The 72,089-nt window shown below is 39.8% G+C and overlaps 2 protein-coding genes across 2 annotated transcripts in view; both read left to right on the top strand.

Moving 5' to 3' along the window:
- Positions 1 to 16,070: 16,070 nt before the first annotated feature.
- On the top strand, positions 16,071 to 59,027 carry LOC140679226 (erlin-2-like). The gene is made up of 13 exons (XM_072914219.1): positions 16,071 to 16,183; positions 20,809 to 20,934; positions 21,021 to 21,128; positions 25,064 to 25,145; positions 26,366 to 26,412; positions 26,552 to 26,613; positions 26,689 to 26,814; positions 27,414 to 27,487; positions 42,036 to 42,094; positions 49,060 to 49,151; positions 49,237 to 49,326; positions 51,618 to 51,697; positions 58,257 to 59,027. Exons 3-13 carry the CDS (start codon positions 21,022 to 21,024, stop codon positions 58,428 to 58,430), a joined length of 993 nt encoding a protein of 330 aa, XP_072770320.1. The 5' UTR covers positions 16,071 to 16,183; positions 20,809 to 20,934; position 21,021; the 3' UTR covers positions 58,431 to 59,027.
- Positions 59,028 to 71,231: 12,204 nt separating this feature from the next.
- The window catches only part of LOC133623035 (cholesterol 25-hydroxylase-like), a 9,730-nt gene continuing 8,872 nt past the window's right edge, over positions 71,232 to 72,089 (top strand). The window contains exon 1 of the mRNA XM_061985951.2: positions 71,232 to 71,762. Within this exon, the coding sequence (XP_061841935.1) occupies positions 71,335 to 71,762 (428 nt within the window). The 5' untranslated portion in view covers positions 71,232 to 71,334. The remainder of the gene's footprint in view (positions 71,763 to 72,089) is intronic.

The following is a 72,089-nucleotide window of genomic DNA, read 5'->3' as shown; positions in this document are numbered from 1 at the left end:
TGGCTCCTCTCGATGTGGAGGAGCAGCGGCTTTACTTTGAGCTTCCCCCGAATGACAGAGCTTCTCACCCTATCTCTAAGGGAGAGCCCCGCCACTCGGCGGAGGAAACTCATTTCGGCCGCTTGTACCCGTGATCTTGTCCTTTCGGTCATGACCCAAAGCTCATGACCATAGGTGAGGATGGGAACGTAGATCAACCGGTAAATCGAGAGCTTTGCCTTCCGGCTCAGCTCCTTCTTCACCACAACGGAGCGATACAGCGTCCGCATTACTGAAGACGCCGCACCGATCCGCCTGTCAATCTCACGATCCACTCTTCCCTCACTCGTGAACAAGACTCCGAGGTACTTGAACTCCTCCACTTGGGGCAAGATCTCCTCCCCAACCCGGAGATGGCACTCCACCCTTTTCCGGGAGAGAACCATGGACTCGGACTTGGAGGTACTGATTCCCATCCCAGTCGCTTCACACTCGGCTGCGAACCGATCCAGTGAGAGCTGAAGATCTTGGCCGGAGGAAGCCATCAGGACCACATCATCTGCAAATAGCAGAGACCTAATCCTGCAGCCACCAAACCAGATCCCCTCAACGCCCTGACTGCGCCTAGAAATTCTGTCCATAAAGGTTATGAACAGAATCGGTGACAACTGTATGTGTGTAACGTATTTCTTGTGCTGAGCGATCATAAAACGGCTGCAAAAGACGCACTGGCTGAGACTCGCCTCCTGCACCCCCGCCGTAGAATTGTTATATCAACTAAAGCCCACACTTAAACTTTCCACTTAAAAAATTGAATCTATTTAAAAAAGTTATTTCATAAGAAGCCAAAAAGTGCAAAAACAATAATGTTCGTGTTGGAGGAGTTGTGAATGACTGCAGGGCCACAACATTAGGTACAGCTGCAGACTGCAGGTGTACCTAATTCACAACTCCTCCAACACGAACATTATTGTTTTTGCACTTTTTGACTTCTTATTAAATAACTTTTGTAATCTATTTTCATGGGCTTTCCTCTTTGTGATGTTAAGTTCCTGTTATGCGCTGTTATACAGTATATGCCTTGAGCTCTTATTTTGAAGGCGCTAAGAGCGGAAGTGATGACACGTTGGAGTGGAGCGGAGGTTTTTGAAAGAAGGTAAATAAAGTGGTCCTCGTGTAAACTGGAGCCTCCGTGTTTGTTATTTTGTAGTTTCATACAGTATAGGCGACATTTATAAACCCTCGGTTACACTTTTTTAAATAGATTCAATCTTGCACGTGGAAAGTTTAAGTGACGGCTTTACTTGATATACCACTCCCGTCAGGGGGTGCATTAATCCAGCACAACAGCGGCGCATGGACTTCATTTATAAGTAAAGGTAAGACCATAATAAAGTTTTTTTTATTAAATGTGCTTTTTTGTGTGCTACAGTTTGTATGTGTAAAGTTAAAGTTAAGTTAAAGTACCAATGATTGTCACACACACACTAGGTGTAATGAAATTTGTCGTCTATATTTGACCCATCCCCTTGATCACCCCCTGGGTGGTGAGGGGAGCAGTGGGCAGCAGCGGCGCCGCGCCCGGGAATCATTTTTGGTGATTTAACCCCCAATTCCAACCCTTGATGCTGAGTGCCAAGCAGGGAAGAATGCTGGTATGAGCTTTTAAACATAACCCGTTAACTGCTGCCAATCAAATGGTGAATAAGATACTCTTTAGGGTTCATATGTTTGTAAATCTGACTGTGATGAAGTCATTGCCTCACCAGCCATCAACCTCACCGCACGTCACTGATACAGTGAAACATCAATTAAACTTAATTGATCCCGCGACCCCAAAAGGGACAAGCGGTAGAAAATGGATGGATGGATGGATGGATTCTTGAACATGGTTTGGAAATAGAAAAGATTGTGACGTATTTTCCGGACCATAGGGAGCACCGGATTATAAGGCGCACTGCCGATGAATGGTCTATTTTTTATCTGATTTTCATATATAAGGCGCACCGGATTATAAGGCGCATTATAGGAGTCATATTATGATATTCTTTTCTAAATTTAAAAGACTTCCTTGTGGTCTACATAACATGTAATGGTGGTTCTTTGGTCAAAATGTTGCATAGATGATGTTTTACACATCATCTTCAAGTCGCTTTCTGACAGTCGCTTCCGAATGCGCCGTTTTGTGGGCGGGTCTTATTTACGTGGCTCACTTTCGACAGCGTCTTCTCCCCATCATTTTTGCTGTAGCGGTGTAGCGTGCAAGGACGGGAGTGGAAGAAATGTCAAAAGATGGAGCTAACTGTTTTAATGACATTTCAGACTTTACTTCAATCAATAACAGGTAGGGGTGTGGGGAAAAATCGATTCGAATTCAAATCGCCATTCTCCCGTTGTACGATTTAGTATCAATTCTCATTTTTCAAAAATTATTATTATTTTTTATTTATTTATTTTTTTAATTATTATTATTAATCAATCCAACAAAACAATACACAGTAATACCATAACAATGCAATCCAGTTGCAAAACCAAACCCGACCCAGCAACACTCAGAACTGCAATAAACAGAGCAATTGAGAGGAAACACAAACACGACACAGAACAAACCAAAAGTAGTGAAACAAAAATTAATATTATCAACAACAGAATCAATATTAGTTACAATTTCAACATAGCAGTGATTAAAAAGCCCTCATTGACATTATCATTAGACATTTATAAAAATTAAAAAAATTAAAAACATAAATATATTTATTTATTTATTTATTTTTTATTTTTTTTAAACTATAAATAAAAAATTAACAATAGTGGCTTACACTTGCATTTAATAGTTAAAACAAATTTACATTATTGCAATCAGTTGATAAAACATTGTCCTTTACAATTATAAAAGCTTTTTACAAAAATCTACTACTCTGCTTGCATGTCAGCAGACTGGGGTAGATCCTGCTGAAATCGTATGTATTGATTGAATAGAGAATATATATATATATATATATATATATATATATATATATATATATATATATATATATATATATATATATATATATATATATATATATATATATATATATATATATATATATATATATTCAATTATATATATATATTATATATATATATATATATATATATATATATATATGTCTTAATAAGGTTATCCAAAAAATAGTGCTCGATACCGTAGTAGAGCGCAATATATGTATGTGTGGGAAAAAAATCACAAGACTATTTCATCTCTACAGGCCTGTTTCATGAGGGGGGGTTCCCCTCAATCATCAGGAGATTTTAATGGGAGCATTCACATACCATGGTTTATATAGGGCACAGAGTGGGTGGGTACAGGCTGGCGTAGGGGCGTGGTGATTGGCTCATGTGTTACCTAGGAGGTGTTTCCGTCTGTGGCGGCATGCTGTTACAATTTCCTTGCGCTTGTTGAGGGATGACAGGTCTGGACGGTAAATAATAAACAGTTTCTCTTTCAAGCATAGGTTGCATCTTTTATTACCACTATTGTAAGGTGTGCTGGATGCAAGAATGTGCCATGTTATTGAATATTCAACATTATTGTCTTTGAGGTCCCAAATGTGTTTGCTGAGTTCTGTGGTATTCCGCAAGTTTTGGTTCCTGAAAGAAGCCTTGTGATTGTTCCATCTGGTTTTGAATTCTCCCTCGGTTAATCCTACATATGTGTCGGATGTGTTAATGTCCTTGCGTATTACCTTAGATTGGTAGACAACTGATGTTTGTAAGCACCCCCCGTTGAGAGGGCAATCAGGTTTCTTTCGACAGTTACAGCCTTTGTTGGTTTTGGAGTCGCTCTGTCCGGGGGCCGACGGCTCATTTGCAATTGTTTTGTTGTGGTTTGAGATGATTTGTCGTATATTGTTCATACAGCTGTAGCTCAATTTAATGTTGTTCTTGTTGAATACTTTTCTTAGGGTGTTGTCTTTGGGAAAGTGTTTGTCAATCAGATTGAGGAATTTGTGTCCAATGTTAGTTGAGACGTTTTTGCTGTATGGGGGGTTGTACCAGATGATGTCGTTTCGTTTTCTGTTCTTTTTTGGCTGGTTTCCTGGCGTGGGTTCATAGGTGAGGGTGAAATTGTATCCGCTTTCATCAAGGGCTTTTTGGTACGGGGGGGTTGCTTGGTCAAATTCAGCTTTGCTAGATGATAGCATCGATAGCCTTTTATTAATTCCGGTAGGTATTCTTTTCGTGGTGGTGGGTGGGTGGTTGCTGTCATGGTGCACGTATTGGAGTGTTGTGTTGGGTTTCGTGAATGGTTGGTAGCTGTTATTTCTCAGGTTGAAAGTGACGTCAAGAAAGTTGACGGTTTGCTTGTTGGCTTCAATCGTGATCCGTAGGCCGTTCTCTTTGAAAATTTGGCATATGCGCTTCTTGGTATTCTCGCTGCTCCTTGGCGAGGCGCGACACACTGCCAGTCCGTCATCACGGTAAATACCAAGGTTCAGATTGAGGCTAGCGAGCTGGGAGAGGAGGAAACTCCCAACGAGTTCACACGTTTCTGCTCCGTCAAAACTTCCCATAGTGACGTCGAATGTTGCATTGTTCTTTTTTTGCCATGGTGTACTGTTGTGGATGAGAATGGAGTTTTTTGCGTGGATGATGATGTTTCTTTCGTTGCCTGTGATTGAGTCGTAGTCTGAGGCGAAGTCTAGTGCTTGAGTCAGTAGGTCTTGCGTGATGGAAGGGTAAAATTATTCGATATCAAAGGAGATAAAGTTGTGCTGTTGTTTGTCTTGGATGTTGTTGAACCATTTGATTACTGCTGCTGTATTTCTCCATTGGTTGAGTGGTGTTTTGTCCTTGATTTTTGTGTTGACTCTGTCCAGGATTATTTTGCTGATTTTTCCTATTTCAGATTTAGTTGGGTTTATTAGTCGGCATGTTGGGTTATTTGCGAAGTTGGGTTTGTGGTCCTTCAATGTGATGAAGGCTTCCTTGTTGGCTGTGGCGTCCACCCTGTCCTCAATGTCCAGTTCAGCCGCGATCCTTTTATTTTCCAGGTGGATGTTCTGTAAAGTGTTGGGTTGTGCTTTTTTGTATGATTTGGTGATGCTTCTGTCCAGTAAGGTGTTATGTTCTGGTATGTCCATTCTGTAGAAGTTTGTGGTTTTACCCACAGTTGAGGAACTAAAGGATTTTGAGAACGACATGCTCAAAATGATACAATCAGTCAAATTCAAGCCAATCCGCAACCCACTCCTCACCAAGCTGAAAAATGACAAGGAGCGCATCAAGAAAGTAAACAACCTCATCATAGCCGCCGATAAAACCACAAACTTCTACAGAATGGACATACCAGAACAGAATACCTACGAAAAGAATACCTACCGGAATTAATAAAAGGCTATCGATGCTATCATCTAGCAAAGCTGAATTTGACCAAGCAACCCCCCCGTACCAAAAAGCCATTGATGAAAGCGGATACAATTTCACCCTCACCTATGAACCCACGCCAGGAAACCAGCCAAAAAAGAACAGAAAACGAAACGACATCATCTGGTACAACCCCCCATACAGCAAAAACGTCTCAACTAACATTGGACACAAATTCCTCAATCTGATTGACAAACACTTTCCCAAAGACAACACCCTAGGAAAAGTATTCAACAAGAACAACATTAAATTGAGCTACAGCTGTATGAACAATATACGACAAATCATCTCAAACCACAACAAAACAATTCCAAATGAGCCGTCGGCCCCCGGACAGAGCGACTCCAAAACCAACAAAGGCTGTAACTGTCGAAAGAAACCTGATTGCCCTCTCAACGGGGGGTGCTTACAAACATCAGTTGTCTACCAATCTAAGGTAATACGCAAGGACATTAACACATCCGACACATATGTAGGATTAACCGAGGGAGAATTCAAAACCAGATGGAACAATCACAAGGCTTCTTTCAGGAACCAAAACTTGCGGAATACCACAGAACTCAGCAAACACATTTGGGACCTCAAAGACAATAATGTTGAATATTCAATAACATGGCAAATTCTTGCATCCAGCACACCTTACAATAGTGGTAATAAAAGATGCAACCTATGCTTGAAAGAGAAACTGTTTATTATTTACCGTCCAGACCTGTCATCCCTCAACAAGCGCAGCGAAATTGTAACAGCATGCCGCCACAGACGGAAACACCTCCTAGGTAACACATGAGCCAATCACCACGCCCCTACGCCAGCCTGTACTCACCCACTCTGTGCCCTATACAAACCATGGTATGTGAATGCTCCCATTAAAATCTCCTGATGATTGAGGGGAACCCCCCCTCATGAAACAGGCCTGTAGAGATGAAATAGTCTTGTGATTTTTTTCCCACACATACATATATATATATATATATATATATATATTGTGTGAAAATGAGTGTGCACTGCAAAAAGTCAGTGTTCAAAAACAAGAAAAAAAATACAAAAATGAGGGGTATTTTATTTGAACTAAGCAAAATTATCTGCCAATAGTACAAGAAAATTTGGCTTGTCGAGACTTTCCAAAACAAGTCAAATTAGCTAACCTCAATGAACCCCAAAATACCTTAAAATAAGTATATTCTCACTAATAACAAGTGCACTTTTCTTGGTAGAAAAAAAAGAGACCTTTTTGTTTAATATGTTGAAAAATATTCTTAAATTAAGTAAATGCTAGTGCCATTTTCTTGACATAATAATATGCGCTCGGCATCATGATTTTTTTTTTCATGCTTGAAGTAAGAAATGATTACTTTAAAAAAGTAGTGTTGATGACACAGCTTTGCAACAGTTGATATTCTAGTTTCAAGCATGTTTTACTCAATATAGGTCATCAAATCTCAGCAACAAGCTGTAATATCTTACTGAGATCATTTAGGACCAAAACACTTAAAACAAGTAAAACACTCTAACATAAAATCTGCTTAGCGAGAAGAATTATCTTATCAGACAGAAAATAAGCAAATATCACCCTTATTTGAGATATTTCATCTTACTTAGATTTCAGTGTTTGCAGTGTGCGTGTGCGTGTTTATATGTATGTGTGTAGGAGGGGGAAAAACTCCCTGTTTAAGTGAATGCTGCCTGAGCTGTCAGTGTGCAATGTGCTGAGTGAGAGTGAGATGGAAAGACTTGAAAAGAGAAAATGTGGGGAGTGGCACCAACAAAGAAAGAGGACGGGAGTGGGAGGATAAATAGAGATAGAGCAATGGAAAAAAAAAAAAAAAAAAAAAAAGGCAAAAGAAAAGAGAGCAGCGGAGAGCCGGGGAACAAGCAAGTCCTGCATGTGTGTGAGTTCCCAGCCCTGTCAGGGCCCTGTCAGCCTGTGATTTATGGCACTGAGACTGGGAGCAGTCCTCCCTGCCAGCTCAGTATTGTTACAACTGACAGCTAATGAGGCCGGACTGGCTTTCAAGCACAGCACTTAACAGAGGCCTCCATCTTCTCCGCTGTCTTCTCCTGCATGTACTTCTTCTTGCAGGGTGACAGACTAACCTACAATGCTTCCGGTGCATGGTCCATCATGCATATTTAGATATATACGTGCCTCGTATAGTCTCTCTCTTCTGATAATACACATTCTGGTACATGCATATTTTTGCCCAAGAAAAAAAACCTCTTCATTTCTCAACTGATTCTTGCACTGATAGCCTTTTGCACACTACATGGGACCCCTTTGCAACATAATCACTACCAGAGTCTCCGGCAGAGCCGCCCTCCCTCCCCTCAGCCCCTAGTTTCATGTCAGTCGTGATTAATGGCACCCGGGCCCCAGCGCGCCTTACTCTGCCAGTTCCAGCGATGTTCCCTTGATACTTAATGAACTCTGACAAACTTCTTTTCCCTTGCGCTGTTGTTCCCTTTCTCGCCCCCCCACAATCCCATCCACCCTGTTTAAAATGCAAAGCACGGACGGAGCTGCCATTGGCACACCTTGAGCTTAGCTCTGCTCCTCCAGTACATTTCTCAAGAGGCCGGTGTCTAAAAATAAAGCGCCACGATCAAGAGCCCTTAAATCAGGGGTCGGCAACCCGCGGCTCTTTAGCGCCGCCCTAGTGGCTCTCTGGAGCTTTTTCAAAAATGTGTGAAAAATGGTTTTAATACGGTTCCCGTAGAAGGACAAACATGACGCAAACCTCCCTAATTGTTATAAAGCGCACTGTTTATATTAAACATGCCTCACTGATTCGAGTATTTGGCGAGCGCCGTTTTGTCCTACTAATTTTGGCGGTCCTTGAACTCACCGTAGTTTGTTTACATGTATAACTTTCTCCGACTTTCTAGGACGTGTTTTATGCATACTTGCCAACCCTCCCGAATTTCCCGGGAGGCTCCCGAAATTCAGCGCATCACCCGAAAACCTCCCGGGACAAATATTCTCCCGAAAATCTCCCGATTTTCAGCTGGGGCTGGAGGCCACGCCCCCTCCAGGTCCATGCGGACCTGAGTGAGGACAGCCTTTTTTCACAACGGGAGGACAAGAGGGTGACAAGAACTAAATCATCCAGACTAGAGATAAATTGTATTATGATGTTTATCTTACCTAAAAATGAATATATTTATTAATTTAAAAAAAAAAAAACTAAATACATTTTTACTATATTTTGCTAAAAACATCAAAATTAATTGTATTTTTATTTGTATTTTTTCGTGACTCCTTATTACATCCAGCCATAGAATTATACATTAAAATGAACATATTTGAAATAATTGATTTTAAATTATCATAATAATTCATTTAAAATGACCATATTTAATTATTAAAATAATTGCTTGTTTATCAACAACTTTAGCATTTTATTCATTACATTTTGAAACTATCAGAACCCAAGTTATGTTATATTCCTTAAGATTTATTTATGCAAGTTTGAAGTATCAATTATCTAAACACAGTTTGTTTGCATATTTTCAGGATGTAGATATATATATATATATATATATATATATATATATATATATATATATATATATATATATATATATATATATATATATATATATATGTATGAAATACTTGACTTGCTGAATTCTAGCTGTCAATATACTCCTCCCCTCTTAACCACGCCCCGCCCCACCACCGACCACGCCCCCACCCCCCACCTCCCGAAATCGGAGGTCTCAAGGTTGGCAAGTATGCCTTTTTAACAAATAAAATCTGTCAAAATGGAATCTTGATTCATTTTAGGTAAAACTTCAACAAAACTAAATGTTGGTTTTCTTCTGCAGGCATTAATTCCTAAAAAAAAAAAAAAAAAAAAAAAAAAAAAAAAGAAAGGATAAACATTGGCCTCATACAGGAGTAGCATATGAAAAGTAATGTAGTCTGGTCTATGTCGCCATCTGCTGGTTGTAGTTAGTAATGCAATCAAGCTTAATTGCAGACTCCAACGTCCAAATAGAGCAGTGGTTCTTAACCTTGTTGGAGGTACCGAACCCATACTTGCCAACCTTGAGACCTCCGATTTCGGGAGGTGGGGGCGTGGTCGGGGGTGGGGCGGGGCGTGGTTGGGGGCGTGGTTAAGAGGGGAGGAGTATATTGACAGCTAGAATTCACCAAGTCAAGTATTTCATACATATATATATATATATATATGTCTTGATAAGGTTATCCAAAAAATAGTGCTCGATACCGTAGTAGAGCGCAATATATGTATGTGTGGGGAAAAAAAATCACAAGACTATTTCATCTCTACAGGCCTGTTTCATGAGGGGGGTACCCTCAATCGTCAGGAGATTTTTTTATTTTTTTTCTCCTGACGATTGAGGGTACCCCCCTCATGAAACAGGCCTGTAGAGATGAAATAGTCTTGTGATTTTTTTTCCCCACACATACATATATATATTTAGGTGCGCTCAGCGCGGCTCCCATATGATTGCGCACTGGTGTGCGTCTGGGTCGTGACAGCGTGGCACGCGAATGTCTGTGCTGCATTGGATCAGTCTCCTTTCTTTAACAGGCAAAAGCTTTATAACCTCACTAATGCCTTGCATCGTCTATATTAGATATATAACAACGGGCGGGTGCGGGCGGATGGCGGGCAGGTGCGGTTCTGATCAAATGTTACATCGGGTGGATTGCGGATGGTTGACGACTTTCTGATGCGGTTGCGGATGAAATAATTGCCTATCCGCGCATCTCTAATATATATATATATATATATATATATATAGATATCTACATCCTGAAAATATGCAAACAAAACTGTGTTTGGATAATTGATACTTCAAACTTGCATAAATAAATATTAAAGAATATAACATAACTTGGCTTCTGAGAGTTTCAAAATGTAATGAATAAAATGCTAAAGTTGTTGATAAACAAGCAATTATTTTAATAATTAAATATGGTCATTTTAAATGAATTATTGTCATAATTTAAAATCAATTATTTCAAATATGTTTATTTTAATGTATAATTCTATGGCTGGATGTAATAAGAAGTCAGGAAAAAATACAAAGAAAAATACAATTAATTTTGATGTTTTTAGCAAAATATAGTAAAAAAAAATTTATTTATTTTTTTAAATTAATAAATATATTTATTTTTAGGTAAGATAAACATAATAATACAATTTATTTCTAGTCTGGATGATTTAGTTCTTGTCACCCTGTTGTCCTCCCGTCATGAAAAAAGGCTGTCCTCCCTCAGGTCCGCATGGAGCTGGAGGGGGCGTGGCTTCCAGCTCCGGCTGAAAATCGGGAGATTTTCGGGAGAATATTTGTCCCGGGAGGTTTTCGGGAGAGGCGCTGAATTTCGGGAGTCTCCCGGAAAATTCAGGAGGGTTGGCAAGTATGACCGAACCCCACCAGTTTCATATGCGCATTCACTGAACCCTTCTTTAGTGGAAAAAAATAATAAAACATTCTTAATTTAATCGTAATTTATAAATATTAATCATGAAATGATGTTATTATATTAAAGAAATACTAATAAATATTTATTTTACAATACAAAGTTACAGGAATGTACACATGATCCCATGTTTACATCTCATTGTGCAACATGTGAATGTTTTAGTGGGAACTAAATGCGATATGTGAAAGGGGTACAAATTATTTCCAAAACAGGACCTCCACCCAGACATACCTGTATAATACTAGTACACACCAGTGACGTGCGGTGAGGTTCATGACTGGTGAGGCACTGACTTCATCACAGTCAGATTTACAAACATATGAACCCTAAAGAGTATCTTATTCACCATTTGATTGGCAGCAGTTAACGGGTTATGTTTAAAAGCTCATACCAGCATTCTTCCATGCTTGGCACTCAGCATCAAGGGTTGGAATTGGGGGTTAAATCACCAACAATTATTCCCGTGCGCGGCGCCGCTGCTGCCCACTGCTCCCCTCACCTCCCAGGGGGTGAACAAGGGGATGGGTCAAATGCAGAGGACAAATTTCACCACACCTAGTGTGTGTGTGACAATCATTGCTACTTTAACTCATTGGCGTTGTTAGGCCTATTTTAGGGGGGCTCAAGCCCCCCTAAAATATTCTTAAGCCCCCCTAAATAATATGGTGTTTTTTTGTTTTTTTTAACAAATTAATGCCGACATATTCATTATAAAGTGGCCCAAATATGAGTTTAAATAAATAATGATATAACCTGTTATTATTCACTCAGTTTCCCCTCACTTCGTAGCGTAAGGTAGAGAGCCCCTTTAGTGCGTCGGTATCCAATCCATTCCACTTGTTCATATAGAAAATGCCCACATCACTCAAATTCCAGCCCGCATTTTCTCTGCGACCTTGCTTGCGGTCCTGCAGGTGTACGAAGCACATTATCTTCCTTTACAATGAGTGAAGCTGCACAAAACCTTGTGTGTGCAATTGTAAATCATTTATTTTTTAAGTTTTGTGTTTCTTGTAGAATCTATATAAAGTAATATACATAAGCCTATTGTTAAAATAATGAAAAAAAACATCATTAAATATATTTGTTTTATTGTATTGTTACATTAATAGCTGTTTTATTATTATAGGATGGCTTGTTAAACATTTAATAGGATTTTCAGAGGGAGGAAAAACCAAGACATTTAATATAAAATGTAAAATGAATAAATACATAAAAAGAAAAAGAAAATATATGGTTAAAAGCCATCGTCCCGGGGAGAATTTCATTTTGTCCCGTGCATTTAAAAAAATAATAATAATAACAATGAATCATTTCTAAGTCTTTGTTAGCCGTTTGTGAAGTTTTGTGCTCGTGCGTAACATTCGCTCGCATCCTGTGCATCTCCTGGGGGCAAAGTCCCCCCTGTCCTTAAAAGCTAGTGACGCCCCTGCTTTAACTTAACTTTAACTTTACACATACAAACTGTAGCACACAAAAAAGCACATTTAATAAAAAAAAACGTTATTATGGTCTTACCTTTACTTATAAGTGCGGGAACAGTGGTGTTGGTGTTGGAGGAGTTGTGAATGAATGAAATATGAAATCCGTGCTGCAGTCTGCAGGTGTACCTAATGTTGTGTCCTTGCAGTCGTTCACGGCTCCTCCGGCGCGAGCATTGTTGTTTTTGCACTTTTTGGCTTCTTGTTAAGTGACTTTTTTTGGGTGGATTCGGTCTTGCACGTGGAGGGTTTGGGTGTGGGCTTTGGTTGGTGTGGCGCTCTCGTCGGGGAGTGCAGTCTGCGGCGAAGGTGCAATAACCGGCACCAGGAGGCGGGGTTACGCGAGCCTCAGCCAGTGCGTCTTCGCAGCAGTTTTATGATCGCTCAGCACAAGAAATACTTTACACACATACAGTTGTTGACAAAATACACTGTACATTATATACCTCAGCTAACTAAACTATGGAAATGTATAATATAATTCATATAGCAATACGGTCTCACTGCACAGCAGGCCAGCAGTTAGCCGAGTCCGTCCATGTTGAGGCACTGAGTGACGTGCCTCAACTGGCTGCTGTTCACCGCACCGTCTCTTCTCAGTATTTGAACGGCAAATGTGAAAATTCAGCGATTTTGAATAAAAATAATCTAAAACTGGTGAAGTTAAATGGAAAATAACTTTATAGTATAATCACTGGATACATATAACAATTTAATTAATTTTTTTTCTTTTTACATTTTTTTTCTTTCCATGATGGCAGGTGAGGCCCCGCCTCACCTGCCTCTAGTGACCGCACGTCACTGGTACACACAGCTCATGAGAAACAATATTTTTTGTTATTGTCATTGTAAGTGGGCCAAAACACTTATATTAGAAAATAATCTCATGAAAATGGCTGCTGTCATTTGGTTGTAATAATAAAAAATGTAACTTGTTATTTAGTCAGGTTTGGGACAGGTGTGCTGTTGGTGTGGCCATATTGTGCACGTCTGACGTCGCTCACATGTGCTCCACTGAATGCTCGAAGAGTTTTTGCGTTTGCTCACGCAAATGGAAAATTAGAGGGAACATTGTTTGGGGGTACCCATAATACGCCAATAGGGAGAAGTTTTTATCTGCACATGTCAGGCTTGGTAAAAAGATAGGACTCAGATGCAGAGTAGGGAACTTAGACAGGCTTTTATTTTGACAGCTTCCTTTTCACCTCCAAAGTCAAGGATTACAATATCTATTTTAACCAAAAACTAATCGGCAAAAAAGGTTCCAAAAAAAATAGGAACAACCAAAAATCACTCCGAACGGAGGAAAACACAAAAGCAAAGACGAACTATAATTAATATATGCTATAAAATGTATAAACAAAAAACGCTCCAACAGGAGGAAGAAACAACAGCTATGAAAAATTCTACACTATCTAATCTAATAAAGTTTTAACAAAAATTGTCACTCAAAAATGTGAGGAAAGAATGAAAAATAACTGAAACTTACCACTTCGGCTGAATAAACTAAATAACAAAAAAATCACTCTGCTGAGGAGGAAGAAAGGAAAACTCAAAATAGCAACGAAGGGATTCAGGATCAAAGAACATAAGCACAAGACGAGGCAAGGCAAGACAAGGCATGGGCATGGAGGCTAGAGAGCACGAATAAACGAAACAATCTGGCACAGAACAAAGGGAGGAGTGGGCTTATAAGACACATGAGGGTAATAGGGAACAGGTGGAAACAATCAGGGAACCGGGATGACGTCAGACTGATGACACAAAAGGAAGGGCAAGTGACCTGAAACGAGAGGAGAGTTACTTTTCAAACTAAAACATGCAAATCACAAGACAGAAAAACCCAAGACAAGACTTCCCTCACCGCGGTGTGACAGCACGATGAGTCGGGTGTGTCTTGACCTCCGCGACGGAGGCTCCGGCGAACCCCTGAGGCCGACTCACCGAACCCCTAAGGTTCGATCGAACGGACCGGTTTAATGTAGGCATTATTTTCAGGGACCGGCTTTCCACTTGTGCCAGATAAATACAGCAAAAATAAGGGCATGAAACATACAAGTCACTATTACGCTGAATTAGTGGGAGCTTGGTTCTTTGCAATGAGATGCAGATGGAAATCAGCCTTCGGCTACAATCTGTCACATTTGTATTTGATATGTTCATGAATGTGCAGTGTTAAGTTAGTTACTGAAAACCAGTAACTAGCTACAGTTACTAGTTTCTTTATTTCAAAAGTAACTCAGTTACTTACACCAAAAAGTAATGCGTTACTGTGAAAATTGAAAATGACATTTTTTAAGGCTCCCTTTAATGCCCTTTTAGCCTTCATTTCAGTACTGTTATTGCACTGGAGAATAATACAATCTGTTGATCAACTCGACATGCATTTGCATCACTGAACTCTGCTAAGCAATGTGGTCTACATACAACACACAAAGACAAAGATATGTTTCAAAGGGCCAATTTATTTCAGGCCAGAACAAATTGACAAAACTATTGTAAATAGCTGCAACATAACATACATAAGTAACAAACAGCATTATAACAACTGTCGGAGGCAGATATTTACATATATCCGAATTTTAGTGTTACTTATTTTCTTTCATAGTCATATTTGAAAACAGCTCGTGTTTTCCAGCAGATGACATGGCACCCCAAACCATCACCCAACCATGCAAATTTTGCATTTCCTTTGGAAATCGAGGTCCCAGAGTCTGGAGGAAGACAGGAGAGGCACAGGATCCACGTTGCCTGAAGTCTAGTGTAAAGTTTCCACCATCAGTGATGGTTTGGGGTGCCATGTCATCTGCTGGTGTCGGTCCACTCTGTTTCCTGAGATCCAGGGTCAACGCAGCCGTCTACCAGCAAGTTTTAGAGCACTTCATGCTTCCTGCTGCTGACCTGCTCTATGGAGATGGAGATTTCAAGTTCCAACAGGACTTGGCGCCTGCACACAGCGCAAAATCTACCTGTGCCTGGTTTACGGACCATGGTATTTCTGTTCTAAATTGGCCCGCCAACTCCCCTGACCTTAGCCCCATAGAAAATCTGTGGGGTATTGTGAAAAGGAATGCCAGACCCAAAAACGCAGAAGAGTTGAAGGCCACTATCAGAGCAACCTGGGCTCTCATAACACCTGAGCAGTGCCAGAAACTCATCGACTCCATGCCACGCCGCATTAACGCAGTAATTGAGGCAAAAGGAGCTCCAACCAAGTATTGAGTATTGTACATGCTCATATTTTTCATTTTCATACTTTTCAGTTGGCCAACATTTCTAAAAATCCCTTTTTTGTATTAGCCTTAAGTAATATTCTAATTTTGTGACACACGGAATTTTGGATTTTCATTTGTTGCCACTTCAAATCATCAAAATTAAATGAAATAAACATTTGAATGCATCAGTCTGTGTGCAATGAATAAATATAATGTACAAGTTACACCTTTTGAATGCAATTACTGAAATAAATCAAGTTTTTCAAAATATTCTAATTTACTGGCTTTTACCTGTATACAAACAATTATACTGCCATTATTATTTATATCTCACATTTAGTTTTGAATTAACATTGATCATAGTATTAACTTCAGTATTGATTCAAGAGTGATATATTTTTTCAAGACATTGGTCTTAAAGTGTTTTTTAAATGTGTGAATGGAACTGGAACATTTTAAGGAATCATCCAAGCTGTTCCACAGTTCCACAACTTGTAGTACAGTCTTTCCTCCACTAGAGGCCGATAGCGCTCCAAGTAACCCAGGGACAGCAACACGGCGGAAATGTGAAGAAGTTGTCAGGTGCTTGAGGTGCGTTGAGCTTCTCTCCTGTCCGCCGTTTTTTTTTTGGACTAAAATCAAAGGTAAGAACCTTCCAGCAAGGACTCTTACACTTTGCAGCCTGCATGCGTTAATATAACGTGTCGCTACCCGTCGTCCTCATGTCAACTTGTCTGGGGAACATGTTTGTTACATTCTAGCCTTCGCTCGGTTTAAATTACTCACAATAGTAACGTGGAAATGAAGGTTCCGGCAGCCAGATAGCGAACATTAGAGCAAAAACATGTACTCTAAACTAAAAATGACACGGTAAAGGCAACTTTACCATCGCAATCTCAGTTAATATTGGAAACCTGAAGCCTTTTTTTGAGATTTTAATGTCTGCTGTTTAGTCACTTTCCAATGGAACCTCGTGTTTAAAGTCATTCGGCACAATGATACTACCTACAGTTTATTTTGCGGATTGCCACATTTTGAATTGATTTGGACAGACTAGCCAGCGACAAAAGGGGAAGACACTTACACTTGAAAATGGGGATATAGTTCATGTAGAACGACTACAATGGTGTCAGTTAGACAATATAGTGCTGTTCCAAATGGTTATGTCGTTACCGGAAGTGACGATTGCATGTTTCCGCTCGCTGTTGTGTCTCATTCTATCTTACCGCTTGTTATTTGATCTAAACTATTTAAAGCGCTCAAAATAAATCAACTTCAAACAAAGTATAGTTAGTTAATTAAAACATGTAATAAGACTAACTAATTAGTTAATTTTAAAACAATTATTACAACCATAATAAACGTCATACTTGCCAACCTTGAGACCTCCGATTTCGGGAGGTGTGGGGGGGCGGGGAGGGCGTGGTTGGGGGCGTGGCTAAGAGGGGAGGAGTATATTTACAGCTAGAATTCACCAAGTCAAGTATTTCATATATATATATATATATATATATATATATATATATGTCTTAATAAGTTTATCCAAAAAATAGTGCTTGATACCGTAGTAGAGCGCAATATATGTATGTGTGGGAAAAAAATCACAAGACTATTTCATCTCTACAGGCCTGTTTCATGAGGGGGGGGTTCCCCTCAATCATCAGGAGATTTTTATTATATATATATGTATATATATACATATACATATATATATATATATATATAAGAAATACTTGACTTTCAGTGAATTCTAGCTATAAATATATATTTATTTTATTGTATGTATATATATATATATATATAAAAGAAATACTTGAATTTCAGTGTTCATTTATTTACACATATACTTGTTGAGTTAAGGGTTGAATTGTCCCTCCTTGTTCTATTCTCTGTCACTATTTTTCTAACCATGCTGAACGTCCTCTCTGACATTGCTGTGTGGCACGCACAAAAGTGCTTTCATCAAATACACTAGATGGCAGTATTGTCCTGTTTAAGAGTGTCACAACATTGCTGTTTACGGCAGACGAACTGCTTTACGGCAGACCAAAACATGACTGCTGTTGTTGTGTGTTGTTACCGCGCTGGGAGGACGTTAATGAAACTGCCTAACAATAAACACACATAAGGAACTAAGAACTCGCCCTCGATCATTCTACAGTTATAACGTCATTAGGCAGGCACACCGCGGACCTGAGTCCGCCTGAATTTCGGGAGATTTTCGGGAGATAATTTGTCCCGGGAGGTTTTCGGGAGAGGCGCTGAATTTCGGGAGTCTCCCGGAAAATCCGGGAGGGTTGGCAAGTATGATAAACGTGAACATTAATATTTTCGTGCAGGCAGAATTTTGGACACATTATGTAATGCAGTTACACAATCATATTATTATTTTTATGCTATTCTTACATTGGGGAAACAATAGTAAAAAAAATTAAGAAAAATTAGCAAAAAATGGTAAGTAATGAGGAAAAAATAGAAATGTAACTAATAAATTAATAATATACTGAGTAACCTATAGCTTAGTATTTTTCAACCTTTTTTGAGCCAAGGCACATTTTTTGCGGTATAGCTCGGTTGGTAGAGCGGCCGTGCCAGCAACTTGAGGGTTGCAGGTTCAATCCCCGCTTCCGCCATCCTAGTTATTGCCGTTGTGTCCTTGGGCAAGACACTTTACCCACCTGCTCCCAGTGCCACCCACACTGGTTTAAATGTAACTTAGATATTGGGTTTCACTATGTAAAGCGCTTTGAGTCACTAGAGAAAGGCGCTATATAAATGTAATTCACTTCACTTCACTTCACTTGAACAAATCTGGAGGCACACCGCAGCAGAAATCATAAAAAAAAAACGAAACAGTAAAAAGTCGTTGTCGCAATTGTTGGATATGACTTTAAAGCATAACCAAGCATGCATCAATATAGCTCTTGTCTCATAGTAGGTGTACTGTCACCACCTGTCACAGCACTCCCTGACTTATTTTGAGTTTTTTGCTGTTTTCTTGTGTGTAGTGTTTTAGTTCTTGTCTTGCGCTCCTATTTTGGTGGCTTTTTCTCTTTTTTTTGCTATTTTCCTGTCGCAGTTTCATGTCTTCCTTTGAGCGATATTTCCCGCATCTACTTTGTTTTAGCAATCAAGAATATTTTAGTTGTTTTTATCCTCTTTGTGGGAACATTGTTGATTGTCATGTCATGTTCGGATGTACTTTGTGGACGCCGTCTTTGCTCCACAGTAAGTCTTTGCTGTCGTCCAGCATTCTGTTATTGTTTACTTTGTAGCCAGTTCAGTTGTAGTTTCGTTCTGCATAGCCATCTCTAAGCTTCAATGCCTTTTCTTGGGGGCACTCACCTTTTGTTTATTTTTGGTTTAAGCATTAGACACCTTTTTACCCGCACACTGCCTCCGGCTGTTCCCGACATCTACAAAGCAATTAGCTACCGGCTGCCACCTACTGATATGGAAGAGTATTACACGGTTACTCTGCCGAGCTCTAGACAGCACCGACACTCAACAACAACACATCATTTGCGGACTATAATTACTGGTTTGCAAAAAAATACTTTTAACCCAAATAGGTGAAATTAGATAATCTCCCACGGCACACCAGACTGTATCTCACGGCACACCAGTGGTTGAAAAACACTGCTATAGCTGACACAATTGTTGTTGTTTTTTAAATAATTAAATATCAATAAGGCTTTTCAGTTTGTGGCCCTTTTTTGGTAAACATTTGGAAATCTCTTCGCTACGCAGCCAATGTGGTGGTGATTGATATTTTTCATTTGGGCGTTGAAAAGGGGTGGTTAGAATGTGGTTAATTTAGTGTTGATTGGCAACACTAAATTGGCCCTAGTGTGCGAATGTGAGTGTGAATGTTGTCTGTCTATCTGTGTTGGCCCTGTGATGAGGTGGCGACTTGTCCAGGGTGTACACCACCTTCTGCCCGAATGCAGCTGATGTAGGCTCCAGCACCCCCCATAATTTGTACCCCTTTCAGACATTGTATTTAGTTCCCATTAAAACATTCACATGTTGCACAATGAGATGTAAGCAGGGGATCATGTGTACATTCCTGCAACTTCCTGTTTGTAAAAAATATATTTTTATTAGTATTTATTTAGTATACTAACAGCATTTCATGATTAATATTTATAAATTAAGATTCCTAATAAATGACACTGGTATAAGCACACATTTGATTGGTAAATCATAGTGTAACGACCTGGAATTACACTTTATGTGTGGTGTTGGAGTTGTCCGACTTTTTGTGTGGCTGTAAACGCATCACTGGCTAAGTGCCAAATGTGCATGTGTTGGCGCAAGTGAGAAAGAGCGAGCGGCTGCTGTTGATATAACAAAGTTGCTTTTGGTCTGGTTTGTACTGCAGAAAATGACCACTTTTGCTAGATATAATTTTTTTTCTAATGTTTTGGTGATGTGTTTATGGCCGACAATAAAGAGTTTTGCTCAGTAAAGTGATGGATGGAATTCATGTCCTCAAAGCGTCTCGACAGACGTTACAATATTTGAACAATGATGACGAAAACTGTTTTCTGTCGTGTCCGTGTGTCGAAAATTGTCATGCGCTTATTTTTTTATTTGATTTTGTGCGTGGCATAGATTTGCCGTGCGCAGAGGATGCTTGAGCAGTGGTCAATTGCACAGGCACGCACCTTAGAGGGAACGTTGCGTGTGAATGTGAGTGTGAATGTTGTCTGTCTATCTGTGTTGGCCCTGCGATGAGGTGGCGACTTGTCCAGGGTGTACGCCGCCTTCCGCCCGAATGTAGCTGAGATAGGCTCCAGTACCCCGCGCAACCCCGAATCGGATAAGCGGTAGAAAATCAATGGTTGTTTTATTGATATTGATTACCTGTCTATCGCGATGTATATTGATATCGTTTTATCGGCCCAGCCTTAGTTTAGTGCAATATCCAGGTACTGGCTGTCCACTCAACTTCACTATAAACGCACTGATGCATGTAAAATAGTAAGTTTGAACTAAAATAAAGTGAGTTTTGCAGTTCTCGTAATGTTTCACAGAGGATCTAACCCGCTTACTTGTTTTTTGTTGACCAAACAAAAAAATAATTGGCTAATGAGGAGAAAGGTCATCCAGATAGTTGATCTCATGTCTCCATGTTATTAAACATTAGCTCTTCAAGCATCAGAGCTCGGATTTAACATTAATACTTTCAATATGATTCCTCGTACCTTTTAAAGGTATTGTGAGTTCATTTTACCACCAGAAATGACCATCTCTCATACTTTAGGCTCAATCCTCTTTAAGGGTGACAAAGGTCAGCTGAAGCCAGGATAAGCCTTAGCTGAGAGGAGATAACCAGGTAGCAAGAAGCCGGCATACATGCGCTACTCCACAGACTGCTGACTAAATGCAGGTCAGATTTTCTGTTGACATTGTATTCAGGATTCTAGCTACTCGCTGCTGATTATTACATGCTGTCTTGTCTGTTTTGTTCACCAGGATGGCACAGTGGGGTGCCATATTCTCAATTATTGTGGCTCTTGCTGGAGCAGCACTTTTGGCTTCCGTGCACAAGATCGATGAAGGCCACACTGGAGTTTACTACAGGTGAGTGAGCAGCATGCTTGGATGTTTTGTGCCTGACATGTCAAGAGGTATCTAGTCTGTTTAGCTGTTAACCTGAGCCATCTGCTACAAATCTGTCTTTGAAAGTTACCTCGTTATTTGTCAGTGTCATAAATATCTCATTGCCGTGGAGTAAATTGGACGGTGCAAATGTTGAATGACATCTTGTTGTGTTCTGTTTTGACAGTTGGAAGGGTTCCAGTTAAGCTTTTGACTAAATTCCTTTTTTAGACTGACAAATTTAACGAGTTCATAGTTATCTGCGAGCTTGCGTCATGTGAATTTGACTTAAAGATCATTTATGTATTGATTCTAGAATATACTAAGAATTCGACAGAACACCAAATAGTCTATGTAGAATATAGTGTTACCGAATATAGTTGTAACCGAAAATGTATCATTTCAAGGTTTTTTTGTTTGTTTGTTTCAAAAAGTTGTAAGAATTACAGTGTTTTTTAAGATGAAATTGCATCTTCATATTTTATTATATATTTTTTTGTAATCAGTGTTTTGTGTGACACTTTTTAATGTGCATTCTAGAGATGCGCGCATAGGCAATTATTTCATCCGCAACCGCATCAAAAATGTCGTCATCCATCCGCCATCCACCCAACCAACATTTTATCAAAACCACACCCGCCCGCCATCCGCCCGTTGTTATATATCTAATATAGACGATGCAAGGCATTAGTGAGGTTAGAAAGCTTTTGCCTGTTAAAGAAAGGAGACTGATCCAATGCAGCAGAGACATTCAATGCTTGCCACGCATTAGTGGCTAAGAGATATTAATGCGAGATAATATTATTTATCATTATTATAGTATTATTGTCATTTCCATTAAGAAAATGTTGACTATTGTTGCCAATGCTCTCAGATCAGGGGTGCGTTCCTCACACTTTGTGTGCGCAGGTGCAGCAAGCAGAACTATGCTTTTAAGAAGTTAAAAAAATGTTTTAGAAAGACTAGGCCTATATTTTCGTTAGGTAAAAAAAATGTCTGAATTTATTTCAATGAATATTAACTTGTTAACGTTATAATGCTCAAATAGGGATGAGGGCGGGGTGCACAGTGAAGCAGTGAACAATTTCGCGACAAAAATGAACCTTTATTGATTGATCTGCAGCCATGACAAAAGATCAGACAATCTCCATTGTCAACGACAGGCAGGAAAATAAAGATAAACACACAGCCTATGTTGTAGGCATAGGCATAGGCTCATACGTTTTTAAGTTGAAATAAAAAAATAAATAAAAAATGTGCCTCATAAGCCATAGGCTGTCAATCACGCGCACAAACTTAAATTATACAATAACATATGTATGTCATCCCTATTTAAACAAAAATAAATAATAATAAATTACCTGCAACTTATTGGCCAAGGCAAAAAGCTGAAGGGGGGAAATCAAAGCCATCAGACTGCACTTTATCATCAAACTTGAATTATAATGAAAATAGACGGTCGCGACAAACAAAGCAGGCTAAATATCCTTACATTGTCGCCAATCGGAGATGCGCTTCACTTGAAAGCGAGGCCAAATAATTAACACACAGTAGTATATCTCGAATAGAAAAAACCACAATAAACAACGCAATTGCCTTAATTCCTTTGCATTGTAGTGCGCCCAAACAACACGTAACCATCAAAATTATTCACCTGACCGAACTCAATATAGGTTAGACATGGGCTTATTTGGTATAGCCTATAGGTAGGGTAGACTAATTCGTTTAACATATCCAACCGTATGTCTACTTACTTTTTTTTTTGTTAGCACTATGCAGGAATAAAATGGCATCTACAGTGCCAGGATTCATGCGAGAGCGCCTGGCCTCTAAAATGCGCCCTGCTGCGCTGAAGGAGCGCTCACTTGCGGCACTTGTTGCTGGGACGCATAGGATTCTCTTGGCAAGGTGTTGTAGTCGTGGGAATGATTGTCCTTGTTTCCCCCAAAAGGAAAGTAGATTTTCCTCTGCTGATCCGTCGAGATGGAAGTTTGTAGAGGAATAATCCTCTACTTCATCAACAAGCACAGGTGTATCCTCCTCCCATTCTGTGAAGTCAATCCTTTTCTTTTTCGGTGATGCACCATCAGCTCCACCTAAAGGACCGATAAAATCTATACGTTTTTCGTATGTGGGTAACAACATTTAACTATGTATATATATTTCCGAATTGGTTCAACCCCAACCGCCCGATTCTATTTACAATCTATTTTCTTCGTCATGTCACCCGCCCAACCCACGGACTCCGCGGTTGTGTCCGCAAACCGCGCATCTCTAGTGCATTCACATTAAGTAATTATTTTCTGTGCTTGTATGAGTTGTATCTCCAGTTTACCACCAGGTGGCCTTCCCATCCTAGTGTTTTGGTTGATATTGTAGACATCCTGTTCTCGGCATCACACAGATGGGAGCAGGGAAGCCTTATCATTTCTGTGTCCTTTTACAGGACCATGCAAAATCTGTCCGAGGCCTGATCCATGTTTCATCTGAGACTGCTACGACAAGCGTGCTTTTATTTTGAATGCCTGATATTACTGGCTAGAAGATGTAATACGCTGCTTAGTGGTCTGTAGAACGTTACCAACTATTTCAAATGGCAAAAATGAGGATTATTGTCTAAAATGTGTGAGGAAATTACTGGTATTTGACAAATTTGCAAGGTCAAGCATCATTTGGAGGGATTAGTTAAATTGATATGGTTTGGCGCAATCCCAACAATGCAAAAATGGAATACTGGAGAGTCTGATCAAAACTACAAACATAAGAAATGAGTCTGAAGCCCAACTCAAGGTTTAGATAGATAGATAGATAGATAGTTAGTTAGTTAGTTAGTTAGTTAGTTAGTAAGTACTTTATTGATTCCTTCAGGAGAGTTCCCTCAGGAAAATTTAAATTCTATTCCAGCAGCAGTTTACAGAATTGAGATCGAATTTAAAAAGTAAATAATGGGGGTATAAATGGAAACAAAATAGAAAAAGATTACAATAACAAAACAAATAAAAGGCAACAATGACAATAAAAATATAACAGTCAAATAAGAATATAACAAGAGAAACTAGGCAGTAGTGACCATGTTATGAAAAAGTATTGCACTGTTATTGTTTTGCATCCCCTGTCATCCTAGTACCCTAACCCTACAGTCTAATGACGTGTGGGACAAATTAGTTTTTGAGTCTATTGGTCCTGCACTTGGGATGAAGCAGTCTAGCACTGAACAGGATCCTCTGGCTACTGATAACGGTATGCAGAGGGTGACTGGCATCATCCAGGATGCTCACTAGTTTTTCCACAGTCTTCTTCTCTGCCACCGTCACCAGTGAGTCCAGTTTTATTCCGATCGTAGAACCGGGCCGCCTGATCAGTTTCTCCAGTCTTAGATGTACTGCCCCCCCAGCACACTACGGTGTAGTACAGAACACTGGCAACCACAGACTGGTAGTACATCCACAAGAGGTTTTTTTACAGATGTTGTTTGCCGACATTTTGGAATTTGGCACACATTTTGACTTTTGAATACGCAAGTCCGCTTTGCTGCTCTCCAGGTACACATTTTTTTTTCATTTTGCCAGTTTTCAATTTCCGGTTTAGTCTCTTAAACCTGAACACTATACCGGCTCGCTCCTCCCCCTACAAAACATCCTGCGTAGCACTTCTAAAAAATATATAACCTAGTGTTGCACCAATGACCAATCACAGCCCTTATAAGTATTCCGACTGCTCTAGATACTTTTGGTAACAAGTTTTGTTTGCCAATGGAGGGAGATTTTTCTCGTATAATTGTGGCCAAATTCAAAAAATCTCAGGAACAATCGACTGGTGCTGTTGCATTTTTCAGTTATCTTTTCTGTTATGTCTTTGTTGAGTTTGTTTTACAATCTGTCTCTATATTACTTGGGTCACTTGTGTTTGCAATCCAGGGGAGGAGCTCTTTTGACCACCACCAGTGGACCTGGTTTCCATCTTATGCTTCCATTCATCACCACCTACAAGTCTGTTCAGGTGATCCAAGTGAATAATCAAGGCTCATGGTGACAATAATACGTATTGTAGATTCAAACATATCTTCACTCTTCCATGCACAAATGAAATCACAACATATTTGTACTGATGTTAAACCACGCACGTTATATAATGTACACCAGGGTTCTTTGAAGTTTTCCAGACCAAGGAACCCCAAACTGATGGATAGGGGACCCCTTACTTATACTGTATATCCTGTATACAATTGTGTTTTAAATTAAACTGAGCTAATTACTACCAGGTATCTGCAGCACTAATCGCTAGCAATCTCAAATGCTAAAATGAATACAATAATGTCATTATTTATTCCTGGTTTTATTTTAAACTTACAAGGTACAGTGAGTATGGTGTCCATGTTGTTGTAGTTTGTAAACTACATTACAGTGTGTTAATGTGTATTTGAAGACATTTTAAGTTTGTGAAAACATTGCCACAGAAATTAAAACAATTATTTAAAATAAAGACAGTCTTATCAATCAAAAATGTAATGAAGCCTCTGCAGTACGTCTGCAGATGCCCCGTTGAAGACATCTACTGTACACTGTTCTAGTGCTGTGTGATACGGACTAAAATATGAATCTCGATCATGATACAGCTTTTTTTCTCCTTGTAATCATGTGTATGTACATATATATATGTATGTATATACCTGGATATCAACTCTGTCAGGTTCGTTGCTGTTTGTATTTATTTCGTCAAATTTTAACACTGTCTCTGTACTGTTTCACGCAGTGTCTTCAATAGTTATAGACACGTTGAAGTCATTCATAATTACTTTTTGGCGCCTTGTTTTGCAGATTACCATTGTTCGGTCGATGTATACATTTTTTAATCCAAACTAAAACCAAACAAAGATGTTCCTCTACCCTCTTTTTGGCACAGATTTTTCTTTGGGATTTTGTTGGTTTGGCTTCCATTGTGCTTTCCGTCTTTGCTGTAATGGCAGACTGCTTTCGTCGTGAAGTTATTTCAAGTGAACAAAAAAATGCAACTGCTATGCTGCTGAAATTACATTATCTGTAGCCCCGATGTTAAAATTACAATATTAACAATAGAGAATAATATCGTACCATAGGCCATTTTGTCGTACTACAATATATATTGTTGTATTGCACAGCACTACTGATTGGTCATGAATTTTAGTAAATTGCTCCTGGCATCTGTAAAATGGTATAAATTGTATTATTCCTGCCTTGTAGACGACACTGCAGACAGACGAGGTGAAGAATGTCCCCTGTGGCACGAGGTAAGGTTCCTATTTTGGTTATTTTCAGTAGTATCACATTTTACACTCCACGCATGCATGTGTAATGATACACTCTGTATAAAATAGTTTTAGGTATTAGTAGTTTGACTAACTTTAAATATTGAAACTCTCGACTCAGTGGAGGAGTGATGATCTACTTTGATCGCATAGAGGTGGTCAACTACCTTGTTCCTTCAGCAGGTAGGAAGTGCAATCATGTGTAAAACAAGTGTGCATGTTGCGTGTTGGCCATCATGTCTGCCTCTTCCTCTGCAGTGTTTGACATAGTGAAGAACTTCACTGCGGACTACGACAAAGCCTTGATATTCAACAAGGTGCACCACGAACTCAACCAGTTTTGCAGTGTTCACTCTCTGCAGGAGGTCTACATTGGCCTGTTTGGTATGTACAGAACAGGAACATCTGCTTGGAAGCACCTAATACTTAAAGTCAATCTGAAAAAGAATACACCCTTTGCATTTCAGCAACCTTTTTAACATAAGTGAATTTCCACCTAGTAGGAATATTTTCATAGCTACAACAAAAAAGAAAACGGTTTACTACCTTCTAAATACATTTTTCAACATTATGAGCACTGTCGAGACATGAAATAACACCCTTTAGTCACCTTGGTACTCTTTTATTGTAATATACTGTAGTGATACTGCTTGAGGCTCAGCCAATCAGTGGTCACAATACTGAGCAGTGTAATCGTACTGGTTTGGTCTCATCTAATGGCCAATACTACTGTAATATCGATATTTTTATTTGATTTAGCTATTTTTATGCTTGGCAAAGGATGACCGTAATAAAAATGGTTTCTGGAAGGTCAGTAGTGTACTGTTCTTATTGTTAAAACATACACAATATGGACTAAAGTCTGAGGACACACAATAACGTTTAAGGACTGCACCACATTTTTTTATATGATTCCAGGGTTCAGTTGCAGTAGTTCAGTCCAAAGTGCATTCTTATCTAAACACCATCCATCTCTTCCACAGACCAAATTGATGAAAACCTCAAAATAACCTTGCAAGAAGATCTAACAGGCATGGCACCTGGTCTCATCATACAGGTACTGTAAAAATCTTTGAAAATACACAATGACCCAAAAGCTTTGTTTAGTTTGACATTTTGTAACTATCTATTTCAATAATGTGTTTTGCCAAGTAAGTAGAACCTCCTCCAATCACAAACTTAATTGGCTGTTAGTTAGGGTTCCTAATTGGAAAAGTTAGTATTTGGAAACAAGTTTCTCCATTAAAAAAAGATGATGTAGGGAGAAAAAGGGACGGACAGGTACGATGTGTTTCATTCTCGTCTGCTCCTCCTGCAACATGTGTTTACTAGGAACAATCACATGACAATTTGATTGTAACGTTACTGGCCACTGCTTTATCCGGGATGGAGTTAATCCCATAATGGTAAATGTTTTCCCAACTACCACACATTTCCTTCATCATTGATGAATTGATTTCATTATAACGTCATGTTGACGTTTAAAAATTCTGGTGTTTGTACCTTGCCTCACCTCTCCCTCACCTCATGTGTGCAAGATTATATAAGGTGTCCAACTCAAAACAGCTGTTGGAGAATTAAGATTGGCTATAAAGTCTGTCCGAATGCTACACTATTATTATACATTTGTTACAAAACATTAACAACTTCAGACAAGTACACAAATACAAAAAAAAAAACAGGTCAAAAGTGTTCGGAACTGAACTATTTCCACTGTATTTAACTGTATTCTTAATGTGCAATCGGTGTCTGAAGCAACATTTTCAGAATCAGAATCAGAAATACTTTATCAATCCCCGAGGGGAAATCAAAATTTTCAGCACAATCCCATTCAAGATCAGACAAACATTACAGGGAGACAGAACAGGATCAAACATTACAGGGAGACATAACAGGATCGCTGACGAGTCTGCCAACTTACGGCACCCCTTACAAAAAAGGTGAGATACAGGTAAACAATGGGGGGGTGAGGAAAAAAAAAATTGGTCTAAACCTGGGCCCCTGGAGAGGGGGTCCAGACTGAGGTCAAGGGAAAAAAACAACTCATAGCCATAGCACACATAATAATAACTGGGATTTATATAGCGCTTTTCTAAGTACCCAAAGTCGCTTTACATGTAGAACCCATCAATCATTCACACCTGGTGGTGGTAAGCTACTTTCATAGCCACAGCTGCCCTGGGGTAGACTGACGGAAGCGTGGCTGCAATTTGCGCCAATGGCCCCTCCGACCACCACCTATCATTCATCATTCAATTCACCGGTGTGAGTGGCACCGGGGGCAAAGGGTGAAGTGTCCCGCCCAAGGACACAACGGCAGCGATTTTTGGATGGTAAGAGGCGGGGAGCGAACCTGCAACCTTCAGGTTTCTGGCACGGTTGCTCTATCCACTACGCCTCTTACCGTATTTTTCGGTGTATAAGTCGCTCTGGAGTATAATTTGCACCGGCCGAAAATGCATAATAAAGAAGGAAAAAAACATATATAAGTCGCTCTGGAGTATAAGTCGCATTTTTGGGGGGAAATTTATTTGATAAAACCCAACACCAAGAATATACATTTGAAAGGCAATTTAAAATAAATAAAGAATAGTGAACAACAGGCTGAATAAGTGTACGGTATATGAGGCATAAATAACCAACTGAGAACGTGCCTGGTATGTTAACGTAGCATATTATGGTAAGTCATTCAAATAACTATAACATATAGAACATGCTATACGTTTACCAAACAATCTGTCACTCCTAATCGCTAAATCCCATGAAATCTTATACGTCTAGTCTCTTACGTGAATGAGCTAAATAATATTATTTGATATTTTACGGTAATGTCTTAATAATTTCACACATAAGTCGCTCCTGAGTATAAGTCGCACCCCCGGCCAAACTATGAAAAAAACTGCGACTTATAGTCCGTAAAATACGGTACATGTGTTTAAGAGGGAAACATCAAAGGACATTAAAGACATTAAAAGAGCAGAGCTGATGCAACCAGCCATTTCTACATATAGCTATGAATAAAAAGTAAAAGAAACATATACACTGTGGTGGCCTCTGCTGTGTTCCACGCCATCGTCTGCTGGGGTGGAGGGAGCATTGCCAGAGTCAGGAGGAGACCCAACAAAGCAACCAAGAGAGCCGACTTCACCCTCGGCCGCCCACCAACTCTGGGCCAGTGTCCAGTCCGCATGGGTGAGCGAGGATGCGTCTAAGGCAGGGGTGCTCATTACGTCGATCGCGAGCTACCGGTCGATCTCGGGGGGTGTGTCAGTCGATCACCAGCCAGGCATTAAAAAAATAGTCCTAAAAATGAGCGATCATAAATCTTCACTATGACGTCACCTACGTCACTTGATTGACATTCACGACACCCGAGGGTCTTCTGAGATGACGCTGGCTGCTGCCAGCTCATTAAATTACCGACAGGAAGGCGAGAAACACTTTATTTCAACAGACTCTGGAGCCGTACCTGTCGTCAAAACTCCAAAGACCGACTGCACAGTTGCACAATAAAAGCTCTGCTTCATCCTGCTTGCGTTACCAAAATAAGAGTCTCAGAAAGCTGGCGTGCACAAGCTAGCAAGCTACGGAGTTTGCCAACAATGTATTTCTTGTAAAGTGTACAAAAAGGAGTACGGAAGCTGGATAAATAAGATGCCAAAAACCAACCACTTTCATGTGGTATTGGACAGAAAGGAGGACTTTTTTTCTCCTCCATTCGAAAATGCGGACCTTATCAGCACCACTGTCTGATTCCTATCATTGCAAGTCATCAGAATCAGGTAATACACCAACTTATATTCTTGTCTTCATGAAAGAAAGGAATCTATTTGTGTTAAACATGCTTGTATTATCTTTAAACACCTTTAACTTAACAATATTAACTATATGTGTTAAACATGCTTGTATTATCTTTAAACACCTTTAATTTGTTAACAATATTAACTATATGTGTTAAACATGCTTGTATTATCTTTAAACACCTTTAACTTATTACCAATATTAACTATAAGCGTTAAACATGCTTGTATTATCTTTAAATACCTTTTAACTTGTTAACAATATTAACTATGTGTTAAACATTCTTGTATTATCATTAAACACCTTTAATTTATTAACAATATTAACTATATGTGTTAAACATGCTTGCATTATCATTAAACATCTTTAACTTGTTAACAATATTAACTATATGTGTTAAACATGCTTGCGTTATCTTTAAACACCTTTAACTTGTTAACAATATTAACTATATGTATTAAACATACTTGTATTTTCATTAAACACCTTTAATGTATTAACAATATTAACTATATGTGTTAAACATGCTTGTATTATCATTAAACACCTTTAACTTGTTAACAATATTAACTATATGTATTAAACATACTTGTATTTTCATTAAACACCTTTAATGTATTAACAATATTAACTATATGTGTTAAACATGCTTGTATTATCATTAAACACCTTTAACTTGTTAACAAAAACGCATGTTTCATAAATAAGTAAATATAAATTATATATATGAATGAGGTAGATCCCCACGACTTGATCAATTGAAAAGTAGCTCGCCTGCAGAAAAAGTGTGAGCACCCCTGGTCTAAGGAGACCGAGGTGTCCGATACCTGCTCATTCAGCCAAGACACTGTGAAGCTTGTCCGTCCCGGCGCTCGGTGCTAGCTCCGCAGCCCTGTCTCTTCATCCGCATCTCCTCCGGTCTCTCCAAACGGACTCTGGTGTGGCATAGACCTAGAAGCTGGTCTCCATGGCCAAAAGGCTCCCTGTAGGCAGATTCAGAAGTCCACAAAAAAGCACCACAGAAGTCACGAAAGTGCCACCTCTTGTCACACAGTCCCAAAGGGTCCCGAACCAAAAGGCAAAAAAAAAAAATATATATATATATATATATATATATATATATATATATATATATATATATATATATATATATATATATATAATAACACATGAAAACAAGAGGGAAATACAAAAGGATGACACAAGAGCACAGAGCTCCTGCCAACAGCAGCTACTACAGCGGAGCCATCTTGGAGAAAAAATTACTAGTATAGTCTACTTTTTTCCCCCTGAAAACTTGGCCTCTTTTGGTTTGCACAAGTGCATCATTATCAGGTGTCATCTCCTTACTAGCAGCCAATTTTAGAATCTCATTTAAAAGTGGACTTGCAGTTGGCTTCAAATCCAAAAATACTAAAGCAAGAACACCACCGGCCAGGGTTGTTTTAGAACAGTTGACAATTCGATTCAAAGGAGTCTGAGCCGACTATCAACCTCGTAGTCAAATTGTCAGACATTGAACCCCCTCCTTTCTCTGTGGGAGCAAGGTGAGTTGAGCACCTGAGCCCCCCACGTACAGCGTGGGTGTTGGGAGAATGTGCTTAGATGGGGCAGGCAGGGCGTATCCGAACACGCCGTCGCCAAACACCGCGTCATTCGAGGGGGCTGAAGCTAGCCGTCGACTCGTTTGAATTTAGACACGCGCTGACTCACCCCAGAGGTGTAATTTCGACAAGTTCACTCGGGCAGAAGGCCGGCCTCACTGCTCCCCTCTGGCAAAGGTAATGGTCCTTCTGCAGGTCTACCTACGGAAACATTGTTTTGGCTATTACTTCGTCTGGATCACAGATGTCAAACGCCGGATTCGGGCCGCAGGACTATTTAAAAATGAATGTGCCTCTTGCCTACATGGGGAATTTCAGTAAATAAGAACAGCAACACCGTCCCATACATACACCCTTAATGTGTTACAATTGACACTAGAGTACACTGGTATCAATAGGATGCATTGCTACAAAACTATCAAACACAATAAGAAATCCATCCATCCATCCATCTTCTTCCGCTTATCCGAGGTCGGGTCGCGGGGGCAGCAGCCTAAGCAGGGAAGCCCAGACTTCCCTCTCCCCAGCCACTTCGTCCAGCTCCTCCCGGGGGATCCCGAGGCGTTCCCAGGCCAGCCGGGAGACATAGTCTTCCCAACGTGTCCTGGGTCTTCCTCGTGGCCTCCTACCGGTCGGACATGCCCTAAACACCTCCCTAGGGAGGCGTTTGGGTGGCATCCTGACCAGATGCCCGAACCACCTCATCTGGCTCCTCTCGATGTGGAGGAGCAGCGGCTTTACTTTGAGCTCCCCCCGGATGACAGAGCTTCTCACCCTATCTCTAAGGGAGAGCCCCGCCACCCGGCGGAGGAAACTCATTTTGGTCGCTTGTACCCGTGATCTTGTCCTTTCAGTCATAACCCAAAGCTCATGACCATAGGTGAGGATGGGAACGTAGATCGACCGGTAAATTGAGAGCTTTGCCTTCCGGCTCAGCTCCTTCTTCACCACAACGGATCGATACAGCGTCCGCATTACTGAAGACGCCGCACCGATCCGCCTGTCGATCTCACGATCCACTCTTCCCAATAAGAAATCATTTAACTTAAAGTAGTTCTATTGTGCAAAAACAACTTTTCTGACCTGTTTTGGTGTATTTATGATCCTCATAAGTCACAAACATTTTAAATCAAACCATGGAGGCAAGCTGGAGATATTTACAGGTATAAAACAATCTTGCCTTCTTTCAAGCTTGCGCCAAACGAGCCGTATTTGAGACGATATCTCCATTTGTGAGTTCAAACCCCGGCCGACTCATACCAAAGACTATAAAAATGGGACCCATTACCTCCCTGCTTGGCACCCAGCATCAAGGGTTGGAATTGGGGGTTAAATCACCAAAAATGATTCCCGGGCGCGGCCACCGCTGCTGCTCACTGCTCCTCTCATCCCCCAGGGGGTGATCAAGGGTGATGGGTCAAATGCAGAGAATAATTTCACCACACCTAGTGTGTGTGTGACAATCATTGGTACTTTAACATATTTGGAAGAGGTTTACCTGAAGAGCTTTGCGTGAGTTCGCCATTTTTATTCAGTTGTTGTCCTAAGTTGTAGTCAAAAAATTCCTTATTTTTCTCTTTCCTCCAGCTGTGGAGAAGACTGGCTTGTACATGCACATACATCCGCCACTGTTGCCATTTCTAATAAAAAGTAGCGTATATTAGTGACTTATATCTGTCAATATAGAACCCATTCTCAAAAAATGGCAATAAAACGATTCTGATTCTAAAAACTACAACATGGCAAGTCTCATGAGTCTGTCAACGAGTCGGAAGAAGCTTGGCCTGGAGGAGGACATTTTACACATAAATAAGTTTGCCCAAACAATGCCACAATCTGAAGAGACAGTCAGAAAGCAGCTTGAAGATGGTCTGTAAAACAGAATCTATGCAACATTTAGACCAAAGAACCAGCCTTACATGTTAAGTAAACCACAAGGAAGTGTTTTAAATGTTAAAGAAAATCTTAATATGACCCAGTGTTTTTTATATGTTTTGTTTATTAACTTTGGGAGAGTCAAATTACATTTGTGTGAAGTTATTGACACCTAGTGACCAACATACAGTACTACATCACAACCTAAATAAATAAAAAAAACACAGAAATCTAACAAATTAGATTCAACTATGAAATTCACAACGGGGTTTTCTTATCATGCAGTTTTCAGAAGAAAATATATTTTGTCACATCAATCCAATCCAATCCACTTTATTTATATAGCACATTTAAACAACAAAATGTTTCCAAAGTGCTGCACAACAATATTAAAAACAATATTAAAATATTATCCTTAGCTCCACCAATGACTGAATAAAAACAAAAAATAAATACATATAAAAATAATATGATTAAAAATGATTTTGAAGGGTAAAACCAATTAAAACAGTAAATAGAAAACAACATTTTAAAACACAGAGGACAACAGAGGACCACACAACTCACGTAGTGTTAAAAGCCAGAGAATAAAAGTGGGTCTTAAGACGAGACTTAAAACACTCCACTGTGGGATCAGTTCGAACATAGAGAGGCAGAGTGTTCCAGAGCTTAGGGCCGACCACATAGAAGGCCCTGTCTCCCCTGGTTTTAAGTCTGGTCTTGGGCACTACGAGCTGGAGCTGGTTCTCGGACCTCAGAGCGCGGGATTGTAAATTTGAATGAGGTCCGAGATATACTGAGGTGCCAGTCCAAGTAAAGCTTTAAAAACAAACAGCAGGGTTTTAAAATCAATTCTAAGATGAACAGGGAGCCAGTGCAAACTCTCAAGAATTGGGGTTATATGCTGGCGTTTCCTGGCCCCTGTTAAAAGTTGTGCTGCCGCGTTCTGGGCTAACTGCAACCGGGAGAGTTGCACATGTACAACGTATGTACAGCGTCTTTGCATTTGACCCATCCTCTCTTGCGGAGAAGTGGGCAGCCATTGTGTAGCGCCCAGAGACCATACCTGGCTCATCATGGCTCAGTTTCTCGGTCGATGAAGCCTCCCAGAGGGCAATGTGGGCGTAGTGTCTTAGTGTCCAAGGATACAACAGCGGCGACTGGGATGGAGGAGCGGGATTCGAACTGGGAACTTTCTCATTACTGAAACACCCGCTCTGACCCCTGAGCCACGCTGTGCCAATGTCACTAACTCGATGTCAGAATACGACTTTGATGCTAATGCTATTCTGTTAGCAGTAGGGATGTCTCGATCCGATATTTGGATCGGATCGGCTGCCGATATTTGCCAAAAATTGCGTATCGGCAAGGCATGGGAAAATGCCGATCCAGATCCAGTTTTTAAAAAAACTCCGGTCCGTGTTTTCCAACGCACCGATTTAAATAATACATTCCACTTTTCTGCTGCTCCGTAATTTCCGTTCCACATTTTCCAGCACACCTTCAACACATCCACAGGTCTGTGTCTGTGAATTCTCACGCAGTTGCTTTTAGCTGCTGGCATTACACGACAGGCTCTTCTCACTCTTTCCTGTGTCTCCCTCTCACAGACAGCAAGCGCACCTTCTTACACACGTCACATACTGTCACGACATACGTCACATACTGTCACCTCATACGTCACATACTGTCACCTCATACGTCACATACTGTCACGACATACGTCACAGAGAGGTAGCAGCATGGCTAACGTTAGCTGTGATGCTAGCGCAGCCGTGCGAGCAACGCTCCCTCTAAGGTGCGCGCTTGTGCAATTGCGCACTGTTTAAGCGTCCTCTGCGCATAGCAAATCTATGCCACGCACAGAATCTAATAAAAAAATAAGCGCATAACAATTTTCGACACACGGACACGACAGAGAAAACAGTTTTCGTCATCATTGTTCAAATATTGTGACGTCTGTCGAGACGCTTATCTCCATTCGGTGCCACATGTCCACACCATCAAAATGCTGAGGCAAAAATTTCCACATCAACACCGTATGAAAAAATTTGTGATTTTTTTAATTGTGATTTCCTTCTCTGCATGAAAGTTTAAAAGTAGCATATATTAATGCAGTGTGAAGAAGAATGTTTTAATGTAGACATGCAAGCCTTGAAAGAAAAATTTGAAAATCAAGACTACATTTCCTGCAAATGGGTGCATTTCTACCCTATATTTTAACTTTAGATTTATTCTCATATCAAACTCTTTTGGCTGTCTTTTTGACACTTACATCCGGCGCCCCCCTCCACACCCTGGATTATAAATAATGTAAATAATTCAATGTGATTATCTTGTGCGATGACTGTATTATGATGATAGTATATATCTGATAGTATATATCTGTATCATGAATCAATTTAAGTGGACCCCGACTTAAACAAGTTGAAAAACTTATTGGGGTGTTACCATTTAGTGGTCAATTGTACGGAATATGTACTTCACTGTGCAACCTACTAATAAAAGTCTCAATCAATCAATCAAAACACATAGAATCATCATACTGCTGTGATTATATGCATCAAGTGTTCATTCAAGGCTAAGGCAAAATATCGAGATATATATTGTGTATCGCAATATGGCCTTAAAATATCGCAATATTAAAAAAAGGCCATATCGCCCAGCCCTAGTTCAATGATGCCATTTCTGTTTGTCATGTATAATTTTATCTCTTTTGTGTTTATCCTTGAATAAACAGGTCAGTTTCTTGTTACCAACCATTGTGTATTATTCAAACTCCCCTAATTCAGCTGGCTAGTTGTTACCAAGAGTACTAAAACCCTTTTCAACATGATTCTGACAACTAAGTAGGCTAAATAACTTTAAACTTTAATACATGCTCGGATAGGCCAGTATCGGTATCGGTATCGGATCGGAAATGCAAAAACAATATCGGTATCGGATCGGAAGTGCAAAAACCTGGATCGGGACATCCCTAGTTAGCAGTTAGGTAGGCTTTACTCTTGATTCAGAGACCTCTCGGCTCCAGGTGAAAATTGACTGTTTTCCTTGAGACCCACCAGCAATTAATTTATATTCTCTCTCCTCAGTTGTTTTTGTAAGATTCACCATGATGAGACTAGTTGTGGCTTAGAAAATGATGTTCTCTAAGCAACGACACTCCTTGTTAGACTCATTCTTCTAATCTGATTAAAACAGCGTGCCCCTCTCCTCTGACTCGCACAGTGCGTCCTATTGAATGAGTTAGTAATATAACAATTTTGAGTTTGTATTTTTTTACTTTCAAAATGTATCAAATGTACCAGATTAAAACCCCTAGCGGGCTGGTTTTGGCTTTTGGATGGTAAAAATACCAACATTTCCCCCAAAAGCTGAACATCCCTGACTTAGTGTATGTTCTTAACTTAACCTCACCTAAAAGTTTTGGAATGTTAAGAGGCACAATTTCAGAATTCAAGCCTAAAATGATATGGATTAGTTCTATTTTTATTCTATACGCAAATACTTGCAAAACTTAGAATCCTGTTAACATACTGGTATGCTAAGTGTAACCTGATTATTACACACTGCAAAAAGTCAGTGTTCAAAAAGAAGGAAAAAAAATACAAAAATTAGGGGTATTTTATTTGAACTAAGCAAAATTATCTGCCAATAGAACAAGAAAATTTGGCTTGTCAAGACTTTACAAAACAAGTAAAATTAGCTAACTTCAGTGAACCCGAAAATACCTTAAAATAAGTATATTCTCACTAATAACAAGTGCACTTTTTTTGGTAGAAAAAAAAAAAGAGACCTTTTTGCTCAATATGTTGAAAAATATTCTTAAATTAAGTAAATGCTAGTGGCATTATCTTGACATAATGATATGTGCTCGGCATTACATTTCTTGAAACCAGCAAACTTATACTAAAAACTAATTTATTGTTCTTAATGGAAAGGCAACAAGGCAACCACTTGTTACTCTCGGGGTCTCCTAGCCGCTCAGGCAAATCATATTGTCTAAAAATGCATTTTTCCATCGATAACATGACATCATCGCGCCAAGTGTGTGCTCTTTCAGTCAATTAGTGCGCATATATACAGCCTGGCCCCCAGCCAAAAAAATTTTTATTGTAATTTTTAAGAATTTATCTGGATGTGCATGAACTATTTCAGTTCAAAATTGTTAGAAATGTTAAATGTTTAAATATTAACTGTCAGTTTACTGTACTGTGCCAACTGTACTACTATATGAGTACGTATTTTCTATTGTTTCATTGAAAATAAAACAGCAAAGTCCATTTGGCAGTCATCCGTTTTAATTATGAGACACAATTGTGTCAAAGTCATGATTTTTTTTTTCATGCTTGAAATAAGAAATTATTACTTTAAAAAAGTAGTTTTATACTTGGGAGTGTTGATGACACAGCTTTGCAACACTTGATATTCTAGTTTCAAGCATGTTTTACTCAATATAGGTCATCAAATCTCAGCAACAAGCTGTAATATCTTACTGAGAATTTAGGACCAAAACCCTTAAAACAAGTAAAACACTAACATTAAATCTGCTTAGTGAGAATAATTATCTTATCAGACAGAAAATAAGCAAATATCACCCTTATTTGAGATATTTCATCTTACTTAGATTTCAGTTTTTGCAGTGAAGATGATAAATAAGCTGTGCGTATTATAGTCTCCAGATAAAATGCAATTTTGCATACTCAAAGACAAATAACTATTACTCAATTATTGTTTTGAGTCAGGGCGGTGTGTAATTACAGTGAGTCAAGCAATGCCAAAAGTCTGATCTGGTACACTTTGTAACATTGAAAGGTGACTCTGACATGATAACATCGCCTTAGCATTCATAACTTCAAGGGCCAGTGAAAGTGCTAGAGCGCATTGCTGCTTTGATCAATGTTATTAACTTTATATGTCACAGATGTTTGAATTTATGCTTTGAACGATCAGTTTTATTGTCCTACAACAACAAAATGAGCTGGATTCCGACTTGTGTTGACTTTATTTTCATGGTGTGTCTTGTTAAAATAAACATACAGTCGGACTGACATTAATGTGAAACATTTTAAGATTAATTGACTGAAATACAGAGCAGCAGAAAAGGTGAGTAGGTCAGCCTTGACTTGGTTCCCTCCTTTAGCAGCTTTAACAACTTTCTCTCTTCACCTCCACTTAAAAAGCTGTGGGAATTTAGTTCATCGAGAAGAACATTTGTGAATTCACTGTTGATTTAGAGGACCCTCGCTCAGGGATATTCAATTAATTTGTTTTGGTGGCCACATTTCGAGAAACGTTAAGACTGGGAGGGCCGACTTCTCCCTTCACTATCAGTCTTATTTTGTATAACCCAGCTTCCTTTACAGTAGACATGTATTTATTTTGTCAGAGTTACAGGATCGCTCTGCTGTTTTTAAGAATCTTCTGCCAAAAAGTTAGTGAAATATCATCTCTATGACTGCACTCTAATGTTTTTAAAGGGGAACATTATCACAATTTCAGAAGGGTTAAAACCATTAAAAATCAGTTCCCAGTGGCTTATTATATTTTTCCAAGTTTTTTTCAAAATTTTACCCATCACGCAATATCCCTAAAAAAAAAGCTTCAAAGTGCCTGATTTTAACCATCGTTATATACACCCGTCCATTTTCCTGTGACGTCACATAGTGAAGCCAACACAAACAAACATGGCGGAAAGAACAGCAAGCTATAGCGACATTAGCTCGGATTCAGACTCGGATTTCAGCGGCTTAAGCGATTCAACAGATTACAAATGTATTGAAACGGATGGTTGTAGTGTGGAGGCAGGTAGTGAAAACGAAATTGAAGAAGAAACTGAAGCTATTGAGCCATATCGGTTTGAACCGCATGCAAGCGAAACCGACGAAAACGACACGACAGCCAGCGACACGGGAGAAAGCGAGGACGAATTTGGCGATCGCCTTCTAACCAACGATTGGTATGTGTTTGTTTGGCATTAAAGGAAACTAACAACTATGAACTAGGTTTACAGCATATGAAATACATTTGGCAACAACATGCACTTTGAGAGTGCAGACAGCCCAATTTTCATCAATTAATATATTCCGTAGACATACCCTCATCCGCGCTCTTTTCCTGAAAGCTGATCTGTCCAGTTTTGGAGTTGATGTCAGCAGGCCAGGGAAGCTAGGGTCGATAGGGGGTTTAGCTTGCTCGTCTGCGGGAACAAACTGCCGCCATTGCTTGCCGTGCTACCGAGGTCATTTGTCCCTGAATTCCTCACACACTCCGGCAGATTCAATGGGGGTCTGGCGGCAGATTTCTTTGACTTTATCGTTGGAAATGCATCTGCTTTGAGTGTCGCAGGATATCCACACATTCTTGCCATCTCTGTCGTAGCATAGCTTTCGTCGGTAAAGTGTGCGGAACAAACGTCCAATTTCTTGCCACTTTCGCATCTTTGGGCCACTGGTGCAACTTGAATCCGTCCCTGTTCGTGTTGTTACACCCTCCGACAACACTCCGACGAGGCATGATGTCTCCAAGGTACGGAAAACAGTCGAAAAAAACGGAAAATAACAGAGCTGATTTGACTCGGTGTTTGAGAAAATGGCGGATTGCTTCCCGATGTGACGCCACGTTGTGACGTCATCGCTCCGAGAGCGAATATTAGAAAGGCGTTTAATTCGCCAAAATTCACCCATTTAGAGTTCGGAAATCGGTTAAAAAAATATATGGTCTTTTTTCTGCAACATCAAGGTATATATTGACGCTTACATAGGTCTGGTGATAATGTTCCCCTTTAAGAATCTGCTGCAATAATCTGTCTCACAAGTTTTTAAACTGAACTCGTAGGGCACCATTTTGAAGAGACCAACTGATGAAAAAGACAGGACATAAAATTGAACCTTGAGAAACACTATTAGTATACATTAAGAAGTTGAACAAATGACTTGTGACTGCATCTGAAGTTAACAAGCTATAGCAACAACGTAGTTGCACAATTCACATGACGAAGAAAATGTGTAACCGCCATAAAGGACCGGACTTTAAACAATGCCTTGAAGAACACGCCAGTTATGTAAATCACAAGTTTGGATCCCAAAATGTCAATGATCTGCCAATGTGTTTACAATGGTCAAAGTTCCTCTATACAACAGAAAAACTGTGTTTTTAAGAGTTTGCTGCAAAAATGTTTGTCTCCAAAGTTTTGAACTGAAGTCGGGGGCCACTATGGTGTCATTCCTGGGCTGGATTTGGCCCCCGGATTGCCAATGGAAAAGTTTTCGCCGAGCTCATAGTCTAGTTAGCTCATAATGTTGTGGTTCATCTCAAATGTGTTTGATGCAGTTTAGGTGACGCTTGCTTTCGTTTTTTTAGATTCAGTTATCTTTTTTTCCACTTTCACGTTACTGGAAAGTGGAAAAAAAGAAAACTGAGGAATGAAAAATGGAAACTTAGGAATTAAAATGTGTAACACTTCAAAAAAACTGGCAGCAAAATAAACAAAAGGGTTCAACAAATGAAAGCTTTGCCAAAGTTTTCATATGTTGAAAGTTATTTTTTTAGGGGGATGGGAGTGTTGGCTCGGTTGGTAGAACGGCCGTGCCAGTAACTTGAGGGTTCCAGGTTCGATCCCCGCTTCTGCCGTCCTAGTCACTGCCGTTGTGTCCTTGGGCAAGATACTTTACCCACCTGCTCCCAGTTCTACCCACACTGGCTTAAATGTAACTTGGATAATGGGTGTCACTATGTAAAGCGCTTTGAGTCACTAGAGAAAAGCGCTATATAATTATAATTAATTTCACTTGTTGAAGACCGAATCCTACGAGAAGTGGAGCAGACAAAAACAAGGTACAAGTGTATGTGAGAACATTCACATTTAGGGGCCTGAGATTTGTCTTGCTCAACAATTTGATGTATGAATTTATATCAAAAGTAGGTTTGTGAATTTAGTGTGTAACCGACGTCTGAACACCTCTTGAGTTTCATGTCAACATTGTGTACAGTGTCATAGAAAGAGAGAAAGTGTTTTAAAGTTAGCTTTCACAACCTCTGCAGATCCCCCCAGCGTCCCCACAGGATCAACCATCAGTACAAGACTGTTTATTTAGAAAGTTTTAATAAAGAAACCCAGCGGATAAACATACAATTCATTGCCGAGTTTTCGACTCTCCCTTGAGTGATATTACTCAGGCCTTGAGTTTCCTATAAATAACTAGGACAATTTGAAACAATAACAACTCTTTCTGGGAAACCAATACTCTTACCAATTGGAGATTTCGCATCTAAGCTGACTAGGAACTAACTGATCCTTTTTGTGTTTGGTTGGACTTTTTGCAGGCAGTTCGTGTCACAAAGCCTAACATCCCAGAGAGCATCCGCAGGAATTACGAACTGATGTAAGATTTTTTTTTTCTTTCCCCCATGTGTCAACAAAGAATGTTCTCTGCCTTCCTAACTTTGTGTTGTGTACACCCTCCACCCACCCAGGCCAATTGGATTGACTTATTGTTATTGTAACTTTCACTGCCAAGTACTGTAAAGGAAACCACAGCTGGTTCATGTCAGTCTTTGAGCATCTTACAGTGACTTCATGTGCTCTCTCACACACACACTGTAAAAATCAGGCTTTAGTTTATAGATGACATCCAGAGTGAGATAAATGCCAGATGGTTGATCACATTTTGATTCAGTTTTCACAGACACATGCATCAGCATGCAGGTGTTGCTTAGTCATCATAGAGGCAGTTTCCATTTCCATTCTTCGTGCGGGCGAGCAGTGCCAAAGCAAGATGGAATAAGCGCACAGAACATTTTAAAATTGCGCAATTTGAACAGTAAATGAGCAAATAATGCAGTCTCGATAACAAACTAAAGGCAACTTATTGTTGAAACCAAGGGACATAAACTGCCAGTTAGAGTCCGCAGACAAAAAGATACACATTTTCCATTGATTAGGTTTCTGGCCCAATTTCAACTGAAGCAGTAAGTGAACACAGTAATACTCTCCAGTAAACAGGAAGTAAAGGTGCATGCAGTTTTTGCTTGGAGGGAAACTCTTGAATTTGATCATGTCCATACGCTCCAGCATTTAAGCTGTCATTGATTGCAACTGATTAAAGCTGAAAGTCTAAATTTCCGTGACAACTTGACTCGAGTACATAAGATGAGGTAAGATAGGATGAACTTGGTACACTGCCATTGTTAAGCAGAGATGAATAATGTCACAACAAGATAATCTGGCCCACATTTCCTTTAAGAAAACTACTATGACAAGGTATATGACTGCACAAGGAAACCTTTTATAATATGGCTGGATTACAAAACAATGCAAGTGCACTTTGATGTGTTTTATAGTTACAAATTAGATTTTAACTTTTTGAACTCTTTTCCAGAAATAAAAACTAAAATGAAAAATGAATCAAATTTAAAATAAAAGGAGAGTGGTCACGCTTTTCTCTGTAATATTCTCCCTAAGCAGGTCAAGCCTAGCTCTCTTTGCTAGCGCTTTTTTTGTAGTGAGTAGAAAGTACTTAATGTGTGGTTCAAACCCCGAGCACACTGCCAGATGGATGTGCTTTTGACTATTTAAAGGGGACTTATGCAAAACCAACTTACTTATTGGTACCTGCTTTTGTGTATTTGGGGATCTGCGTAATTGCCGAAAATTGGAAATCAAACTATGTTTAAACTATAGCTTTACCAGATAAAACTGCATCCTCGAGCCCATACTTGCCAACCTTGAGACCTCCGATTTCGGGAGGTGGGGGGGCGTGGTTAAGAGGGGAGGAGTATATTTACAGCTAGAATTCACCAAGTCAAGTATTTCATATATATACATATAAGAAATACTTGACTTTCAGTGAATTCTAGCTATATATATTTTTTTTTTAATTACATATATATATATATATATATATATGTATATGTATGTATGTGTGTGTGTGTATATATATAAATAAGAGAAATATTTGAATTTCAGTGTTAATTTATTCACATATATACACACACATAACACTCATCTACTCATTGTTGAGTTAAGGGTTGAATTGTCCATCCATGTTCTATTCTCTGTCACTTTTTTTCTAACCATGCTGAACACCCTCTCTGATGATGCATTCTGCTTCGTCTCCTTGTTGTGTGCGCAGTTGTGCACTGCACTCTCTAAAAGCCGTAGATGTTAATGTCCCATATGCATGTACAGTAGATGGCAGTATTGTCCTGTTTAAGAGTGTCACAACATTGCTGTTTACGGCAGACGGACTGCTTTACGGTAGACGAAACCATGACTGCTGTAGTTGTGTGTTGTTGCCGCGCTGCGAGGACGTTAATGAAACTGCCTAACAATAAACCCACATAAGAAACCAAGAACTCACCCTCGATCATTCTACAGTTATAACGTGATTGGGCAGGCACACTGTTTATATTGTGGGAAAGCGGACGTGAAAAAAGGCTGTCGACACGTCACTCAGGTCCGCCTGAATTTCGGGAGATTTTCGGGAGAAAATTTGTCCCGGGAGGTTTTCGGGAGAGGCGCTGAATTTCGGGAGTCTCCCGGAATATCCGGGAGGGTTGGCAAGTATGCTCGAGCCTGCTGTCCTGGGGGACACTTCGGATGGAACCAGCTACTAGATGGTTTGATTAGTCTTTCGCCACTGCGGAGACATTTATAAAACAATCTTGCCTTTCTTCATACTTCCTCCTAAATTTGAATTTTCCCCAATTGTGACATCAGCGGATATCTCCATTTATGGTAGAAATTTACCGAAGTACTTTGAACAAGTCCGCAATTGTAGTTACTTATTTTTCTTTATTCTCTTGTTGTGGGGCTGACTGCACATGCATCCTTCGCTGTTGTCATTATTAATACAAATGAATGTATAGCTCAAACTTACATATCTGTCAGTAGACTCGCATTGGAAGCATTAAAAACTACAAATTGGATGAAGTTGAGAAGACGCTGTCAAAGTTAAGCCATGTAAATAAGACCACCTACAAAAAGACGCATCCAGAAAGCAGATTGAAGATGGTCTGTAAAACATAATCTGGGCAAAAAAGAACCACCATTAAATGTTATGTAGACCACAAGGAAGTGTTTTAAAAGCACCCCTTTTTCCAGAAAACATTGTCCCATTTATGGTAGAAATTTACCTAAGTACTATGTGCAAGTCCGCAATTGTAGTTACTTATTTTTCTTTATTCTCTTGTTGTGGGGCTGACTGACTTGTACATGCACAAGTGAGATCTTGTGACACCTCTGGAAATAGCTCTTAAATTTCATTCATTTTGTTTTAAAAAAATCTTTAAAAGTCCTAAATTTAACCTGTTAAAACCTGCAGATACCCTGCTAACTGTATTTTTATGTTTTTTAGAAGAATAAATACTTTATACTGTATTTCCTTTACGCCGGATACTAGCTTTGGGGGTCAATGTTGGAGGTATTTTAGATTTAAGGCACCGTTTTGCTGTCTGGCCGTCAGATGTTTGCCTGCCTCCAGAAGTCCACAGGGGTTCACTTTTATTTGAATACCAGATTTAAAAGCTTAATCATCATCCACCATAACCAGACAGAATGTAAAAGCCCTTCTCTCGACAGCAATTAAAGCTTATTGCCAGGCCTGCTAAATGTGTATGTTTGATCTTAATGGTCTTAAACATCCATCCATCCATCCATTTTTCTTCTGCAAGCAACAGCAAAATTACCACTGTAATAAAGTATTGTAGTCAGTCAGAACCATACTTGCCAACCTTGAGACCTCTGATTTCGGGAGGTGGGGGGTGTGGTCGGGAGGGAGGGGGGGGGGTGGTTGGGGGCGTGGTTAAGATAGATATATATATAAGAAATACTTGACTTTCAGTGAATTCTAGCTATATATTTTTTTTTATTACATATATATATATATATATATATATATATATATATATATATATATATATAAATAAAAGAAATACTTGACTTTCAGTGAATTCTAGCTATAAATATATATTTATTTTATTTTATATATATATATATATATATATATATATATATATATATATATATATATATATATAAGAGAAATACTTGAATTTCAGTGTTCATTTATTTACACATATACACACACATAACACTCATCTACTCATTGTTGAGTTAAGGGTTGAATTGTCCATCCTTGTTCTATTCTCTGTCACTATTTCAGAACACACACATTATACAAATATACATTATAAAATCAATAAGAAAACGGGAGCTCTAATTTGGGAGTCTGAATTAGGATCAGAAGTTCCTATATAAACATTGCGTACTCACATGGCCATTTTGTATTGATTACTGCAGCTGTGCACTGGATTCATTCACAAATACAAACTACAACTCACAAACACTTTAGAGTTAGGCTCCACCATCAGAATGTGTACTTAAACTTATAAAGATCACATGGATATTATTCAGTGAGTTGATTCACCAAAACTAACCTGTTATACAGGAGGAAAAAGCACACAGGACGTTTCAATTGTTCACAGACTGGTCGCTCTCATCAGAATGACAAGACACTTCCGGTCTGCAGGTGATAGCATTCAATTGGGAAGAAACGCCTTACTGCCCCCTACTGACCAATGTGAATACTGATAAATGTGTAATGACAGCTCCAAAAACGAATTCAAACCACAAAATAAAATAAATAAATCAACACAAAAATGTGACACATTATGGGTGGGTCACATATGCATGTACAGTAGATGGCAGTATTGTCCTGTTTAAAAGTGTCACAACATTGCTGTTTACGGCAGACGAACTGCTTTACGGTAGACGAAAACTTGACTGCTGTTGTTGTGTGTTGTTACCGCGCTGGGAGGACGTTAATGAAACTGCCTAACAATAAACCCACGTAAGAAACCAAGAACTCGCCCTCGATCATTAGCTGTTTATATTGTGGGAAAGCGGACGTGTGAACAGGCTGTCAACACGTCACTCAGGTCCGCATGGAGCTGGAGGGGGCGTGGCCTCCAGCTCCGCCTGAATTTCGGGAGAAAATTTGTCCCGGGAGGTTTTCGGGAGAGGCGCTGAATTTCGGGAGTCTCCCGGAAAATCAGAGAGGGTTGGCAAGTATGGTCAGAACACATGGGGTTTTTGTAGAATGAATGGCTTGAATAAAAAATATGAGGTTAAAATCTGTATTTCTTCCTGCTGCATACATCGTTAAGGCAGACATCATTGACAGTGTATCCTAATGTAGTTAACAGTTGTGACCTAAAATGACCAGTAATAGGCATAACTGAAGAAACACAGTGCTGTCATAAAACTGTCTGTAATCAATCTTTCAACAGCACAATTTAAATGTTCATGTTCTGTTGGAAGATTATATTGCTTATTTTAAGTAATATATCTCAGATTTTAGTATACAGTGGTACGTCAATTTTACGAGCTCAATTAATTCCTCGACCGTGTTCTTAAATCAAAACACTTGTATTTTAAATGAGCGCCGTCCATTAAAATACATTTAAATCTATTTAATCGGGGCTTGCCTACCCAATACAGCCCAAATTTAACATGCCTTAAAAAACAAGACAACAGCATCTTCTACAGTCAACTGCAGTTGTCGCATCCCTGGAAAACACAGTTAAACTCTTTTGCACTAATGTTCCATTCTTTTTATTGATAACTCCGTATTAATTGGCCCACCATGAGAGCTATACTGCTGTTTTATACTGCTTTTGAAAAATACCAGTACAGTTTCATCATCTGAATGATGCTATGCGGCGGTGACTACAGATCAGAGGCGCACGGTGTCAAATGGCATAAAAAGACAATTCTACTGGTTAATGAAGAGCAGGGGTGCTCATTACGTCGATCGCGATCTACCGGTCGATCTCGGAGGGTGTGTCAGTCGATCACCAGCCAGGCATTAAAAAAATAGTCCTAAAAATGAGCGATCATAAATCTTCACTATGACGTCACTTGATTGACATTCACGGCACCCGAGGGTCTTCTGAGATGACGCTGGCTGCTGCCAGCTCATTAAAATTACCGACTGGAAGGCGAGAAACACTTTATTTCAACAGACTCTGGCGCCGTACCTGTCGTCAAAACTCCAAAGACCGACTGCACAGTTGCACAATAAAAGCTCTGCTTCATCCTGCCTGCGCTACCAAAATAAGAGTCTCAGAAAGCTGGCGTGCACAAGCTAGCAAGCTACGGAGTTTGCCGACAATGTATTTCTTGTAAAGTGTATACAAAGGAGTACGGAAGCTGGACAAATAAGATGCCAAAAACCAACCACTTTCATGTGGTATTGGACAGAAAGGAGGACTTTTTTTTTCCTCCATTCGGAAATGCGGACATTATCATCACTACTGTCTGATTCCTATCAATGCAAGTCATCAGAATCAGATAATACACCAACTTATATTATTGTCTTCATGAAAGAAAGGAATCTATATGTGTTAAACATGCTTGTATTATCTTTAAACACCTTTAATTTATTAATAATATTAACTATATGTGTTAAACATGCTTGTATTATCTTTAACCACCTTTAAGTTGTTAACAATATTAACTATATGTGTTAAACGTGCTTGTATTATCTTTAACCACCTTTAAGTTGTTAACAATATTAACTATATGTGTTAAACATGCTTGTTTTATCTTTAACCACCTTTAAGTTGTTAACAATATTAACTATTTGTGTTAAACATGCTTTTTTTTATTTGTAACCACCTTTAACTTGTTAACAATATTAACTATATGTGTTAAACATGCTTGCATTATCTTTAAACACCTTTAACTTGTTAACAGTATTAACTATATGTATTAAACATACTTGTATTATCATTAAACACCTTTAATGTATTAACAATATTAACTATATGTGTTAAACATGCTTGCATTATCATTAAACACCTTTAACTTGTTAACAAAAACATATATTTCATAAATAAGTAAATATAAATTATATATATGAATGAGGTAGATCCCCACGACTTGATCAATTGAAAAGTAGCTCGCCTGCAGAAAAAGTGTGAGCACCCCTGATGAAGAGGGAGTGTGAAGCGCAATTTGGAGGTATTTGGGCTTCAAAGCAAACGATAAAGGCGACGCTTTAAACAGGGAGGCACCGCGCTGCAAGTCCTGATTTCGTCCTACAAACGTAGCGATTAGTATTACCACCTTTGCTTCAAACTTAGGTAAACATTTGAATAATAAGCATTCAGATCTGGACAAGGATTTATAAAGAGTGACAGGTAATAATATAGTTGTTACTCCTGTCCTGCTGTTCGGCACATTCACCGTAATAATTGAGAACTGTGATAAATGTGGTCACAATTATAGTGAAAAATGTTCATACTATTTCATCTCTAATGTGCAATCACCATTGTTTACCCACAGGGAGAGTGAGAAGACAAAACTGCTGATCTCCCAGCAGACACAGAAGGTTGTGGAGAAAGAGGCAGAGACCGAAAGGATCAAAGCTGTGATTGGTAAAGAGAGTAATAATATAATCTACAATGTCAATATAGGCGTTCATGGAAAAAAAAAACAGATGTTGAATTATGTGTTTTACAGAGGCTGAAAAAGTAGCCGAAGTGGCAGAAATCAAATTTGGACAGAAAGTCATGGAGAAGGAAACTGAGAAAAAGATCTCTGAAATTGAGGGTGTGTATCCTGGGGAGGACTCAGAAATAAGATTGCGATATACTGTAGTCTTTTTTTTCTTTCACACCTTAGAACATATTTGGCATGTCCCAGCAGCTGCACAGCTAAAATATCATGCATAATATCTGTCTTCCTTATTTCATACCTGCCAACTACTCCGGTTTTCCCGTAATTAGTACGGTTTTCATCAACCTATTCCGGGTTACGGTTGCAGTGATAAAAAATACGGTTTTTCATTAATTTAAAAAAAAAATTTTTTTTTAAGTTTTATTCACGAAATCGCGTAACAACAATGACAATCGACACTGCTTCCCGTAACTTCCTATCGAGCCATTCCGAATGCCATGCGCGAGGCTATTTATAGCACCGCTGCCAAGCACGAGGCACCAGTTGCCATTGTTTCCAAACGAGCGAACGATCATGGAATCAGCCGGAGAAAAATCGCAAGCGAGTCTTAAACTGAAAAGAAAACTGCAGTCATTCCGTGAAGAATATTCAAAAGCCTATCCGGGAATAATTATCCGTTCCAAAAAGGGTGAAAACTACGCGAATTGCACCTTGTGCAGACAAGATTTTTCGATCGGACACGGAGGAATTAAAAAGTTAAAGTTAAAGTTAAAGTACCAATGATTGTCACACACACACTAGGTGTGGCGAAATTATTCTCTGCATTTGACCCATCACCCTTGATCACCCCCTGGGAGGTGAGGGGAGCAGTGGGCAGCAGCGGTGGCTGCGCCCGGGAATCATTTTGGTGATTTAACCCCCAATTCCAACCCTTGATGCTGAGTGCCAAGCAGGGAGGTAATGGGTCCCATTTTTATAGTCTTTGGTATGACTCGGCCGGGATTTGAACTCCCAACCTACCGATCTCAGGACGGACACTCTAACCACTAGGCCACTGAGTAGGTATTTTAAAAATTAGCGATGTAAAAGACCACGTTGGGACAAAAAAACACAAGTCTAATGCTGTTGCTAGCGATACAAGTGGAAAACTTTCAACATTTTTCGTCGCCCAAACAGATTCTTTGGATGTGATAAATGCCGAAGTTTTATTTACGGAGGCAATAATTGAGCATGGACTTCCACAAAAAGGTAATGACACCAATGTTATCTATTGGAATTGTTTAGTACTGTTATACTGTTAAAAGTGTTTATACTATTTATGCTTTCAAGTCCAAGTTGAAGAAATCTTGTTAAATGTTGACAGCATAACTACCAAAATACAGAAGTATGTCCTTAATATTTTTGCAGTGCTATTTCTGTTGAAAAGTTAAAATGATTACATTAGAGATGTGATGTGCCATTTTTCAAGTGTCTGATGGCTTAAATTAATTTTCATTAATTTTTCATATTTTGAATTCTTTTGAAAGGCTTACAAAAAAACTACATTTGAATTGTAATTCCATGCTATTGACAGGACTATTAATTTTAATGAAGTTAGCTTACCATGTTTACAGTATGATCATTGTGATAGAAATATGAATTTTAGGCACAGAATATTTTTTACAATTGAACAAGGCAGTAGATTATACAAGCTTGGACAGAAAGTTAATAATGACACCAATTTTTTTTTTTATGGAATTGTTTAGTACTGTTTTACCATTTGTTTACTGTAAAAAGTGTTTATACTGTTTATACTTTCAATTAACAAATTGAAGTCTTGTGAAAGGTTGACAGGATAACTGGCATTAACTGTCAAAATAATTTCAAACTATTGAAGTTAGCTTACAGAATAAACATGTCAATCAACCCATATGATTTTTGCTGTAATATTTTTGTTTTGAAAAGTCACTGTGACTGATAGAAAAGTGATGGTTTTAGCAACATTTTAACCTGTCTGAATGCTAATAATCATTTTGCGTCGGGGGGCAAAGACCCCTCACCAGGACTTTGTCCTGGACCTACCGGGGCCTGCGGCCCCTGGACCCTGGCTACTAGGTTTTTCTGATTTCAAAAGTTGGCAGGTATGTTATTTGTTTGTGAGCCAATGCTACAGCCCCCGCACTACCTTTACTAACTTTCAAGTTATAGAAGCACTATCTTGACTTTCATCAGCTTTCTTGGACACAGCAAGTGTGTTTGGAAGATGCAATCTCCTCGACACACGAAACTGTCTGTAGAAAGAAAAACAGTTATGATCAGAGCACTATTACATTCAGAAAAGCTTGAATCTCAGCCAAATTGTAGAATCCTACTGGTTCGTAACACTACCGCGGCAGAGCACACAATTGTAGCGTTTGGCACCTTTCTGCTTTCTGTCTCGTCACGACACCCTGTGTGGTTCACAGATGGGGCTTTTTTGGCACGACAGAAGGCCAGGGCAGATGCCGAGTTCTACACATCACAGAGAACTGCGCAGGCCAACAAGGTAAGGCAAAACAATTAAGCCATGAGCCACGCATTAAAGTATCTTAGTGTAAAAAAAATCAAATAAAGGTTTGACTGTCACTACAGAGAGGGTCAGCAACCCGCGGCTCTTTAGTGCCACCCTAGTGGCTCCCTGGAGCATTTTAAAAAAAGGTTTGAAAATGGAAAAAGATGGGAGAAAAATAATTTTTTAGCTTTAGTATGTTTTTTGTTTGAGGACAAACATGACACAAACCTTCCCAATTAGAAAGCCCACAGTTTAATATGTTTGTGTGTATGCTTCACTGATGAGAGTATTTCGTGAACATCGTTTTGTCCTACTAATTTCGGCGGTTCTTGAACTCACCATAGTGTGGACTGTGACGCAACAGTTTGTTTATATGTAAAATCGTCCACTCCTTTGTCTCATTTTGTCCACCAAAATGTGTATACTGTGCGTGAATGCACAAAGGTGAGCTTTGTTGATGTTATTGACTTGTTGGAGTGCTAATCAGGCATATTTGGTCAGTGCATGACTGCAAGCTAATCAATGCTAACATGCTATTTAGGCTAGCTGTATGTACATATTGCATCATTATGCCTCATTTGCTATAGCTATATTAAATGAGCTATATTTGAGCTCATTTAATAACCTTTACTATTACACTCTTTGTATATAATTTAGTTTTGCATGTCTCATGACACATTTCAGATAGTTGTTTGTGTGCCATGTTGTTCCAGACCCTAGCAAACATTACCTAGCTTGCCAAAGATTGTAATTAATCTATTAAAAGAAGACTGCCGTTTCCTTTAACTTGGACACACACATCTACCATATTTTTCGGACTATAAGTCGCAGTTTTTTTCATAGTTTGGCCGGGCTCCATTGCAACTTATATATGTTTTTTTCCTTCTTTATTATGCATTTTCGGCAGGTGCGACTTATACTCTGAAAAATACGGTATACCTTTTGGCCATTAAAAGCCAGTAATTTCCAGGAGTTATCTCACTTTCTGAGTAGCCTCTGATGTACTAATGGTTTCTAATGTTGTAAAAATGTGTACAATAAATATTACATTTCTGTCAACAAAGATTTGCTACAGCCTGCGACACATAGTCATTTTGATAGTAGGCTATTATAGCTAATATAGACACTTACATCATTTGTAGCCTTCATTATAACACTTATATACGGCTTTTAATTTTTTGCGGCTCCATACGGATTTGTTTTTTGTATTTTTGGTCCAATATGGCTCTTTCAACGTTTTGGGTTGCCGACCCCTGAACTACAGGATCGATACAGGAAAACGCGATTGGTCCACGCATGCGCAAAGACATTTCCATCAACTTGTTTCACGGCAGTTATTTTCGTGCACGCCGTCACTGTTACCATGCTTTATTTGAATACCAATGTCATATAAAAGATTACATACAAAAATAAACAAACATTTCTTAAGAATACAGTACCGTATTTTTCGGAGTATAAGTCGCTCCGGAGTATAAGTCGCACCGGCCGAAAAGGCATAATAAAGAAGGAAAAAAACATATATAAGTCGCATTTTTTGGGGAAATTTATTTGATAAAACCCAACACCAAGAATAGACATTTGAAAGGCAGTTTAAAATAAATAAAGAATAGTGAACAACACGCTGAATAAGTGTACGTTATATGAGGCATAAATAACCAACTGAGAACGTGCCTGGTATGTTAACGTAACATATTATGGTAAGAGTCATCCAAATAACTATAACATATAGAACATGCTATACGTTTACCAAACAATCTGTCACTCCTAATCGCTAAATCCCATGAAATCTTATACGTCTAGTCTCTTACGTGAATGAGATAAATAATATTATTTGATATTCACACATAAGTCGCACCTGAGTATAAGTCGCACATTACATCTATGGCTTTTCACACACACAAGTGAATGCAAGCATACTTGGTCAACAGCCATACAGGTCACACTGAGGGTGGCCGTATAAACAACTTTAACACTGTTACAAATATACGCCACACTGTGAACCCACACCAAACAAGAATGACAAACACATTTCGGGAGAACATCCGCACTGTAACACAACATAAACACAACAGAACAAATACCCAGAACCCCTTGCAGATGCTTGTTTTCATTCAGAAAAATCTACCTCTCACACGTGATCACAAGGAGAAAAAGAATTAGCCCACTCTTTGGGCTTCATCTGTTGCACAAATAGACTAATAGTCTGGACTGAGTGAAGCTGTTTTATTTATGTTTTGTGCATTTTATTCCCCATGCACTTTAAAGGATGGCTGTGTTTTCTACTAGTCTAGACTGAAGCAGTTTTTTTATTTTTGTGCCTTTCTTGTTTTTATTTGCACATTTTTGTGCAACAAAAGAAATATGGTTCAACCCCCCCTCACCTCAGAACCCCATCATCATAAACACACAAACAGTTAAAACAGTTGACACTTTTAAATACCTGGGCATAACCTTGGACAATAAACTCACCTTTGATCAACACACCACGGACATTCAAAAAAGAAGTCAACAAAGACTGTCAGCCATCCGGAAACTTAAAGGACTATACGTTGCACCTCATCTCCTGTTATTACTTTACCAAAGCATTGTTCAACCCATCCTTCTGTACTGTTCCACATGTTTTTTCACCATGCTTTCTGTAACCAACCGGACCAAACTCACACGCATTACAAACATAGCAGCTAAAATCATCGGCCTACCCACACCCAACATTTCAGACATAAACCACAGGTCCATCACCCGACTGGCAAAAACAATAGTCCAGGATATCACTCACCCACTACACCAATACATCATCCCACTACCATCAGGGCGCAGGTACAGAACAATCAAATTCCGGAGGGCCCGCCTCAGGAAAAGCCTGATCCCTGCAGCTATAGCCGCCCTTAACAGCAGGCCCGGCCGACCTGTCTGACAAGCCTGTAAATGTGTGTTAGTCATGTATGATGTCTTTTTGTTTTGTTTTTTTGTGTGATGTGTAATGTCTAGTGTTTAAATGTACGGCAGTGACAATGAATTTCCCCAAGGGGACCAATAAATCTAATCTAATCTACTCATACGAATACGTTAAGAACAGGGCAGATTGAGCCCAGTTTATAGTATACTCTGGACTGAAGCTGTGTGCCTTCATTGTTTTTGTAGCTGTTGTTTTGAGGCATGTTTAAAAAATAAATTAAAAAAATTGTACTTTGTGAAAGTCAAAGTGCAGTGTTTCCCATAGTTGTAGTGGGTATCAGGATTATTTCAGGGAGAGCATGTCCCACATTCCAAGCTGCTGTTTTGAGGCATGTTAAAAAAAAAATAATGCACTTTGTGACTTCAATAATAAATATGGTAATGCCATGTTGGCATTTTTTTCCATAAGTTGAGTTGATTTATTTTGGAAAACCTTGTTACATTGTTTAATGCATCCAGCGGGACATCACAACAAAATTAGGCATAATAATGTGTTAATTCCACAACTGTATACAGTATATCGGTATCGGTAATTAAGAGTTGGACAATATCGGAATATCGGATATTGGCAAAAAAGCCATTATCGGACATCTCTAGTTGATACCAATACTGATCGCATGTATAACTATTTTTTTAAATGTATTTATGGTAAGTTCTATTGATATTTCAACCATATCAATGCAATATTAAACCAGTTTCTCATTCTCTTTTATTACATACAATTATTTAAAAAAAACAAAGTCAATAGTACAGAATAACTAAACAAAAGCAAAAACTAATATATACTACTCATTTAAATCCTCCTATGTCCGGAGCCTTATTCCCTGATTTTGTAAACCAACAAAAAATGATTTTGAGAAATAAAACATATCGATGTAGTCAAATTAGTATCAATCATATATCAATACTACCCTCGGTATCAACACCACCAATTAAGCTTAGCGGTTGTCCAACTATCAGCATGTTCCTGGCTTGCCCTCGGTGTGCAACATGTTCAGCCTCGTCCTCCAGTGATAAAGAATCTTAAGATACTAAGAAATGGAGTTTCCGTAATTTTCCATAATGGATGTGACTATCATTACAAACTGTGCATGTAGACACTAGTTAGCTGTCAGCCGCTTGTCAGCCGGGAAAGTAAGAGAAAAAGTGTCAGCCAGAGAGGATTGGTGTTTGTGATCGGCAGGAATTTGCATTATTCGGCAATGACGATCACTTACCCTTTAACAAAAATCGGACGATATGGTAGCCGATCAATCCTCACATCCTTACTGTATTGACTAGTAAAATAGAATCAACACTTGTTGGGACTTGTTGTTAACTAGAGATGTCCGATAACTGCTTGTTTGCCGATATCCGATATTCCAATATTGTCCAACTCTTAATTACCGGTTCCGATATCAACCGATACCGATATATACAGTCATGGAATTAACGCATTATTATGCCTAATTTTGTTGTGATGCCCCGCTGGATGCATTAAACAATGTAACAAGGTTTTCCAAAATGAATCAACTCAAGTTATGGAAAAAAAATGCCAACATGGCACTGCCATATTTATTATTGAAGTCACAAAGTGCATTATTTTTTTTGACATGCCTCAAAACAGCAGCTTAGAATTTGGGACATGCTCTCCCTGAGAGAGCATGAGGAGGTTGAGGTGGGCGGGGTTGGGGGGTGTATATTGTAGCGCCCCCTGCAAGGGCTTCTGGGTATTTGTTCTGTTGTGTTTGTTGTGTTACGGTGCGGATGTTCTCCCGAAATGTGTTTGTCATTCTTGTTTGGTGTGGGTTCACAGTGTGGCGCATATTTGTAACAGTGTTAAAGTTGTTTATACGGCCACCCTCAGTGTGACCTGCATGGCTGTTGACCAAGTATGATGCATTCACTTGTGTGTGTGAAAAGCCGTAGATATTATGTGACTGGGCCGGCACGAAAAGGCAGTGCCTTCAAGGTTTATTGGCGCTCTGTACTTCTCCCTACATCCTTGTACACAGCGGCGTTTTAAAAAGTCCTAAATTTTACTTTGTGAAACCGATACCGATAATTTCCGATATTACATTTTAAAGCATTTATCGGCCGATAATATCGGACATCTCTACTCACATCCTTACTGTATTGACTAGTGCAGGGGTCGGCAACCCGCGGCTCTTTGATCACTCTGATGCGGCTCAGCAGCTTACTTGCTGAACCCCCCAATTTTCCCGTGAGACTTCCGGATTTCAGTGCCTCTCTCAGAAAACTCAATATTCACCGATTTTCACCCTTAAAGCTATAATAAGGGCGTGCTGTGATGGTACAACATTTGGCACCCTCTACAAACTGTATTGACAGTGTGCCAGCCCAACAGTTGTTATACAATATACTTCTTTTTTACTAACGCAAGTGACAGCAAGGCATACTTAGTCAACAGCCACACAGGTTACACTGACAGTGATCATATAAAACAACTTTAACACTCTTACTAATAATGCGCCACACTTTGAACCAAAACCAAACAAGAATGACAAACACATTTCGGGAGAACATCTGCACCTTAACACAACATAAACACAACAGAACAAACACCCAGAATCCCATGCAGCCATGACTCTTCCGGGCTACATTATACACCCCTGCTACCACCAAACCCCGCCCCCACCCCAACCCTGCTCCCTCACACATCAACACCCCCCCCCCTCTCTCTCTGTGCGTCGGTTGAGGTGGGCGGGGTTTGGTAGCAGGGGTGTATAATGTATCCCGGAAGAGTTAGGGCTGCATGGGATTCTGGGTATTTGTCCTGTTGTGTTTATGTTGTGTTAAGGTGCAGATGTTCTCCCGAAATGTGTTTGTCATTCTTGTTTGGTGTGGGTTCACAGTGTGGCGCATTATTAGTAAGAGTGTTAAAGTTTTTTTTATACTGCCACCGTCAGTGTAACCTGTGTGGTTGTTGAGCAAGTATGCCTTGCTGTCACCTACGTGAGCAAGCGGAAGCCCCATACAACATGTGGCTGATCAGGTACCATCACGGCACGCATGACGCTGACAAGTGTTATTCATTCAAAACCTGCGTGCCGCACCAGCTTAAAAATTCCATATAAAGGTGTGGGCAATGTGTCTGAGACCCCTGTTTTATACATAGCACAAAGCAAAAAGAAAATGTATATGCAGTGTTATTTCATTTAAAATTTCAAAAATTTTTGAGGCTCCCATTGTTTTCTATAATTTGTGAAACTGGTCAAAATGGCTCTTTGACTGGTAAAGGTTGCCGACCCCTGGACTAGTGAAATAGAATCAACACTTGTTGGGACTTGTTGTTAACTACCGGTAATATTTATTAAGGCTGGTAAAATTCTAGAGCTGCATCTATCAAGTATTTTAGTAATCAGATATTCTACTGAAAATGTTTTTGATTAATTGAGTAATCGGAGAAAACATTTACATTTGGTTCAAGAGTCATTATAAATACACAAGGAAAAAAGGACATTTAATAAAATCTCTCTTTTAGTTCTAATACAAAGTACAGGCATTGCCTGTGCCGTCAGTTGAGAAACAATATTAAATGTACACATTTGAACATAAATCACTTGAAAGCATTTTGATTGTGTTTGCACTCTTGCAGATGAAGTTAACTCCAGAATACCTGCAGCTCATGAAGTACAAGGCCATTGCTGCCAACAGCAAAATCTACTTTGGGAACGACATACCCCATATGTTCATGGACTCAGCCGGAACTTCTATCAAGGCGTCTGCAGCCATGGACTTTGTGGGCGAGCAGATTTTGGACATGGATTAGACAAGAAGGTACTGGGAGGACTGCACATGGTTGGTGGACTCAATGTTGGAGGGTCGTGACACAAAACTATGCAGGTTTTTTTCCTTCAGCCCAGAAAAGCCCTGCTGACGTGAACCTCAGAACCACTGCTAGAAACTCTCGACATTGGAATAAGCATGTAAAAAGTCAGAATATAACCTTTTCAGGGATGCCTCTTTGTTTGGTACTGGTAGAAGAACAACATTTTTGATTGCATCATACGTGAGTTAAACTTCATCAAGCACAAGCAAGTGATAATGCCTTCAATATGACAGCATTCCAATAGGGAGTGGTGCCCCAAGGGTAGAAGTACAGTATGTGTTTAGACCAACAAGCATTTGTTTCTTTCATCAGGCCCTTAAATGAGAACTACACTTTCATTGGAATTTTGCCGAATGGTCACAATCATCATGAGCGACAAGAACACATGTCTTTTTTAAAAAAAACATAAGTACTCTAAAGATGATAAAAAACGCTTGCAAGATGCGGCGAATGGGGAGCCACCATTGCAGCCTTCAAAGCCCTTTAAAACAACTTCAAAAGCCTCCATCCATTTTCTACCGCTTGTCCCTTCCTAGGGTCGCTGGGGGTGCTGGAGCCTATCTCAGCGGTATCAAAATATTAATTACCGTATTTTTCGGACTATAAGTCGCAGTTTTTTTCATAGTTTGGCCAGGCTCCACTGCAACTTATATATGTTTTTGTCCTTCTTTATTATGCATTTTCGGCAGGTGCGACTTATACTCCGAAAAATACGGTACACGCTGCAATTGTATACATAATGTAGGAACAGGCCCATCCATACTTGCCAACCCTTCCGATTTACCCGGGAGACTCCCGAATACCTCCCGAAAATCTCCCGAGGCAACCATTCTCCCGAATTTGTCCCGATTTCCACCCGGACAACAATATTGGGGGCGTGCCTTAAAGGCACTGCCTTTAGCGTCCTCTACAACCTGTCGTCCCGTCCGCTTTTCCTCCATACAAACAGCGTGCCGGCCCAGTCACATAATAAATACGGCTTTTACACACACACACACACAAGTGAGTGCAAGGCATGCTTGATCAACAGCCCATACAGGTCACACTGAGGGTGGCCGTATAAACAACTTTAACACTGTTACACATATGCGCCACACTGTGAACCCACACCAAACAAGAATGACAAACACATTTCGGGAGAACATCCGCACCGTAACACAACACAACAAATACCCAGAAACCCTTGCAGCACTAACTCTTGCGGGACACTACAATATACCCCGCCACCCCCCCCATCTCCCGAATTCGAAGGTCTCAAGGTTGGCAAGTATGGGCACATCCATAAAAATATGTACAATATTAACCGTATTTTAGTCTTTTTAAGCAATACCGGAACTAATTTCCTCAGTGCATTTATTTACGTTTCCAACAAGTGGCCTAGTGGTTAGAGTGTCCGCCCTGAGATCGGTAGGTTGTGAGTTCAAACCCCGGCCGAGTCATACCAAAGACTATAAAAATGGGACCCATTATCGCCCTGCTTGGCACTCAGCATCAAGGGTTGGAATTGGGCGTTAAATCGCCAAAAAGGATTCCCCGGGGGTGGCCACAGCTGCTGCCCACTGCTCCCCTCACCTCCCAGGGGGGTGAACAAGGTGATGGGTCAAATGCAGAGGACAAATTTCACCACATCTAGTGTGTGTGTGACAATCATTGGTACTTTAACTTTAACTCTTTAACAAATGTGTGTTCTTACTTCCGGAAACAAACGTGTGTCTTTTCTAATCATGGCAAGGATTTACTACCTTATCTTTTTAAAACCTGAATTTACAGAGGATGAACTGCTGGTTATAGAAGCCAGCACATGGAAGAGAGTAAAACGTTGGAGCAGATAGAAGCCGAGAGGGTGAGGTCAGTGTAACTTGATGGTGTAAATGTGGAATTTGGAGTCGAGCTATGCGGACATAAATGGTGTGCTTACCCAAAACTAACTGGAAAAAACTTCCCCGGCCAGCTGGACCAAACGCACAACTGTTCATCGAGTGAGTCACTATAATATTGATCATAACACATGCAGTACAACTACAGTACATCCTGTACCCTGTCAAGCTTGCTGTGTACAAACAAAACATGAAATGTGGGCTAACACTTTATAGATATTGTAATAAGATTGTTCATGTTTTCCAGTCAGTACAGATTTGTGTCCCATTGCATTGTTTTGTGCATTAAAAGCTTTAAAGGGGGGAACATTATCACAATTTCAGAAGGGTTAAAACCATTAAAAATCAGTTCCCAGTGGCTTATTTTATTTTTCGAAGTTTTTTTCAAAATTTTACCCATCACGCAATATCCCTAAAGAAAAGCTTCAAAGTGCCTGATTTTAACCATCGTTATATACACCCGTCCATTTTCCTGTGACGTCGCATAGTGAAGCCAACTCAAACAAACATGGAGCATAGAACAGAAAGGTATAGCGACATTAGCTCGGATTCAGACTCGGATTTCAGCGGCTTAAGCGATTGAACAGTTTACGCATGTATTGAAACGGATGGTTGTAGTGTGGAGGCAGGTAGCGAAAACGAAATTGAAGAAGAAACTGAAGCTATTGAGCCATATCGGTTTGAACCGTATGCAAGCGAAAGCGACGAAAACGACACGACAGCCAGCGACACGGGAGAAAGCGAGGACGAATTCGGCGATCGCCTTCTAACCAACGATTGGTATGTGTTTGTTTGACAGTAAAGGAAACTAACAACTATGAACTAGGTTTACAGCATATGAAATACATTTGGCAACAACATGCACTTTGAGAGTGCAGACAGCCCACTTTTCATCAATAAATATATTCTGTAGACATACCCTCATCCGCGCTCTTTTCCTGAAAGCTGATCTGTCCAGTTTTGGAGTTGATGTCAGCAGGCCAGGGAAGCTAGTGTCGATATTCTTCTCTTGATCATCTTTGGTGGCATAAGGGACGGTGTGAGCCAAGACATCCAGGGGGGTTTAGCTCGCTCGTCTGCGGGAACAAACTGCCGCCATTGCTTGCCGTGCTACCGAGGTCCTTTGTCCCTGAATTGCTCACACACTCCGGCAGATTCAATGGGGGTCTGGCGGCAGATTTCTTTGACTTTATCGTTGGAAATGCATCTGCTTTGAGTGTCGCAGGATATCCACACATTCTTGCCATCTCTGTCGTAGCATAGCTTTCGTCGGTAAAGTGTGCGGAACAAACGTCCAATTTCTTGCCACTTTCGCATCTTTGGGCCACTGGTGCAACTTGAATCCGTCCCTGTTCGTGTTGTTACACCCTCCGACAACACACCGACGAGGCATGATGTCTCCAAGGTACGGAAAACAGTCGAAAAAACGGAATATAACAGGGCTGATTTGACTCGCCAAAATTCACCCATTTAGAGTTTGGAAATCGGTTAAAAAAATATATGGTCTTTTTTCTGCAACATCAAGGTATATATTGACGCTTACATAGGTCTGGTGATAATGTTCCCCTTTAAAGCCATTCAGCTGCTGACACAGATGCTATCTTACGGCTAATGCCTTACCCTGCTGTCGCGAGGCAATATGTTAGTACGCTGGAAAAAGAGTTTCCAAGTGTTTGCTCTTAAATTAACAATGTCGCTACAGATTGATTGATTGATACTTTTATTAGTAGATTGCACAGTACAGTAAATATTCCGTACAATTGACCACTAAATGGTAACACCCCAATAAGTTTTTCAACTTGTTTAAGTCGGGGTCCACGTTAATCAATTCATTGTACAAATATATACTATCATCATAATACAGTCATCACACAAGTTAATCATCAGAGTATATACATTGAATTATTTACATTATTTACAATCCGGGGGATGGGATGAGGAGGGTTTGGTTGATAAACACTTCTCATCTGAGAAATGGACATTGTAACAGTGTAGGTCTGACTTGGTAGGATATGTACAGCGAGCAGAGAACATAGTGAGTTCAGATAGCATAAGAACAAGTATATACATTTGATTATTTACATTTGGTTATTTACAATCCGGGGATGTGGTGGGGGGAGGGTGTTAGTCTAGGGTTGAAGTTGCCTGGAGGTGTTCTTTTAGTGCGGTTTTGAAGGAGGATAGAGATGCACTTTCTTTTACAGCTTGGTTATTATACAGGTTATGGAAACGTAAATTAACTATTGTTGGTGATTTTTCAATGTATTTTCGAAGGGATTTACAGGCAAAATGAATTGATCCCATTAGCTGCATTGATAGCCACCGAGAACAAGCAAATTATTACAAATTAAAATGAAAAAAAAAACACATTTTGTCTTCTTGTCTCTCATAAAGATTGTAAAGGAAAGGCAAAATTCCCCCCAAAAAGTGCAGTTCCCCTTTAAACGTCAAATCCACTGAATATTTGTAGTCCTCTGTGTTTGCTTCAGGTTGAAACAAAAAAGTTATCTCCTGCTTCGCTTATTCATTGTTAAGATAAACTGTTAATTAATGTTTGTTATCTTTTGTATGAATCCACGATGACGTCCAATCAAAAAGAAGATTACATCAGTGTCATTTGTTGACTACTTTACTCGGCCTCACTCACGTTCCAGCATCTTGTAATATCTCACGGATCACTTTGACTTCGCTAAGGATGCTGGCAGAATGCAGTCAGATAAATGTCAACGTCAATTAATTCTTAAGAAAATGGACCTCACTTTTAAAGTATTGGTGATATGGTTCTAGAGCAGGCCTGGGCAATTATTTTGACTCGGGGGCCAGATTTAGAGAAAAAAAATGTGTCTGGGGGCCGATGTATCTGTTTTTAGGAACACTAATACAAAACCTCACAATAATGTCTGATTGAAAGCTAAAAACGTTATGACAGACCGCCTTAAAAAACGTAATGGAATTTTGCGTTTTTCTATGAACGATAAATCACTGAATATTGACAAAATATGAATGTCACACCCCCTTTCGATCGACATATTTTACGATCAAGTGAAAAGCAACAAACAGTGAAATATGAACGCGAAGGGTACAAAATAAACCAAACTACAATATGATATATCACTAAGCTTTAGAACTTTGTTGTGAAAAGCTCCTTCCACGTCTGTGGAAACGCTCCCCACCCACACTGCTTGGTGCCTCGTATGAGCTGATGTGACTTAGATTACCATAGTAACTAATTAGATTACCATAGTAACTGGTATATCATGCAAAAGGGCAGATTCCAACCATTGAAATACTTTTTATAGTTCAAGACTTACGGTCATTAGAAAAATTATTTGGGAATGTCCGGCGTGCCAGATTGAAAAGCTTAACGGGCCGCGTGTGGCCCCCGGGCCTTAATTTGCCCGGGTCTGTTCTAGAGTTTAGGTCGAATGACAACGGGAGCATGTCAACTAGGGCGTAAAGCTTGTAGGGTGGGTTAATAACTCAAACTACAAGTCCATTTTGGCTGTTTTGTTATACTTTTTGTTGTTATTCCTGTACAGAACACCGCGAGTGGGTCACAAAAGTTGAGTCGAGGCAAGTGGACTCCTTTTTTAGAAGAAAATGCCTCAGTTCTACTTAACCATCGGACTTGTGCGACCAACCATGACCAAGATGACTAAGTTAAGTTAAAGTACCCATGATTGAATGCTACTACTTTAAGATGCTCACATTTTGACGTCACCACCACTTTTTTAAACATTTTGTTTACATTTGGAACATTTTAATTAGCTTCGTAAGACATATCGGCTACTCAGGAATCGTGCTTTATCTACTGTGTATGCATTATTTGATGCCTACATAACGGGTTATGTCATTATTGATGGCCCCAATAAGTACTTTCATTTCTTTTTCTGTCCAACAAGTTTAAAGCTGAGCTATGTTGGATTGACTCGCTGTCTATGTCTCTCTTTAGGCATCATTTAAATGTATGCATTTTTTAAAATCTATGTACTAAGGGTGTAACGGTACACAAAAAGTTCGGTTCTGTACGTACCTCGGTTTAGAGGTCACGGTTCGGTTCATTTTCGGTACAGTAAGAAAACAACAAAATGTAAATTTTGTGGTTATTTATTTACCAAATTTGTAAACAATGGCTTTATCCTTTTAACATTGGGAACACTAATAATTCTGCCCAAAAATAGAAATAGCTGTGTGTGTGATGGATGTGAGCCACCACTAGGCTGATCAGTGCAACAGCAGGCAGTCATGAGGCAGTTTAATGTGGTCAACATATATCAAATAAAAACATATATCAAATAAAAACTAAATAAGATAAGGCTCAGAATGGTTTCTTAACAAAACCTTTCTACATATAAAAGTACTTTTTTTGATTGATTGATTGAGACTTTTATTAGTAGTTTGCACAGTACAGTACATATTCCGTACAATTTGACCACTAAATGGTAACACCCCAATAAGTTTTTCAACTTGTTTAAGTCGGGGTCCACGTTAATCAACATTAAACTGCCTCAAGTTGTTGCTCAGATTAAATAAAATGACAAAACTTTGTTTCTACATATAAAAAGTGCAACATTAACCAGTTTCAAGTGAACTCAGCCTCAGATTAACCCTGGTGACTTTCACTCAATCTTCATGTTTTTTGCCGGAAAAATCAGTTTATCCACATTGTCTGCAGAAAGAAGAAGGGTCAAAATATAGTTTTTAATGCAATATTGTCTTAAATCTGCTGCTATAAAAACATTTGTTACTGCTTTAGCCCTGCCTGACTCGCCGAGGAGAGGCTGCTTGAATGCGGTGTTTGCACCACGCTCGTCTTTCTCGTCGTTGAAGCGATGTTCACTTGGGGGTGGTGACGCTTCAAACGGGTTAGCATGTTTGACGTGTTGCCAGAAGCATACCCTACCGCTGCTGAACAATGTCGGCAAACCGTTTTCGCTTTGTTGTTGTAGCAGCCCGGTCGCTGCTAGCATGCCGTGTGTTGTGCCTCAGTGTGCATTGTTTACACCAGGGGTGCTCACACTTTTTCTGCAGGCGAGCTACTTTTCAATTGATCAAGTCGTGGGGATCTACCTCATTCATATATATAATTTATATTTACTTATTTATGAAATATATGTTTTTGTTAACAAGTTAAAGGTGTTTAATGATAATGCAAGCATGTTTAACACATATAGTTAATATTGTTAATACATTAAAGGTGTTTAATGATAATACAAGTATGTTTAATACATATAGTTAATATTGTTAACAAGTTAAAGGTGTTTAAAGATAATGCAAGCATGTTTAACACATATAGTTAATATTGTTAACAAGTTAAAGGTGGTTAAAAATAATACAAGCATGTTTAACACAAATAGTTAATATTGTTAACAACTTAAAGGTGGTTAAAGATAAAACAAGCATGTTTAACACATATAGTTAATATTGTTAACAACTTAAAGGTGGTTAAAGATAATACAAGCATGTTTAACACATATAGTTGATATTGTTAACAACTTAAAGGTGGTTAAAGATAATACAAGCATGTTTAACACATATAGTTAATATTGTTAATAAGTTAAAGGTGTTTAAAGATAATACAAGCATGTTTAACACATATAGATTCCTTTCTTTCATGAAGACAAGAATATAAGTTGGTGTATTACCTGATTCTGATGACTTGCATTGATTGGAATCAGACAGTGGTGATGATAACGTCCGCATTTTCGAATGGAGGAGAAAAAAAGTCCTCCTTTCTGTCCAATACCACATGAAAGTGGTTGGTTTTTGGCATCTTATTTGTCCAGCTTCCGTACTCCTTTGTATACACTTTACAAGAAATACATTGTCGGCAAACTCCGTAGCTTGCTAGCTTGTGCACGCCAGCTTTCTGAGACTCTTATTTTGGTAGCGCAGGCAGGATGAAGCAGAGCTTTTATAGTGCAACTGTGCAGTCGGTCTTTGGAGTTTTGACGACAGGTACGGCGCCAGAGTCTGTTGAAATAAAGTGTTTCTCGCCTTCCAGTCGGTAATTTTAATGAGCTGGCAGCAGCCAGCGTCATCTCAGAAGACCCTCGGGTGCCGTGAATGTCAATCAAGTGACGAAAGTGACGTCATAGTGAAGATTTATGATCGCTCATTTTTAGGACTATTTTTTTAATGCCTGGCTGGTGATCGACTGACACACCCTCCGAGATCGACCGGTAGATCGCGATCGACGTAATGAGCACCCCTGGTTTACACAATGGAAACTCGTTTGGTACACCTCCGGACCGAACCGAAACCCCCGTACCGAAACGGTTCAATACAAATACACGTACCGTTACACCCTTACTATGTACACATCTTAAATATGCACCGCAACACTTTCACCTCCACATTTAGAAATCGTTTTCATGCAGCATTTTAAGAGGTTCAATCGTATTTAGACATCATTGACATATCATAAATATAACCATTTTCGATACAGTACTCCAAAAAAGTGGAGGAGTTCAAGTACCTCGGGGTCTTGTTCACGAGTGAGGGAAGAGTGCATGGTGAGATTGACGGGCGGATCAGTGATGCGGATCCTGCATCGGTCCGTTGAGGTGAAGAAAGAGCTAAGTCGGAAGGCAGAGATCTCAATTTACCGGTCGATCTACGTCCATTTCCTCACCTATGGTCATGAGATGTGGGTTATGACCGAAAGGACAAGATCACGGGTACAAGAGGCCAAAAGGAGTTTTCTCCGTCGGGTGGCGGGGCTCTGCCTTAGAGATAGGGTGACCACACATCTGTGCATCAGTTGATGACGACTCTGCGTTGATGACTTTGTTTCCACTCAAGATGATCCCTATAGACTGGACTCTCACACTATTAACTAGATCCACTCCACATCCATTGCACCGGTCGCCCTGGGGTCCCGGCCCCACATCTGCGATCCACTCCAAGGTTTCTCATTGTGCCCATTGGGTTGAGTCCGCTCCCTGTATGATCAGTGTCAGAGCTTGGTCCGCATTGCCGGCAGTAAGTGGGACACGTTTCCAGTGAGAGTTGGACTCCGCCAAGGCTGCCCTTTGTCACCGATTCTATTCATAACTTTTATGGACAGAATTTCTAGGCTCAGTCAAGGCGTTGCGAGAATCCGGTTTGGTGGCGGCAGGATTAGGTCTCTGCTTTTTGCAGATGATGTGGTCCTGATGGCTTCATCTGGACAGGATCTTCAGCTCTCACTGGATCGGTTCGCAGCCGAGTGTGAAGCGACTGGGATGGGAATCAGCACCTCCAAGTCCGAGTCCATGGTTCTGGCCCGGAAAAGGGTGGAGTGCCATCTCCAGGTTGGGGAGGAGATCTTGCCCCAAGTGGAGGAGTTCAAGTACCTCATCTTGTTCACGAGTGAGGGAAGAGTGGATCATGAGATCGACAGGCGGATCGGTGCGGCGTCTTCAGTAATGCGGACGCTGTATCGATCCGTTGTGGTGAAGAAGGAGCTGAGCCGGAAGGCAAAGCTCTCAATTTACCGGTCGATCTACGTTCCCATCCTCACGTATGGTCATGAGCTTTGGGTTATGACCGAAAGGACAAGATCACGGGTACAAGCGGCCAAAATGAGTTTCCTCCGCCGGGTGGCGGGGCTCTCCCTTAGAGATAGGGTGTGAAGCTCTGCCATCCGGGGGGAGCTCAAAGTAAAGCCGCTGCTCCTCCACATGGAGAGGAGCCAGATGAGGTGGTTCGGGCATCTGGTCAGGATGACCCTGGGAGGCTGTTTGGGGCACGTCCAACCGGTAGAAGACCAAGGGTAAGACCCAGGACACGGTGGAAAGACTATGTCTCCCAGCTGGTCAGGGAACGCCTCGGGATCCCCCGGGAAGAGCTGGACGAAGTGGCTGGGGAAAGGGAAGTCTGGGCTTCTTTGCTAAGGCTGCCACCCCCGCAACCTGACTTCGGATAAGCGGAAGATGGATGGAAAAAACTTGAGCTTGAAAAAAACATGAGCAGTCAGTTTAGCATTTACATTGTGTTACTTCTCTCATCATCTTCCATCCATCAATTGTCTACTGCTTGTCCCTCTTGGGGTTGTGGTTGGGCCAGAGCCAACCCAGCTGCCCTCGGGTGGAAGCAGAGGTACACCCTGGACACATCAATAAATACAAGTGTTTTTTCTTTTAGCAGCTAATCACAACAATGTCAGATAGACGTTAGATGCCTCCACAATATGCTTTGGATCAGGAGATGTTCTCTTAAAGGACTTTGCCGTCCAGTTTAGCAAGCTTTCAACCGGCCAAATCTAATTCCAGAAGATTAGAGGATGTCTTTGTTCAGTCTAATATGGATTTCCTTTACATTATTGTTGCCCTTTCAACATAATGTTTCAAAGCCTCAGTGTTGACATCCATGATGGTCTCTTGATTGTGTACCAAGGTCATACCGACCCACCAATGTCTGTTTAACAGAGCTAAAATCTAATACACCTACGGTAATAAAATGATGTTTAAACGAATAAATTGACTTGGAAGGATCTTTTTTTTCCTTAAATAGAGGACATTTTTGATTTGCTTGGACTTAAAAGCTGAATATTTCAGTAATGGTTTATAATTGTATTGCTCTTACATATTTACGTCTCTAAAAATGTCCAGCTGCGGTGATTTATGTCTTTATTAAACAAATTCACCCTCAACAAAATATTTTTGTATTTATTTTTTAAAAAGCTGACAAAACAAGTTCCGTACTGACGTATAATCACTGACTTTATAAGAACTCATGCCGCCTTTCTGTTTGTATATATATGTACAGTATGTATGTGTATATATATATATATATATATATGTATATATATCAGAATCAGAAATACTTAATATTTTCAGCACAATCCCATTCAAGAGCAGACAAACATTACAGGGAGACAGAACAGGATCAAACATTACAGGGAGACAGAACAGGATCGCTGACGGGTCTGCCAACTTCCAGCGCCCCTTACAAAAAAGGTGAGAAACAGGTAAACGCTGGGGAGGGAGTGGTGAGGGGGAAAAATTTCAGTCTAAGCCTGGGCCCTGGAGAGGGGGTCCAGACTGAGGCCAATGAAGAAAAAAACCTCATAGCCATAGCACACATAAGCATGTGTGTAAGTCCCAAAAGAAAGAAAAATACAATAAAAAAACAATTATAAAACAAGTATACATTTTTTTATTATTAATATTTTTAAAAGTCCATCCCATCCATCCATTTTCTACTGCTTGTTACTCTCTGTGTCTCCTAGCGGCTCAGGCAAAACTATAATGTGACGTCATCGCGCCGCAGTGTGTACATATATATATATATATATATATATACACACACACTGCGGCACGAGCGCGATGTCACGTCATCTAGATGTATGTATGTATATATATATATATATATATATATATATATATATACACACATACATCTAGATAACGTGACATCATCGCGCTCGCGTGAAATATATATATATATATCCATCCATCCATTTTCTACCGCTTATTCCCTTTGGGGTCGCGGGGGGCGCTGGAGCCTATCTCAGCTACAATCGGGCGGAAGGTGGGGTACACCCTGGACAAGTCGCCACCTCATCGCAGGGCCAACACAGATAGACAGACAACATTCACACTCACATTCACACACTAGGGCCAATTTAGTGTTGCCAATCAACCTATCCCCAGGTGCATGTTTATATATATATATATATATATATATATATATATATATATATATACATACATACATACATATAATGTGACATCATCGCGGTCGCAGTGTATGTATGTATATATATATATATATACACATATAGACAACGTGACAATCGTGCTTGCGCCGCAGTATATATATACATATATATATATATATATATATATATATATATATATATACATACATCTAGATAACGTGACATCGCGCTCGTGCCGCAGTGTGTGTGTATATATATATATATATATATATACATCTAGATAACGTGACATTGCGCTCGTGCCGCAGTGTGTATATATACACATATATATATATATATATACACTGCGGCGCGAGCACGATGTCATGTTAGCTATACGTATGTATGTATGTATATATATATATATATATATATACCGGTATATATATACACAAACGTATAGCTAACATGACATCGCGCTCGCGCCGCAGTATATATATATTTATATATATATATATATAAATGTGTATATATATATATATATATATATATATATGTCTTAATAAGGTTATCCAAAAAATAGTGCTCGATACCGTAGTAGAGCGCAATATATGTATGTGTGGGGAAAAAATCACAAGACTATTTCATCTCTACAGGCCTGTTTCATGAGGGGGGTTCCCTCAATCATCAGGAGATTGATGATTGAGGGAACCCCCCCTCATGAAACAGGCCTGTAGAGATGAAATAGTCTTGTGATTTTTTTCCCACACATACATATATATATATATATATATATATACACACTGCGGCGCGAGCGCGATGATGTCACGTTATCGATGGGAAAATGCATTTTTAGACAATATGATTTGCTTGAGCGGCTATGAGACACCGAGAGTAACAAGCGGTAGAAAATGAATGGATGGGATGGATTTTCAAAAATAATAATGAAAAAATAAATCCTTTTTTTTTTTTTTTTTTAATGTTATTATTTATGTCTTTAACTTTTAAGTTTTACTTAAATTTTACATTTAAAATTGTTTTCATCCCGCGGGCCGGATTCCAGACGTTGGCCGAAGTTTGGGGACCCCTGGTCTAAAACATCATGTCTGGGGAGAAATGAAAAAAAGTGAGAGACTTCCCCTGAACTTGGGTGAGGTCTGTGTGCCACGTGCCCCTCCCCTAACTTTCTGCGTGGATCTGATGGCGCAACATCACGTCACTCTCGGTCCAGAAGTCATTGCGTAAAGACGCGTGTCGGGACAAGGGAAAGCATTTAAAAGAGAAACAGAAAGCATTTAAAACAGAAGGCTCGACGTTTAGAAGAGGATGTGAAGGTCCGGTGATGAGCGCATCTTCCACGCAGCGTGTCGAGCCACTGCTCCAAAGCCAGTGGGACTACCTGAGGATCGAACACCACGACGTCTTATTCTCCTCCTACCTGCCGGCGTGCGGCGCCTTCCTCACCCACGTCGCCTTCTGCGCGCCTTTCCTGCTGCTGGACGTCTTGGCGGGCGTCAGTCCGCGGGTCCACGCGTGGAGGATCTCCGCCGGGCCGCCGCCGTCTCTCTCCCGGTGGTCGGCGTGTCTGCGGAGGATCGCGGTCCGCTACCTGACCGCCGTGCTGCCGGTCACCGCGCTGCTGCAGACCCTGCGTGGCCCCGCGGGGCTCCCCGAACACGCCCCGACCTGCTGGCGGCTTTTCACGGAGGTTCTCGCGTGTCTGCTGCTTTTTGACACCTTGTTCTTCGCGTGGCACTTCTGCATGCACAGGTGAGCGGGGGAGCGTCTTTAATGACGTCATAGTCGGGGGGGGGGTCCCCAAGTCTGGCTTATAGGGGCCCTTTTTCTTGTTTTGTCACGACCATTGGGATAATAGCAAAACAAAAAGTAAGGCAGGGGTGTCAAACTCGTTTTAGATGGAGAAAAATCTACTCCCGAGTGGGCCGGACTGCTAAAGTCACAGCATCCATCCATCCATCCATTTCCTACTGTTTGTCCCTTTTGATAACTTAAAAATAAAGACAACTTCAGATTGTTTTCTTTGTTTAAAAATAGAACACGCACATTCTGAAAATGTACTAATCATAATGTTGTTGT

This window comes from Nerophis lumbriciformis, linkage group LG12 (genome assembly GCF_033978685.3).
Source record: "Nerophis lumbriciformis linkage group LG12, RoL_Nlum_v2.1, whole genome shotgun sequence".
NCBI lineage: Eukaryota > Metazoa > Chordata > Actinopteri > Syngnathiformes > Syngnathidae > Nerophis > Nerophis lumbriciformis.
This window is presented reverse-complemented; position numbering and strand designations above follow the sequence as displayed.

Excerpts from the sequence above, each read along its gene's own strand:
- LOC140679226 (XM_072914219.1), top strand. The coding sequence starts at position 21,022 with ATGGCACAGTGGGGTGCCATATTCTCAATTATTGTGGCTCTTGCTGGA. Across the intron at positions 27,488-42,035 it reads CACCTGGTCTCATCATACAG|GCAGTTCGTGTCACAAAGCC; the intron begins GTACTGTAAAAA and ends GACTTTTTGCAG. Across the intron at positions 42,095-49,059 it reads CGCAGGAATTACGAACTGAT|GGAGAGTGAGAAGACAAAAC; the intron begins GTAAGATTTTTT and ends GTTTACCCACAG.